This window comes from Elaeis guineensis, chromosome 11, assembly GCF_000442705.2.
Source record: "Elaeis guineensis isolate ETL-2024a chromosome 11, EG11, whole genome shotgun sequence".
In the NCBI taxonomy this organism is placed as follows: Eukaryota; Viridiplantae; Streptophyta; class Magnoliopsida; order Arecales; family Arecaceae; genus Elaeis; species Elaeis guineensis.
In genome coordinates, this window is record NC_026003.2 from 95,177,199 (window position 1) to 95,249,287 (window position 72,089).

Consider the following 72,089-nt stretch of genomic DNA (forward strand, 5'->3'; position numbering starts at 1 on the left):
ATTACAATATTCTAACAATTCAATGATCTGATTACATCAAACTGAAATTTAGGATAAAAATACAAATCTCAAAAAAAATTAATATTTTTAAAATAATTAAGCCTAAAATATACCACACCTATATCACATTAAACAATTCGAAGATGGCTATAGCCGGTAGTGGTGCATATGCACCATATGTTGCAGGCTGCTTCAAAAAAGCTAGTTTAAAACCACGAATTCATAATTGGAAGACCGTCACAATTTAACCTAAATAATGGGAGTCATCATTGTTCATACTGAGACCTGTATAATAATTGGCAAATGCAAATGAAGAATTAAAATAAAATGCAATTTTACTTATTTTAAGTACGCTAACTGCAAAAAGAGGTTGAGAACCTAAATAGATGCAAGGGGCCGTCTTTTTCTCATACTTGCCCCCTAATAAACTAGAAAGCCAGGTTTCATTTTGCTCTTTAAAAGAGGTAGTACTAACCCTTTGCCATTACATATTACATTTTGGGGAAAACATGAAACGCTTGGCAATAGAGACACCAATATTACTTAGGAAAAAAAAATAAAGAAAAACGAGCACTAGATTCGAAGTTATACTACATCAGGCTATCAAGTAACCTCAATTCCCCATACACAAACACAAATTGGTAGCATGCTGCAAAGATTTTCATTTGTTAATTCTGATGAGTATTTTAATGATATTGATGTCAAGTTTAATTAGCACATCAGCATTCAGTTTAATAAAAAACGTACATAAAGCGGATAAAATATAATTAAAGTACAAGATAATGTCAGGTATCATTCACAATGGCCATAAAAAGTGTTTCATAATAGCCTGTGCACAAACTTGGCTTATAATTACATTGTTTTGTAGCTTTCAGTTGCCCACCTTTACATATATGAGAAATTTTAGCCTTTACAAAAACCAATTCATGAACTACCAATCAGGGGATGTCTAACATTCAGGAACTTACAGAATAGAAGCAGAAAAAGGAGCAGTTCCAGCTCCAAAGAACAAAAAATACACTCATCGATAAAATTATTCTTCAGCATTACAACAATGCCTGGCACAGGTAGCCAAAGAAATCAACTTTAAAAATCCGAGGAACTATGGCTTGACTGTACCAAAGGGATTCAATTAAGCATAAAAGTTTGACTGATAAAATGTAAGAACAAAACAGTGAATTTTGCCATAAGCAACCTTTTCTCAAGGTAACCTGACATCTTAGTGATTTCACATCAAATGGATCAGGCATCCATAGACAAAGGAAAGAACAACACCTGTAAATAAGTTTGAAACAAGTTACCTCTTTGTATTAATTTTTAACAAAATAAATATCATCACATACACTCCCGGTCAAAGAAACAAGCAAATCAATCATTTATCACCACTTTTGTTCATGAACATATCAAAATCATTAGAAAAAAGAACCAAGTATGCAAAACCTGGATGCTGTTCTCTACATTCAACATGTAGCAACTAGATATATCATGACATTAATCATTCATGTTAGACAAAAAGATGCAACCTCATCCTTGGTGTTCCACCATCCTAACTGCATAACTATCTTAAGAAATTCAAAAACACACATTTGTGCTCGATATGCAATAGAGATTACCTCTAGCACCATGTTTGCAACTATTGCAACTTTCAAATGAAAAAAGCAAATGCAAGTCTAACATGTTAGTTCAGTTTCCAGTCATGACAAACTAACAGAAGGCTGAACTTCATCCTCTTCCTATAAATCATCAGTGCTGAAGTAGCAGTCCACAAACCATTATTCCATACAACACATTCTGCACTACTGTGTTATTGACTCAACACAAATGAGGAATTTTGTATTACCATCCAACATAGAATGTAGCAGTGTACTGGCCCGTATCATTTACTGCACAACATTCTAAAGTACGGGCTAAAAATCATTGACACCAGGATGAGATTATATACAGGTACCCAGCCTACGCGGACTCTAGTTTTTGGTCGATAAGCTTAAACAGCTGTCTCTCTTGTACCCAGATTTCTGTTGTTTATGTTTTTGTTATCCTTGTTCGCTGCCTAAGCTCTAGACGGACTTTTCTTTCTGTGTATCTCCCAGCTCTTTTTCAATAAAAGCTGGTGGTCTACATGTCTCTTTCAATCAGAAAAATATACAGGTGCCCAGAACCATCATCCCTCATGTATTTGGACAGGAAGATTGATGTCCCATTCTCTCTTCCTGTATTCTGCACGCACCTTTACATACTCAGAATTTAAATTTATCAATGGGCATAAAAGTTAACTTGATAAGGAATTGCCCCATAATTCATACAGAAGATTGGGTTCTTTAGTTTCATCAACTTGAATATCTCAAGGTATATCCCATTTTACATGAAATTGCTGAGTTATCTCAAACAAATATAAATGCATGAACGCATGACCCTATGATCAAACAATGCAAGATACTCTTGGGAAAGATTGACAATCTCTAATACCCTCCCATCAAAGTTCTACAAATTTGATAGCAAGGAAGACTCCATCCATTTAAATTAATTTTTTTGATACTTCATCATTCTGGGATGATTTGCATTCACTTTAAGTGGATGGTTTTGAATTTATAATAATAACTACATGAAACTTTAATAGGAGGTTAGCATCAAGCATCAACACTATTTATGATAATTTATCTCAATCTATTACACATTAATTTCATAGTCCTTGCCTTCCCTTGAACTAACCCACTTAGTGACTGCTCTTACACATGCAGATAGCTTTCTTTCATTTTTTTAAAATTAACACTTTTGGACTTTGTTCGTGCTGGTGAACTTGTTGAATGGGCACCAAACTCCACTTAATATTGATTGCTCCTCATTGGTAGTTGAATCCTCATCTGTAGTAGTATGGGCAAGAACAGAACTATGCTTGCTAGATGAATGACTATAAAGAGCATTTGACAAATCATAATAAGCATATTGAATCACGGGATCTTTTTTCTATGCAAGTACAACAGCATTCTGGTAAAATACTGAAACAAAAGCCTTTTTTTTTTTGGTTGAGAAAGGTTACTTAACAAAAGCTTTCACATCATAAGCAAAACAATTTATGGAAACAAGATTGCCTAGTTCTAACTTCAATGGAGGAGAAAACGGATAGTAATTGGGACAGAAGTGTCACTAGATTTGAAGATAAAATCAGCCAGATCAAGCACAAATATAGGAACATTAAGAACGTTTGGCCTGATATACCTTTTCAACAACTTCAATATCTAGCGACCTTGTCTCAACTTTTAAAGACTCCTACTTTCGAAGGAAAGAAATTCAATTTAAATGAGAAGATGCTATACGTAATAAGAACAAAAATTTCTCCTTTTAAAAGGAAAGCATGATCCAATTTCACAATTTTCTGTCCCTTCTGTGCAAAATTGCTAGTAGTCCAGCGAAGGGAGATGGCCCCAGGTGACCCACATATCTAAAATATTGAATTCGTCTTGCAAGAAAGGACCACAGATTAACTCAGTAGTGAAATACAAATTTCATTATTATTTCTATCAACTGGGTGTCTTTTTGGAAGAATGCGATAGGAGTGATCTAGTATAAAAAGAAACGACACATGGAAATCAAAATTGCAAACCAATAGCAAGATCCTCATCACTTTAAACAGGTGTACAAGGGGCCATCTCTTCCTTTATGAAAGCAAGGGGCCAGCCGCAATCCACTGGAAACCAATATTATCTCCTAAAGGAAGAGAGGGAGAAGATGGATGGATGGATAAATGGAGAAACAGTCTCAGAAAAAAAATGGGGGACATGGTTGGGAACTTCATTCAAGGCCAAAAATGGTTATTTGTACTTTATCAACAATCATACAGGAAGATTGCTGAACCTTATGAATCATGATATTAAATGGTCAGAATACTTTATTGTTAGATCTATTCTGATATACTTCCTTATGACAAGGAACACGAACTTAGTCCCCAGGCAAAGTGTTGAATGCCTGTTTACATCTGTGGATATGTAAATTGTACCTGTTTTGTGCATAGAATATTCACATTCTCGGAGCATACATCCACATCCAATAGATCAGTGTCAGAAGAAAATTTTTATCTGGGACAATATTTATCGCTCTCATGTAACAAATTACAGGGCCTGCTTGGATATGCCTATAAGATTGGCCTGAAGATCCTGCACGAATCAAGCTTGTTGGCCCATCTAGCTCATACTTTATAAGGGCCTTCCCAAATCCCAGCCTTAGGGCTGCAGGAAGGCCAGAAAAAAAAAAAAAAAAAAAAGTAGAGGTGGGGGGGGTGGGGGAAGAGCCATGGAGATCATTTTTGCTTCCCACAGGACGGGCTGGGAGGTTTTTGGTTGATAGAGACATTCTTAAATGGGTGGCCCAATCCACTAACTTCCAGGATTTGCAACCCAATGTTGTAGCAATATCCAAAAAGACCTGTAAAGGGATCTATTTTTACCTTCAGTGTGTGCATTTATCATTGCACAAATGCACAAATATGCCAATCATAAATCACAATACTTTTAAGTTCCATACAATGCCAAGATTGTCACATTTAAGAGAAAGCAAACATATACAAGAACCATTCAGTGAAAATTCAATGGACTTTATGTAGTAACTACTTTCTCAAGAAGTCTGTATATTGTACCACGAGCAAGTTCATTAGTAAGGCAATTTCAAAAAAATAAAAAAGAAAAAAAGAAAATAAAAATGTTACCTGAATGCAATTGTACGATGTCGCTGCACATGTCTAAGAATCATTTCCTTGTCCATAATGAAGTTCTCATGTCACAATCTTCTGGCTGATAAAAGTTAGATTCTACTTTCATGGTCATTCATTGACCTACTTTTGTTTCAAACTTCTCTGCCAAGAATTCATCAAGAAGACCAAAATTCGGCACACCATTTTTACTTGAGTTATCAGAAGGCAACTTGCGAATACATCCAAGAATATGCTGAACATCTCGGCATAGTCTGGTTTTTCAAACAGCAAGCATTAAGAGAATCAGATTAAGATATGATATAGAACATTTTGGTGGAAGCAAAATGGCAATATATGAAGTAGCATACCTGTTCTTGGCTTGTGGAGTGCTGACATCCAACTTTGAAAATGCTTCAGAAATATGTGAATGGAAGATCTCGACCACTTGCCTGTGTTAATATATAAAAAAAATGTAACTATCATTGGCATTTACAAGCTCAATCATTTCTATTTTTACAAGATATAGGTTGTGTTGGTAGAAATGCTTTGGCATTTCATATTTTCTATAAAAGAATAAGGGGTGCTTGTGAATTCATAATGCTTGCCACCTCAGGCTTTTTTTTTTCCAGTGCCCATTCTTATCAAATGCTGTTCACCTTCATTCTTCTGCAACTTTTATGAAGCTTACCTGAGTTTGATACCACAGTTTACTCAGCTGTAAGACAAAATCACCTATATATTATTATAGTATAGGTTGTATTGGAAGAAATGCTTTGGTGTTTCATATTTTCTACAAGAATAAGGGATGATCATGAATTCAAGATGCTTGTCACCTCAGGCCTTTTTCTTTTCAGTGCCCATTCTTATCCAACGTTGTTCATGTTCATTATTTTGCAGCTTTTATGAAGCTTACCTGAGTTTGATACCACAATTTACTCAGCTGCAAGACAAAATAACCGATATATTGTTATAGTACAGAGTGCTGATAACATTCTAGTTGCCAGATCGTTGCAAACAATATACTATACTCAAAATTATGCCTACTTTATCTATCTAATCCTGTATAGGAAAAAAAATACAGGTTGTCAATTGATACTTGACACCTTGTTTTGATGTCATTCTTAAATATTTTTTTTTGCTTTTAGCCATTTGCTTAGTACTTCTACATACCCACTAGATTAAAGGTATTACAAACATGGCATAACTATTACATGTTTAATATATTTCTTCAAGGTTGTATCATTCTATTAGATTCTATTTTCTATTTTTTGAAATATTTCATAGTCTTCAAATAATTAGACAATATCAACAAAACCTATCCCCCAAAGCACATCTTTTCAAGTATTAATGCCAAAGATAAAGTGGCATCTGCACAACTATCTCACTCCAAATTTCATTAGCTCCAGTCCACCATTTTGAGCTTATTCTAATAAGTGCACTACTTTTGAATGCACTTTCTCCATTTTTCTCTTCAAAAATGCTAGCAGAAAGATCTTATAAAGGGTGCTCTAGCTGAAAAGTGAATAAACAAGCAAACATTTCAAGCGCGAAAAGTCCATCTTGGTTGTCCATGTTAAATCAAGCATCACATGCTTTTACACATGATACATTATAGGCTACCTTATTCTAAAATAGAATAATATTGTGACTTCCTATGTTTCCTTTTATGTTAGTTCATATCCAAAATGTTAACATACAAGCTAACCAAATAGTTAAACCTGCCTAGTGCACCATGAGTCCCTTTAGGACCTGTTTGGATGGTTGGGCCCAAAATCCAATAGGAATCGTGGGTTTGGGCCAATATAACTATCCAAATTAGGCTTGGCTGGGCTATATTTACAGAAACACAAAATACTTCTGGAGTAGGCTGATCCAAATCTCATAGGAGTGGCAACAAGTCAGGTATTGGTCAGGTCGACCGATACCTATACTCGCTCCGCTAGAAAAAAACCATATCCATACCCACCCCATACCCATCTCGGGTCGGGTCGGGTCGGGTCGAGTATACCCGAAGCAGTCTCCTCCGTTCCCGATCTCCGCTGCTGCCCCACCACCGCCCGCCGCCCTATTCCCAAACCCTACAAAATATCATGCTTCCACCAAGGTTAAGCTCTCAAAACCTCAAGGGACCAACTCACACAGCCACAACTTGCACGAAATCCCATATGCTAGAGAAAAAACCCCAATCGAAACCTAAAAACCCCTCCAACCTCCCTCAAGTGTTCTCCTTCCCCACAAATCTCCAAAAAAGAGCATGAAATGAAAAGAAAAAGAAGCAAAAAGGAAAAAAAAAGATCAATCTATGTGGGAAAAGGTCTTATCTTTTAATTTTTTCCATCCTTCCTTTGTTTTGGTTGATTTTTCCTATGCTTTTCCCTAGTGTTTCCTCTGTATTTTCGGTCCTCAGGAGTCTCAGTCGGGTGGAAGGCTTGGAGCAGCTGAATAGGGAAGCTTAAATGATGGGTAGGGTTTTGTCGAAACCCTAGTTGTCGGGCCGCCGCAACTAGGGGTGGGGTGGGGGGGCTCACCGGACCGCCGCTTGGGTGTCAGGATGGCCGGGTCATTGGATGTGGGGGAGGGGGGTTTGATGTAAACGAGAGAGAGAGAGAGAGAGAGAGAGAGAGAGATTTAAATTTATTTAGACGAGATATTATTGGGGCAGGGCATACAATTATCTATATCCGACCTGAACCCGGTTCGGGTATTTTTTTTCTAAAACCCATAGCTGCCCCGCCTCTTAATCGGGTCAAGTCAAGTCGGGTTGGGTACCCATCAGGTTGGAAAAAATTGCCACCCCTAGAATCCAATAGGGAGGAAAAAAAGACCTAGCTGCCCAACCATCCAAACAGGCCCTAAAATAAAAAATTTTCCCATAGGATTATAAATTGCAAATAAGCCATATCTTCTGGCAACTTAAGGCTCATAAAGAAAATAGTAAGTGTAACATGACTAACAAGGATGTTCCCTTTGATGTTGTAGAAATTCTGAAGCCTATATTTACTTTGAAAATAATCACTTCGTTAACTGGCAATTTGGCACTACAATTTGAATCCCACATGGACTACCCACTTTGCTATCAGGTAAATTCATAGCTTGCTTTAATATTTTGAAATATCAATACTGCATAATAATTTTTTTTCAACAAGATAACCAGTCAGATACACAGTTATAGTAGTACTAGTTGATATGAATATGTTTCATGTCATATTTGTCTTGGTATCATTTTGAAATCTATGGTAGCAGCCGCATACTACTCTTGAAAGCAAACAATATAGTGTAACTAACCACATATTTAATAATACAGATCGCTACCAGCTTGATGTCAGACAGGTAAGGTATAAGTTACCTTTATGGACAAGCTGCATCAGAAATCCAGTTTTCTTTTACACATATAGACACATGCAAAAGAAACAAGCAATCCATGGGACCAAAATGGTGATGAAAATAAGAACTTGCATACTTTGATGATATATATCGTATAGGGTAAGACAAATTTAAATTCATAACGTGTATTAATTCGAAGTACAAGACAAGCCAAAGTCAGCAACATGCAGAACTCAAGGAATGGCATTAATGCTAAAAGGTCATAATGTATAGTTCTCTCTACCCTAGCATAATTCTATTTCAAGTCATGTTCCTAGCAACGAAAAGACGGGTGTGCATTCAAACTAACATAGCATTCATCTGACACTGAACATGGACTTCAAAATTATTGAATTAATCCTCTTATTATATCATGGTTTTCACCTGAAAATTGCTTGAACATCAGCCTCCAGCAGAGTCTGAGACAGAATACGATGGAGATACATAACTTCCTGGGGATAAAGTAAATAGAGAGAAATCAGACTGAGTCACCACAAAATGTGGGATATTAAAATGCACAGAATGCAAGCTAAAATAATATCATCTTTCAATACTAAATAATCCAAATTGTGTGAAACAATTTCTTTTCCAAGATGACATGGATAGAGGGAATGAGGTGGCTACTGCAATGAGCAGCCAGCTGACCATCCAGCTGGTGATGTGACATGTGTGCATGACCAAGTCTCGCCTTCAATCAGGCATGAAGATGCTCACAGTTGCAAAGGGGTCAACACCAAGGACATCGAGTGGCATACTTTTTGAACCCTGCCACTCACATCATACAACTGCACTTGACCAATAAGACTAGCAGCCATAGAGCAATATCAGCTTGAGCCACTGGCTGGTGGCAGCTAGACAAAGCCATAAGCATTGCTTGTTGGTAAAACTCCCGTAAAATGAAAGAAATATACAAAAGAAATGGGGCATACATGGCCTCCTAGCCATCATATGGAATTAAAGTAGAAGCGCCAACCCACTTCTTGCCCCAAGCATGAAGGCACATGCACCACCAAATGCCACTGAACAACTATCAAAAACTAAGATGTATTAATAGCCAGTCCCACCATTGACCACACTAACTTTTGGTCCCCATTGACTAGGACTTTAACACCCACCCCAAGTTTAAAAGTTTCTTTAATTCCCAGTCCCTGGCAGCTGTACAACTTATATCCCAATATGTACACAATTACAAATAACTGTGTGCACACGTGTGTGTAGGGATAGTATAACTGTGGGAAAAATAATAATAATAGTATAAGTTTGTGTGTGTGTGTGTGTGTGTGTGTGTGTGCAGATCTCATAAAAGTGTGTGCAAGACTAAAAATTAAATGCTAGCGGTCAAAGGACCACATGTTAAAGTCTGGCCAAAGAAAGGACTGGGTGTTAAGTTCCTCTATTTCTTTTTCCTTTAGGTCCTCAGCCAAAACACACAAATGAACACATAATTGAGTCATTAAGTGTGATTTGCCCATTCCAAACCCAATCATTAAGTTTAAGTAGTCCTATTTTGATATTTTAGGTATCACTAGCGAAAATAGCTCAATAAATTATTTAACAATAATGGGACCATTTTTTTGGTTTGAGCTCGTATGAAGAGTCAATAGTGATACCTAACTACCAAACAAGACGAAGTGGCCTCACCTACCGAGAGTAACAAGTTATTTCCAGAAAAAGTTTTAGAACACTAAAATTCTATTTGCTGCTAAATAAACAAACCATCATCCAAGATATGCTGAACCGTTACCGCCGGCCGTATCGGCCGGCCGGCGGTACGATTCGGTACAGTTTCGCACCGTACCGAACCGACGAAGGCAAGCGGACCCGAATTGGAAGAAAAAAGAAAGAGAGAGAAATAGAGAGAGAGAGGAAGAAAGAAAAAGAGAGGGGAAGGAGCCGGACGGCCTCCAGCTGGCCGCCGTGGTCGTCGGAGGGCGCAGTCCACGCGCGCGGCGCCATGGGCGTGAAACAGAGGCGTCGCCCCTATTTCGCAATTTTTTTAAAAAAACCTAATTTTAAGTGAAGTCGGCAAATAGTTTGCCGGCTTCAGAATTTTTGAGTTTTTTTTTTAAAATCCCTTAAGTCGGCAACTGGGTTGCCGACTTCATAAGTTTAAAACCAAAAATAAAAAATAAAAAATCGAAACAGACGGTCGTCTGTTTCGAAAAAGAAGGGGGCGGAGCCCCTCTGCGGCGGACGCCCCTCTGCGGCTCCGCCCGCTCGACCGCCCTCAGGCCGTCAGCATCGGCTCGCTGGCCACCGGAGGCCTTGCGACGGAGGTGCCGTCCGTCCAGTAGGTCCTTCGCCCCCCCTCCGAGCGCTCTCTCTCTTTCTCGCTCTCTTGAAAGCCCTATCGGATGATACGAGGGTCGGAAGCCCTCCAACAGCCGCAGCCGGCCACCGACGGTCGCCGGCGGCTCCCACCTCCCTTCCTCTCCTCTTCTCTCTCTCTCTTTCTCATTTTCTCTCTTTGTTCTTCCGTACCGCCGGTGTACCGAATTTACCGACCGAATCGTGTAGGTTCCCCGTCGGTCCGGTACGATACGGGATGTACCGACCAGTTCGGCACAGTATGAGAAATCTTGCCATCATCAATGCACATGTATACAGAATAATGGAATTTTCTGAAAGAATAAGTCAGACATGAGTGACAAGTTGGAAAACAAGAGGCAGTTAACATTAACAGACCTTGGTGACTGATCGAGCAAACTGACTTGGCTGTAAATCATTATCCTCTGGTGCATTCCAACTCTCAACAATTTGAGGCAGCTTGCGGAGATTTGCCAGCAATCTTTCCCTCATTATCTGAACCAGCTTTGTGTGAATCTCATCTCGATGAATCTTGTAATCCTGTAAATACAGAGAAGTTCAGAAAGAACATTCATGTAAAAAAATGAAATATAAAATCATGAGAAACAACTGAAAACATATATATGCATAATGAATCCAAAAATGAGTCAACAGGTGCTACCGAACAAGATATTAACAATCACAGTATGACCTTGTAAAGCTCGTGGACAATACGACACATGCCATAGAACACAAGGTATTGGATGTGTACCCAAAGAAAAAGGAAGATGAAGAAAAAGAAAAACCATCACAAGGGGGTGTCATGAACTAGTCCACAGCCAGTCAGGCCAATATAGGCAAGAGTTTACTAAACTTAAATCCTACTGTATATATTAAGAACTTCCATTGAACACAACCATGTTCTTGTAATAAATATTGCTTGATAACCCACTAGTATCATAGAAATTTGCAGTAGCAGATGCTTTGACATATGGAAGACAAACACAGAGCATGGCTTCACAAAATGGATGCAGATTCGACACTTCAGTAAAAATTCCAATGACTCACACCATCATGGAGGGCCCCATATGAGAAAGGTAAAGGATTGATGTTAGGCAGACAGAAAATCACTGAAATACATCCAACTATAAAAACTTGATCTTGGTGAATAAGGATCCATAATGCCAACCCCAAATAGCAGGGCTAAGGCTGAATACCATAGTTAATGTAAGTAAAAGTTCCAATGGCTTGGCACCAGATACTAATAAACATTATATAACACATCAAATCAAATCAACAAGACAAAACAAAAACAACACACCATATCCCTGGTTTATTTAATCCTTCCTTCCGTATAGCATTCTGTCCATGGCATAGTTCATTGTTCATCTTATAGCAAGTAGCCTTTATCAATTCATACTAGCTTTGACACTGGGATAAGAAAAATGAAGATGAATGATTCTGACCATATACCCACAAATGACTGTGCAAGAAATCTTATGTTTACTAGCGTCGACACAACTTTTTATTCATCCAAAAATATGGAAGTATTGGGTCAATTTGGTACGAAACCACAATCAGCTTTAATGAAATGCGACAATATGTAGCCTACAATCATATGGAAAGGGAAACAAATACACCGTACCGAGTATCCGCATGGTGCATACCTCAATAGTCAATACCATCACTCAATACAAAAGGCATACCAAGTCTCAATACCCTACTAGTACCATGATGAGCACGATTGTTAGATGTATGCCCTAGAAGCCAATTAGGCTAATACATATGAACTTTCTAAAAGCATAATTTTATAATTGAATTATTGAAATTAATAAAATTAGGTTATTTCTTTCATTCATGTTGTGTAATGTATCTATAAATCATCCAAGGAGTTAATAAGATGGTGACACATATTCTCAAGTGTTGAAAATTTGATGCATGTATCATTAATAATTAATTCCTGAATGCTCCCAATCAATGAATAACACAGGGACGGTGATTGATCCAATCGATGCACAAGTCGCCTCCGTTTTGAATAGACGAGTCTCGAGTCTACAGTGTGAGGAACTGAAGCGAGTACAAGTGTTCGTTAGAAAATAAAGCTATCAAGCATGACCATTAATGAGAAGTTACTTGGATGGCTATCCACTCGTCAGTGACTTGCTCAATACTGCAGTAGTGTGACTAGCCCTTAGATCTGAAGTGCCTCAACTGTTCACAGTGAGGCTGCTATAGTTTGACTGTACATACACTTAGTTCCTAACCATATGGATCCTTACGGTATATATTAACTGTAGTAGATTCATTGTAAGAATAGGATGCGCACCTAGATGGAATCTATCATCTTTGGTAGATAAAGAAGATGGTCCTATGTAATTTATGAGACTGAGTTCAAAGGACCTTGACCAAGAAGGTGTGAGTAATGAAAAAGAGTTTCCACATATTTCACATCAGAAACTCAAGTCGAATAAATCTTACATATGACAGATGTTATGGTTTGATAAGTAATCTATGACCTCCATCTTGTCGGGATTCAAGATAGAAGGACTATATCACACGGTAACTGTATCTAGAAGTTCATCCCATTCCATTCTGCTGACCTACCACCATATGCTGCTCGGTGTCACTCACTGGTGGATTATGAGGTCCACAGAGAATCAGATATATGATCAAATGACTCTTATTGGAAAAAGTTGGAAATGTTCCAACCTATTGAAAGAAGTTTCAATGATGTTGTGATGGAGATCACAACAAAATCCACCACTAGACAGAATAGAATCTATGGGGTCACACACATAAGGAGTTTGAGACTGATCAGATGATTAGAATCAAATTATCAATATGATTGATAATTAGATTAACTTGTAATTGTTACAAGAAGCAAGGACTTAATTGCTAAAGGTTAGCAATTTCAAGGAGGACTAATGTGCAAATGTTACATATCTTAATTTGATTGAATCAAATTAATTATGGCTGAATTCAAGTTGAATCAAATAGGAATTTGGATTCAATTGAATTTGGGTCCAGATTTGGGCTTAGATCACATGCACCCAAATGAGTTTGGATGCATCAGATGTATAACACCTGAGTCTAGCCTAAATAACCTGTTTTGACTTGATCTTTGACCAATCAACTAGGTTCACACCCTAAGGTTTCTTGAATGAAACCCTAGGCGCCATATGAGGGACCAAATGGGGAAAATTTGACCCCATTTATAAAGGGTGGCAGCCCTAAGGTTTCATGAAACCCTATGCCAAGATTTTCCGCATCGTATCGAACCGGCCGGTACACCCCGTATCGTACCAGACCGGCAAGAAACCAACACAGTTCGGTCGGTAAATTCGGTACACCGATGGTACGGAGGAAAAGTGAGAAAGAGAGAGGAGGGAGGTGGGAGCCACCGGAGGCCGACGGTGGCAGGCTGCAACCGCCGAAGGGCTTTGGAGCCCCGTATTGCTCGATAGGACTTTCAAAAGAGTGAGAAAGAGAGAGAGAGCGCTCAGAGGGGGCGACCTACCAAACAGACGGTGCCTCCGTCGTGAGACCCTCGAAGGCCGACGAGCCGACGCCAACGGCCTAAGGGCGATCGAGCAGGCGGAGCTACAGAGCGAGCTGAGCCCCGGGGCTCCGTCCGCTCCACACCCTTCTTTTTCGAAACAGACGATGGGCTCCGCCCCCTTCTTTTTCAAAACAAGTCATCGCCTGTTTCCATTTTTTTTTTGGTTTTAAACTGATGAAGTTGGCAACCCAGTTGCCAACTTCAGGGATTTTTTAAAAAAAAAAAGTCAAAAACCGTGAAGCCGGCAAACTATTTGTCAGCTTTACTTAAAACTAAATTTTTTTAAAAACTCACGAAACAGGGGCGTCGCCCCTATTTCATGCCCGCGGCACCGCACCCATGGGCTACGCCCTCCGACGGCCATGGCGGCCAGTCGAAAGCCGTCCGACGGCCTCGCCGGCTCCTCCACCTCCCTCTTTTTCTTTCTTCCTCCTCTCTCTCTATCTCTCTTTTTCTTCTTCCGATCCGAGTCTGCTTGCCTTCGTCAGTTCATCTCGATTTCGTATGGTATGAAACCATACCAAATCATACCATCAACCAGTCGATACGGCCGACGGTACTGGCTCAGGAAACCTTGCCCTATGCACCCCATTTAAGCCATAAAAGGAAATATTAAAGAGAGGGGTCGGCAACCATAGGGAATCCTAGCCGCCAGAGATTCTTTCAAAGAGATTTCTTTCTATAAAATGTGGGGCGCCATCCAAGGGTTTTGAATCTATAAAAGGATGGCTAAGCCCCAAGGGTTCTAAGCTTCCCACACCCCAAAGTTTTTCTCCCTAGCCCCAAGGCTGACGCCACCCCTCTTCCCTTTCCTCCACATCCAGAGCTTCTCTTCTCTCCCTTGTCTTGCTGAAATTCAGATTTTAGCAAGAAGGATCTTGAAAAAGCTATCGTCCTATTGCTATTCTCAAGACGTTGAGAACATCCTTCATCAAGCAAAGATTCCGTAAGAGAACTAGCACCCCAGAGAACCAGTTGATTGCAGATCAGCCCTCCAACTCTGTGTGGATACTTGTGAAGGCCAAGCACTTGCATGGCTACAAGGAGAGGAACCATTCCACGTTATTCAGTTGCGGAGTTGATCTACCCACACAAAGGTATAAAAGAAAAAGTTATTTTTCTTATTCTTCAATTCCTTTTCTCCTCTGTACATTGGATCTTGATGATAGGTTCTTTTTCACATGAAGGGTTGGATAGTTATTTTTATTTTCGCTGTGCCTTTTGCTGATGAATAGATTAGATCTTTTCTTCTCTTCCAACTCTATTTAATTAATATGATTAATTACAATCATGTGAAGTCTTTTTAATTAATGTGATTAATTAAAATACGTGCGAAAAACCTAAAAGATCCTTCAACGATAACTATGATACATAGATGAGGCACAAGAGGATAACAAAACATCCCTTGTGCAATCCATGGCCAGTAGAAACAGAACTTATGATCAAAGTTTCCCAATGAGCAGAGCATAGCATGCTCCAAATCTCTAAGAAAATGCTAAACCATCACTGGACCCTTTTGAACTACAAAGGACCAGGAAGGACCCAAGGATAAATAAATGAGTCAAAAGGACTTCATTCCATTATGGTCACAAAATTTTTATTGACCGGATGAGCTCAGATGGCCAAGTTTTACTAAGAGAACAATCTAAGCTGACCATGTTTGGGTTGCTGAATTATGGAAATTTATCAACTAGGCCAAAGAATGCTTTGTGTCACCATGGTTCAATTAATTGTAGAAGCTCTCCTATATAATAGCAGAGTATCCCATGGTAGCTATTTAAGAAGCCCAAACCGACAATCCAATCCTATCAACATGAAATTTCAGGAGCAAGTGTCAGAATGAATATAAAATTTTCCAAACAAAGCGTCCTTATATAGAATATTAAAATTTAAATGACTTCATCGAAATGAGCATGACAGTACATTATGGGGATATCCAAACAGCCTCAATATACAGCATCAGTTTGCATATTTATATAATAAAAGAATATATGAAGTGATGACATACTAAACTGGATATGTACACATTAATCTGTGACCAAATTAACAAGGTCAAACAAAACTGACATCGAAATCAAAAGACAATGACCTATTGCCACTCCTTAGGTTAGAATTTTTTTGAAGCAAACAAGTGGCAGTTTATAAGAGTGATTGGCAGAAATTAGACATGAAGAATCTAACTTGCTTTATTCTGGTGGTCAAGTAAATAGCTCGGAGACCACACTGCATATGTCAGGGAGCATGTCCAGAATATATGGCCAATAAAATAGATGTGATAAGCTTTGCAACAATTCATTTGGTAGCCAAAAAAAAAAAAAAAAGGAAAGGCAGCTTATTAATTTAAAGAGAAAAAGAAATATAAAAACTGCAGCACCAAAAACCTAAAGAAATTTAAAGGAACCATACCTGAGCTACTCTGTCAATTTCGGACATCAGTAATGCCTTACGAGCCTCGGGTATTTTAGAAAAAAGAACTCGTCGAATATCTTGAATTTCATGCACCGAATAAACCATGTTAGAATCAGTATGATCTATTGGATGCAATATGTTTACTAGGTGATCAATAGAAAACCAATGATTTGATTTTTTTTTTTTTTAATAAATCACTTGTAAGAAGCTGATGGAGAGAACTACAATTTTATGGTGAAGTGAAAGAACTACCATTGTATGAACTGTACACTGAAACTAAAGTGAAGCATAATCTTGCAAAGCAAGCAATGGCATGTGTATATATCGCGGACAAATCAAACAAATGAGAAAAATGCATGACATAATCCCAGATAACTAAAAGAATTCTCAAAGAAGCACTGCAATTTTAAACAAGTCAGCAAAAGTAATGATCATAAGTTACATAAACAAGAGAAAAGAACTGGGCAAAAAGTTGACATATCCACAGGAGAATGACATCATTTAAATGAATTTCATCATGATCAGATATGCCATTAGGATGACTAGTTGTCCTATCCTACAGGTCTTAGATTTCCAACTTCCGCATGGAGGGAAGGCTGAAGTGAAAAATTCATAAAATTCTCTTAGAAGTAAAAATCAGAAGCGGTAGTTACCTAAGAAATGATGTGGAGCCTATAATTATGAAATGGAATGCCAGAAGAAAAGTTCTCATGAATCTCTATAGACAGACTCTCACCACAACCCCATGACATCAATCAAAAACCTGTGTGGAACATACTGCTAAAAGTTTGTAGTTCAAATCGTGTCAACCGTCAACCAATCCAAAATCTGAAAATTAGGCACATAACATGATTGTATGCCTGTCAACTTAATCATATAGCCATATTGGATGCCATTGGATGAACACAAGAATTATTGCACTGGTACATGGAGGGTACATCCCCTGTAGAAAGGTTAAGAGCATGTCTGGCCACTTCCTGAGTGTATCATCTTCCAATACTATGAACTATTGTTCAAGAGAAGCAACATTCTAACAGCATCTATCAGAAATTCAGAATACTTCAAGGCAGATGTTTTTTTCTTTTTACCCTATTTTGGAGAAGTCAAACAGAATCTTGCAGAACAACTGTAAGAAAATGCATAACAAAGCTGACTCTTACATTTAGTAGAAAGTTTTATCAAAGGCAAACATGACCATCAGAAGAGAGAGACGAAGGCAGCCTAAGCCTCAACAAATGTGTTTAAAATAGCCAATCCTGTCAGGCAACAAGGGGAAAAGAGAACAACAACTCCCTAATAAACACCTCAATATGAATGAAAATCCATAAAAACTAAACATTTCTAAATTATACCACACAGAAATGGAAAGACAATCCAAAAGAGAAATGGGGCAACAAAATACACATAACATGACCAGCAGGTTAACCAACAACAATGACAAGGAAATTTAAATTACAGAAGTAAAGCAATTAAATAACTAATAAAAAATGATGTTCAGTTGGCTGCTTCTAGAAAACAATGGTTGGATAGTAAATGTTTACCCGGTGTGATAGCATAAATAAAACTGATGATCTGACTTGCCAGGGCTAAATGTTTAGAGGTTATGGACTTCAAACCTGACACCTGAAATTCCATATAAGAATAATCATGATGTAGAAAAGCATAGCCACAGCATTCAAGCCTCATGAACAAAATCCAATTCAATCAAGGGAAAAATTGCATTGACAAGCATATAAAACATAGACCACCAGAACAACTTTTCATAATACCAAGCAAATATGTCATGCAAATAGTAGATTTTAAGGAAAAAGAAAAGATTACACAAGGACTTTTACGTAGAAAGCCAAGACATGTTCCACTAGAATGAGAATAAGACTGGATAAGTGAGTTCTAGATGCCAACAAAGTGCAACTGGAATATATGGTGATGTAACATGTCTTTAATAATTTATATCACCCTAGTCCTGCCTATTGTATTAATTAATAAATACACCACCAGGGAAGGATGCTAAGAAGGTAGGCTAGCTGCTGGCATGAGTTGTAAAAGGTGTCCAAGGTGCAGATGCCAACACATGAGCTAAGAAGGCACTTGGAGATGCATAAACACCAAAATGAAACCAGGAGCACAAGGCACTGCTGCAAGTTACAATAGCACCATCCAGAAGCAAGATGACAACAGAATCACCACGTGACAAGGTCCAGCTAAAGCATGAAATCTCAAATTACAGTGTTTGTTGGCAAAAAAACCACTAAAATGGTGAATCCAGCAATAAAGGCCGCAAGGTGAAAAGACAGAAGGTACAGGCTGGAAATGATAGAACAGTATCAATAACAAATAGAAGCACAACGAGCTGGTGAAATTAATAATCATCAAGTAGCATCAAGTAATAATGCAAAATTTGAGTGTAGAAAACAAAAGAAATCAACAAAGGGAAGCAATTGTAATTGGCCATGTGCTATCACAAATCAAAACAGTGGATAGGAAACGACACAAGCAACTGACAAAAATCAAAGCACTGGCAAAGGAAAAAGGATTCACTTAATTAGTAGGAGATTGAAGCACAAGTAGCTAAAGCAGTCTTAAGGTGATGATCTGGCAGGACATCAGAGATGAGGCTACAGGACACCCAGATGGGGCTACAGGACACTCAGTGCAGTCATCAATGAGAACTTGGCCCCACGAAGTGGTCGTACATCAAATGATATTGAACTCAACTGATGACATATTTAAAAGCTTTTTGGGTCCTCAAGTTCTGACGACCACTATAGTAGCCACAGGCAACTGGCCCACCAGATTCTGGAGCATCAAAAGCTCTTTGGATTAGTCAACTTTCCAGTATTCATTTTTGCAGCCACCAGCAATTAGATCACCAGATACCAAAAATAGTTCAGCCAAGTTAAGTCATTTTGAAATAGGGTGGTGGGGTTCAATCCTTAGGAACTTAGCAGTACCTACTAAGGACATTTTGAAACTTTGGCTGCTTGTTTGTAAAATATACTTCTTTATATTCAAAAACATGTCTTTCTTCACTCCAACTGTACAGTTACTATATAGTAACTACATACAAAAAACACTCACTTTCTATGAGGAAATTTTAAATTTAAAGCAGTCATGACTAGAGAAGTAGCATAATCAAGCCAGACTAATGCTCACATATTTGTCTTGATCCTGATCTAAGAATCAGAAAGATGTCAATTAAATCCAATAATCATGCAAGTACATAACAAAAATCTACTTCAGGACATCTCATCGTATGCCCTTACACCAATAGTGTGAATAAAGCATTTTCATCAGATGCATGTATCCCATAAACACTGTGTAAAGCATGGTTATCAAAAAGGGGAAAACAATGTCCAACAGAATGTGTACGTCATCCCTGAATAGACAAATAATTAATAGGTAAAACCCTCATACAAGTCCATGAAATTCTAGATACTGCACAATGTCATGACATAAAATTCAGAACATGATCATATACTCGATTTTTTCTTGAGACATAAAGAAGCCAACTAGCATGATTGTTAATTATACATCAGTTAGTATAGTCATTAAAGCAGAACCTTCTTAACTTAACTTTAATTTACTCATGAAAAAAGAAAAGGTTAAACTTACCTGCATGGCACCAGCACCGAGAACAAGCTGACAAGTCCTGGTGTTAAACAGCTTCAATATTTCCACAACACGATGGACCACTTCAGATGACAAAGCGGGCAAACATTTGCTTATGTCAACATACTCCGATAACATTTTCAACAATATTAAACCACTGCATGTGAACAATTTCAAGTGGAAATTAGTTCAAAGACTAAAGGGAACCTAACATGGATATTGACAAAAAATAACAACAATATCTCTGGGCAAAATGGAATAAAACAAACAATAACTAATAACTAAAGTCAAATGTAACATTTTAACAGCCAAAAGTATAAAAGACAGAAATGAATTTAAAAAAATAAACAGGGGCATCCCTCAATTGTAGATGTATCAAAAATAATAACTCTATTAAATATTTCACTTAAATTAAACAATGACAACCTTTTATAAATTATGATGGATGCTTGATCGCAGAGAAAAGCAAAAAAGCAAAAAAAAAGGGGGAAAAGATTTTCTGATTATAAAGATAACTAACCAGTTTACCATGTGATAACCAATGCCTCCATATATAAGTGTTTGAGAAGTAGATCTTCCATGTTCTTTCACAGTACTATCATCATTCCGGACAGAAGGTGTTGGTTCAGCTCTGATTTCTTGATTTGATGATAGTGGCAAGGTTCGATTGCTAGGATTTGCACCATGCTCGCCTGATTCATTCATCCTAAAATATTGTTCACCAGAAGAAACCCCAGATTCAACCATCTCTGAGGAAAGAATATCCGGGCCTAGCTCACCATTACCCATAGAAGAAAGTGAAACAACAATGGCCTGAAATTCATCAGGAACATCCACTGTAACCCAAGTCTCTTGATCAAGAACAGCCTTAATTTTTGCCATCTACACAAGATAATTATAAAGTTAGAATGATGATGACTTTAAGGTCACTGCATAAAAATGTAAATAAACCAGCATTTGCAGAAAGCACATTCAGAATCATGTCAAAACATGATAGAGTCAAAAATTAAATGGTGAATCATCACAAGCATGCAACTTACTCGAGATTCATGTTGGAAGTCAACGAATGCCTTTGACTGTGACTGTAGAGTTCCACGAATGCTATAACCTAACCTGCCACCAATCTACAAAAGAGGACCTTGTCCAGCATAAGAGCTAAAAATTTGGCAAAGAAAATAAAATTAATCTCATCCATGATGGGCAAGCAAAAAAATTTACCTTCTCAGTAGCTGCTATAAAATCCTGAGTTATGTTATAAATGCTAAGAAATTCTTGAAGTCTCAACCTAGGATGAAGAAGAGCACGGACACCAAGGAGCTTAGCCCATCTTCCATGAGCAGCATCGCAAGCAGCAAACACAGCTTCTGTGTTTTCCCGCAATACATCAGCACTGAAATTAATTGCTATTATCAGAATGTTTAAACAAAGTCAACCAAATTCACAAGCAACTAGAATGCCAATTATACATTACAAAGTTGATAATACAATGCAAGTTTCTTTTGAAAAAGGTTACATGTAAAAGGTTAAGAAAATCAGCAAACAAAAGTAGCATGATGAAAGAAGTCAACAATCAATACCATGATGACAAAAAAGGAAATGTTTAAAATGCAAGACCTCACTCTTTTCTTTATTTTTTGCTAAGCTAAGATCAGACAGAAAGCTGATCTGCAACAGCTATAAACTTCATAGCTTGACATTCGTCCTTAAAATGTTAATGATTTTATCAAAATAGTTTAAGTAGTCACATCAAGCTTTTAATATTTGGTGCCCTTGTTTATTACTTATCAGCAGGTTGTTACTGAGAGTTTAGTGACACAACAAACACACAAAATAAATAACTCAAAAGCAGATGAAGAAATCCAAAAATTTGATGACCAAAATTTAGCAAATAGGATCATAAACAAATCAGCATTACAAATAGTTAACAATAATGTTACTACAAACAAGAGCATGCATACTTGTACGCTCCGCCCTTCCACTTCTACACCATAAATTGCTGCGACTTACTCATGTATGTCAGCCCGCAGAAATGAGAGAAGGGAAAACCACACAAGGGAATCATGCTTGCCACCTTGCACCACATTAATAAAGTAGAAATTTCTACCAGACAATAACAAGTGTATAAAGAAGCCAATTTTCTCTGCTTTATTAGATTTTTAAGAGAAATGCACTTCTTACAGGACCAAAAATAAAACAACATAAGATTGATTCTACTTGCAATAACTTCATCCCTATAGCACCTAACATACTGAACTTCCACATGGTCTGTTGCCGAAAATAACTTAAGCTGCTACATTTGAAGAGCATAATACCAACAAAGATCACTCCAAATTGCCCAAGATTCAAACATTTAGACTTCAAATTTGGAAGAACCTGTAAAAGAGTGATAAACTATAACTCCATATACCACATAACATATGCAGTCTTGTGTTGCTAAAATTTATAAAGGACCCACAACGTCCAATTCTAGCAACAAAGAGAGGCAACTTACTTTTGTACTACTATAGCAATAAACCCAGAATCTTTGTTGCCCTAAGCCTTCAAATAGCCTAACCCCACTGAAGACTTAGAAACGGGCATTGGTATATACTCCAACATGGGTCTCTACGAAGAAATTCTTAGACATTGAAACAACCCAACTCTTTGACATACAACCACACCCCATGCACCCAACTCCACATAACGTTGCCCAACATAAGCAGACTTTCTGCAATTTCATTTCATTAGTTGATACAAATAAATTCATTTTCTTCCACAATTTCCGGACATCCTCAACTCCTATACCTTTTCATATCCTTTTCAAAGAAATATCTGCTTCATTCTTGTAATTATTGTAATTTCTCATTCAACCATAAATTCAATTGTTTGTTGATCTAATTATTGGATGTTTGATATAAACCACCAAGTTGTTGGACAAGAACTGGGTGCTGATATGAAACAAAGCCATCAGATATAAATGGATAAAAGATTATAGTCCTCACTGATTAGGTAATGGTTCCTAAAAAATTCATAGGAGCAAGGTTTGCCGTCTTGGTACCGGACCCCATACCAGTACCATCCTATTACAGTATTCATACATGGTTCAGCACGGTAGCCAATGCCGGTACAATATGGTACGCCCCATACTAGGCAACGTGGCAAACACTGCATTGGAGGAAGTCACAGAAAGAGAATGTCGAGAAGGTAAGATTTGGCAGGCACAAAAACACTCAATAGATGTTGAATAACTTAGGAAATCTGTATACATTTTATATGACTTCATTAGTAAACAATATTTGTTAACAGGCAGTAGGCAAAAGAAGAGATATTTGATAAGGCAATGACCCTAGGGGAAGTTGTTATTAGAAATTTAGAACCCTTCTCTAAGTCACAAAAGAAGTGTTAATTTCATGCACTCACCAAAGATACATAACTGATGGATATCCCTTAAGAAAATTCAAATGCTGACTACTTTAAAGAACATGTCATAAAATCTGAAGGAAATTATTTTCAAGAAATATTACAATGTAATACACGACCAGAAGTACAAGATCTCACCGGAAATTTTTGGGCGTATTTGGACTGGAACCATCATTTGTCTTTCCTTGGAATAATGGAATTTTGGGAGCATTCCTGGGAAGCGAATGTGAGATATGAGGAACAACAGTAGTATCAGTCTCCTGGGCAGCTTCTGCAGCTGCAGCAGCTGCCGCACCATGTGCAACTGCCACAGCAACAGAATCAGTGGCATAACAACCATCAAGGTTTCCCATAATCCATTCGATGACCTTCTTAACTTCCGCAGCTTGCATTAAATGTGCCTGTATTCACTAAAAGATCAAAGATCATATTACAGCAAACATAGACACAAACCCATCACTGAAGACATTTATATGAATTACAGAGATAAAAAACTTCCTGTATCATAATATTCTATACTCAACAATTTCAACCACTTCATGATACTTTAACACATATCAGGTACTGTCTGTGCCATGGCATCCCCTTAATGGAACACCATAATAGGAAAAAAGTGTATTGTTAAGATAAAAAAGCTACCTATTAAGACCAAAGGAAAAAGATTTAGATAAAGATTAAAGGATTAGTCTTTTGTGTTACCTTGTTATAACCTAATTACAATATATATGTGGATGCCCACAAAATGATCAATACATTGTGGGACTTTCTATATCAACTGAGTTTAGCTGATTCCATATACAAACCAACAAATCATGTACTCTAATGAGCAACAGAAACCTATATGCCGAGGACTGACAAGATCTTATCATCCATTAAGGAGATCAATCAATCTACTTGCTCAGGGTTGGGAAAAGGAATGCCTTCAATCTTATGCATCCTAGGCTTGTAAATCTGTCAGTTCAAGGAGCTAAACCCAAGCTTATAAATACAGCATCTAGCAGAAAATAGATAGATCTCAATCTCTGAAAAGCTTTAGGAGCTAATATGCTTGATTTACACAATAAGAAAATCAAAAAAAATACTGCAAGCTAACTTACCTCAATAACCTTGAATATAGCAGCCAGAAGTTGGACAAAGCTTTCAGATGACAGGTTCCTCAATTTGCTTGCCAATGACAAGCCCCCACCTGAATCATGATGCAATATGTAAGATGAGTGATAAGGAGGTCAAGGACTGAGAAAAGAGACAATTAAGAAAGAGTGCAGGTAAAAGACACAACAACTATATCATCAGACCATCTGAATCCACAGCTCGTTCCCCAGCCACTAAATCAGAGTCTAGTGGCTGAGCTACCAAAACTGGCAGCAACTCTGCAACTGTAGTTTTGATTGCAGCTTTCATATCAGTAATAAGTGCATCTCGGTAAATCCTCAATACAGCTGGGAGTTTTCCCTGAAAGAGAATATGATAAGACAAGTGCCATCTAACTAACCACTTTATAACTAGAATGTATCCATCAAAGCATGACTTATAAACTTCCTTTCTGACATCAGAAATGAGATTACAGCGTAATGTTCAAATTGCAAGAATAGAAAATTATTATAGGGATCACTACAATACAAAAATTATTATAGGGACCCTTTTCATTTAATCTTTAAAGCAAGTAGAACCACTACATGCTTATCTATCACAATCCACAGCTTTAAAAAGCTGAGAGCCCAGGTAATTTAACTGAAAACTACTTGGAAAAACCTAGTTGAATAAGTTCAGATTATTCGTATTTTCTCAGGTTAGGATTAACTAATGTCAAAAACCAATCAAAATCCTACATCAACAAGCTTCTATACTCATCTATAATACGTCACAAAATAAGGAATGTTAAAAATTTGGATTGGCTCCAATTAATTTAATGCTATTTTATTTTATTTTTTTGGTTCTTTTGCTAGATCATTTGATCATGTTCGTGATTATTTCAAGCTTCATATTTTTAAAACAACTTTAAAAGGAAGAAGCCATTTCATTGATGGTGGATTCAATATTACTTTGTTCATAGAGGTGTTGAAATTTTATTATCAGCAATTCTTTGGGCATTATGACTTCAAAGGATGATGCCCAAGTAGGGATGCATTTTGGAGCACACAAAGTACCACAGTGGACCAATCATGCAAAGCCTTATCAGTCTTATACACGATTCCTATTTGCAAGAGGATGCAGAAGTTGCACACTCCGGAACCATCAAGATAGACCCTTGTCAACTGCTCTCAAGACAGTTATGCATTCAACGATTAAGTGGCTTGAGACTATAAGCTTTGCATCATTTATAATGAAGGTAATGGTCACCATCTAATAAATTGTATGACATGGAGAACATTTGATCATTATTGCAATGGGATCATCATACAGTAAGAATGATTTTTTAATTTTTGTCCCACATTTTATTTGGATTTCACCTTTTAGTCTTTCCCCTTCTGGTGCTACCTACAAATTCATCATAACGTAAGGAAAATCAGTTTAGAAGTATACTTTGCCTTCCCATGTTCAATCTACTTTTCCGTGGTTCACATTACCCCTTCTGCATGCCATATGTTTTGTGCATTGGGGTTCTTATAAGTGCATGAAATGTATTACATTAGGTTTGTAAACACCAACATCCACAATGAAGCAACGTTTCAAGCCTTAATATCAAGAGTTTCATACCAGCACCTAGGGTACAAGCAAGCTAACTGAGCTGAGCCTAGTAAGCTGCTCAAGCTTCACACAGTCAGGCTAGTTACTATTGTAACTATTCAAACTTCGCTAGGGATCAAGCGGAGCTCAAGAATGCATGCTCAAGCTCCACTAGGGATCAATGAAAGAGGCTTATGATCAGCTCATGGTCAACCATGTTTAACCAATCAAGCCAAGTTTAAGCTCAAAACTGAGCTCAAATCAAGCATGACTAATGACTATAATGACCCTCCAACAAGCTTGAAGAAAAAATGGATCTCTTCCTGCCACCCTGGTTCCCACACACACACACACACAAAAAAAAAAAAAGATTGCAAAGGAATAGATGAAAATGGGATTGGTAAGCAAGCCGAAATACAATCGCGGCATGCACCAGGAAAAGAAAGGTGTACTAGAGTGGAGAGCTCTCATGTTGTCACATGAAGGGAAGGGACCATGAACCAAGGTTTCAGGTCTCGACAAGACGTCCCATCGGACATCGGGACGGGTATCATCCCATGTGTCGGGGCAGGGCCGTCCCACCAGCATCCTAGCATCCCAATCGGGACATCTTGGGACATCTCCTATCCCAAGTATCAAGATGGGGTGGGAAGGCGGTGCATCCCGTTCTATGAAAACATCGAGATAACCCATCCCACGGGATTTAAAACCTTGCCATGAACTATCTTGGAATGCTGAACTTGAGGCTCTCATAGGGATGCAAAGGTAGAGGATCTCCATCAATAAGACGAGCACAATCGATGATGGTAAGATGAACATGATCAATGATGATGTGGCGAGATAAACCTAACAGATGAGAAGAAAGAAGAAAGGCTAGGATAGAAGGCATAGGAACATTATTCCATGATGGGGCGAGGGCTAGGTGAGAATACGACATGGAGAGGAGGCAACAGGCCAAGAGGGAGGAAAGGGATTTCGATATTTAGGTTTAGAATCGGGTAAGAGGTTGACTTGTATGTTAATACTTATATATACAAGAGTGTGCTCATGAGCCCAACCAAGCTGAGCACCTACTTGCTTGTGCTTGGCTTGTTAAACAAGCGAGCCTAATATCATGTTTGGGCTCAGCCCATTTAGCTTTTGAATGAGCCCTTAATGAGCCAAGCCTGAGCTGGTTAAGGACAACTCAGTTCAATTGTAGGCCTACAAGAGCCTTACCAACATGATAGCCCCGATACCAATGCATGCTATAATTTTGAAGTCGGCATAGCATCCACACCATGTGTCCATACGGAGAGATACCAAGCATTCATATAATACCAAGTCAGTAAGGTACAGCTCATACCACGCAGCATGAGTTGCTACTTAAAACCTTGCAAAAAGGTATGATGTCAAATATATGATATATCTATATCTAAATTATTTGAAGATGTATAAACTTTCATAACCTCTATCCATCAGAAAAAAGGTGTCATAAAGAGATTAGAGGGAAAATTCAAAAGCAATTGGACATATTTATGTCTAGAAAAATAATATTGCATCTCCTTGTTCCAGTATTCCATTTGAACTATAATCCTCTATTTTGTACAAAGGATGGATCGGGAAGAAAAGATGGATGAACGATCGTAAACATGGAAGGATAGATAGGAACGATTCCTTCCTCTATTTGGTATATAAGGAATCAAAGGAAGGATGAATGATATTTGCATGACTTTTTTACCAAACTAACCTTTGACAAAAAAGTATTATTATTATCAATTTATAGCACTTATTTATATTAAAGAAGTAGGGCAATATATAAACTTATAATCATTATAACTTACAATTATATTAAAAAAATTATATACATATTTAATTTTAATTAAATTTAATTAAGTAAATGATTTTATAAATTAATTACATATGAATTAAATTATTTTTGTATTAATTATACCAACAACTAATACAAGTCTACACCAGTACTTGCCATGTAACACATTTAGTGTCAATGTTGCACCAACCACATTGCACAACTGCATGCCCAAACCCAGGCAAGCTAAGGAGGACTATTTGCCACTAATACCAAGAAAAAAGGAATCACACATAGCATGCCCATACCAAGCTGGCACAACACATGCTTGTAGCACCTAGAACCTTGATTGCATTTTACAATCGCTGCACAAGATACTAAATGGCTGACATCCTAGCATCTTTTTAAACTTCAAAATTTCTCACATGATACAAGGTCATTTAGTAAAGACTTAATAATTAATTCCACTTTATGTGCTAATTGCTAAATGAAATTGGAAACTAATCATTGATCATTAACATATACTAGGGTTTCATTACTTTAATGTTTTAGAATAATAAACATTAAGGATGCAAAACAAGTTGGTCCAAATTAAGAAGTGTTGTGCAGTGCAGCTTAGTCTTCAAACTTATTACGTTGTTAAAGTTTCAGCATTTAGATTTGTGTTAGATTAGACGAGTATGAATCAACTAGGATCTCATTTAATCTGTTTTCTTTTGATCTCTTACATATCACACAACATCATAGGATGGTCCACAGAACACTAATGGCAAGTCTACTTATCTACAGTTACCCATCCTGATGTTTCACTTTGTGTCAGCATGTTCAATTAGTTCGTATCAGGCCCCAAAAAAGCACATTTTGAAATTCTAGATGTGCTGTTTTATAATTTGAATGCTGATCCATGTTATGATATTTAAAGATGCAAAATGGTGGCATATAGGAAATAATTCCTTGCAATTGTTATGCAGGGTTGAATACTGACAGGACATCAATCACATATTACTAGACACTTCTAATCTGAACTCAGAAACACTTGAAGGTGAAACAATGAAGTTACAAGGTCCAAAGCTTATGTGGCAAACTTGTTTCATGCTAGGAAACAAAGGTTTGACGAATCTATGTTGTCACACTGCCATGAAGCTCCACATACAATCAAATCCTGTCCACAATGAAAGGACACACTAATGGTAAAGATAAAAGTAAAGGAGTGCACTCATCAAACTGGAGTTGAACTTAATGAGATATATTATAAAATAAAACATTCTCTCTTTTCTTCCTCTCTCTTCCCACCCTCTCTCACTCTTCCCACTTCTCTCTCTCTCTCTCTCTGGATGCAGAAACTATACAGCATAGGAAAATCATCAATTTAATAAATTTCAGGCAAAAAAAGATAGGTAGAGACTAACTGTTCTGAGCAGACAAATGATGAGAGGGAGAAGACGATCTCGGAGAATGGACCTTTCATCATCATCTAACCTAACCTGTTGACCAATGAAGAACAGTCACTTGTTTGATAAGCAAAAAAGGTACTGCATTGTTGCAAAATCACTTCTAACGTATGTTGCTATGATGTTCTTGACATAAATAAAATTCAAATGGCACAACATCAGAATTCAGAGTTACAAAGTTAACTTTAAACAATATATGAACAAAAAATTGGAAAAGAAAAAGAAAAAAACTGAGAATTTAGTTACCACAAAGTTAGTAAAGAATAGTGGAAAAGGAAAACAAGCAGGAAAATAAAACAAAGCATGCATTGATAGATTGATGCCACTTCTCGAATAAGAAACTTGTGACAAAGTACATGTACAACTTGTAACAGAAATTTCAGAAGAGTAGTGCCATAAACTCAGCAAGTTTAAGAGATAATTAAAATGAGATAATAGGTATTCTTGATTTCTAAAGCAACATATTCTTGCAGTTCCATGACTAGAAAATTCTGATATCTAAAAATTGAGGCTTTGATGATGGAAGTTTGGACGCAGAAAAATACAAAGAAGTGAGAAAGAAAAGAAAAAAACCCAAAATTTGAGAGTTCAACTCAAAGTAGAAATTTTCAGCCCATGATCTGCAAATACATGACCTCTCAAATCAATCAGTGACTATATATAATGACATGTTTTAGTACTAAAAACCAGGCAAAAAATAGATTACAGATAATTCGCTGCACACTCAAGTCCTGGCAAGCAAGTCCTGGCTCAAATTTTTGAGGAAAAACAATGGCAGACCAACTCTCCATTGACCCTTGAAATGAAAATGAAAGAACAAAATGCAAAATTAGTAGCTCATACAAAGTATAGCACAAGATCCCATAAAAATTAAATAACTTCAATGTTACAATGGAGTATTATAGTCATGGCATTATATTGTACCTCACTTTGTTATGTATTAAATTATCATTGATTATGCTTATATGATTAAACAGAGGATGCTAGATATGAGAATAAGATGCTAAACAAGTCTTAAAAAATTAAACTATGTCACCAAGTGTACTAGGGTCGGTTGAACCAATTCAAAGACAGATTAAAATATTGAAAAGCAAAATTATTCAAAGGTTTCAGGAAGAAGGGTATGACCAAGTTATTGATATCTCAGACATATAGTTCAGTTGCCTTTCACATACATTTTATTCCTGTGGTTATAACCATTATAAGCAAAAGAATAGCCAGCATGCACACCACATCAAGGAAAAACCAGATACATGCTTTTGTTTTAAGCCGTCAGAAGAGAAACTATTACAAGTATACCAAAAACAAATCATTGTTCCGTATCATACAGCTATGTTCCACTATAAGTAAAAGTAAAACTAATCACTGTTTTGTATCATACATTTCTGTTCCATTATAAGTAACACCAGTTTCCAAATTAGGCAATTATTCAGTGCTAGGTTTCTGTTACAACAGATAGAAAAATTAAAAATCATCTTAGTCAATAAGGATTAATTCATGTCCTATATTCTTTTCAGTTTCGAACAAACTACAAAGTATGTAAATTTCGATACACAAATGTCGTGGCCTCCATGATGACAACATATATTGAGAGAAGTATAAGAACTCCTGTAGTTTAGCGAAAGAAAACTACTATAACTGGATAACTACGAGTTCAAATAACCAAACAAATGTTCAAGACACAAGAATGAACATACTTCATCCTCCATCCCATTGATGAGACTACCAGCCTTTGTCTTCAACTTTGACAAAATCACCTTATCATTAGTTTTGGCATCATTTATGGCTGCACGCAGGAATTCTGCTGAAAGAATGCTACAAGAATGAATATTATCAAGTTAAACAAGTCTGACATCATGTAATTGATAAATTTTAAACAACAACAACAGACAGAGATGACATGTTTAAGCGCACAACAGAACCCATCCACTGCTAAACTATGAAAACTAAACATGATGAATATAAGACATAAATTTGTAAAATTGTAGACCACTGACATAGCTCAACTAGTTAATTATAGAAGTATTTCAAATTTTATACTCCCATTAGTGTTTTCATGCAGGTTCCAACCCTGTACAGGTCAATAAGCCCTAAAGCAGGCAACTCGGCCAGTACGGCAAACATTGTTCCTGACTATCATCAATAATTTCAAAAATGTTCTTGATAAATCTAGAATCTAGAAAAATTTAAGCGCACCTTAACAGCTCCTCTGTACAGATACATCTTAACTTTCTTATTCTTCAGTTTTTGTGTAAATCAAAATCCCAAACATGTTCAAGATGTTAAATGAGAGTAATTAACCATTCACCAACCCTATATGGATTTAGGTAACCAAGAATGAACAACTAATGTAAGAGAGAATCCCATTAAAATAATATGAACTATCGTAGACATTGACCCAAGATACTTTAGCATTAGATACAATCCACAGTCTCCCACAATATGTACAGTAAACACTTAGAACTCATTTGGTCCATGGGAAAAAAGGGGGGAAAGTGTGGTCAACAGTAAAATGACAAAGTGGCTTATGTTTGGTTGGAGGCTTCAAAAGAGAGAGATGGGAAAGTTGCCTTCCAATGGGAATAAGTTTCCCACCTCCTATGAGAAATAGGAACCCATGTGGGACATGAGAAACCCACTTTCTCATGGGCTGGGAATCAAGGTAAAATTCTTTTTCCCAAAAATGTCCTAAATTTAGTCAAGTTATTAAGGGTGTAAAAGATATTTTACATAACTATCTCAGGAAAGTAAATACTCAACCAAACATAAGTCGCTCCGGAAAGTGTGCTTCCTATGCCATTTTCCCATGGTCAACCAAACATACCAAAACCACTTTCCCAAGTATAATATATGCAGGAACCAGCTTCCCAGTAAACACATTCCAATGAGGGAGAATTCTTCCCACGAACCAAATAAATCTTTAGTGAGACAAGTCGGTTCCAATAGGTTCTTCGAAGCCAGATATTGAAGGCAAAGATGAATTGTGAAGGCTATAAGCAACACCTTGACTCCTAGAATTTTTTTCATTGTTGTTGATTGATGGATCTTGCAGATAACAGATTTTCTTTTTTCACTTATTATTTTGTTAGCAGATAAAGGAGAAATTTAGATTACTCAAAAGAGTAACAAAGACAATATTGGATGCTAATAATACATCAAGAGTTCAAAAGTATCAGTAACTTTTAGCACTAGGTGATGCAAACAGTTATTGGGATTTACCTAAGACTTAACAGGTCACATGCTCACACATGATGCTGAATTTAAATCAGCGTACTGCATCATCATACACCAGCCAGTTCTATGGAACATAACCGTAATGTTTAGCAAAACCACTACTTTGCAAGTACCAACTGGTTTTTGAATTTTTTATGCTTCAACTTATAAAATTATAAGTCAAAATATGTGACCCTGGTAACTTGCAAATACACATCCACTTCAATGAATAAATGACTTAATGATGGAATCATCGGGAAAAAGAAAGATCAGTAACTGTAGATGAAAACTATATTATTCAAACTCAATAAAAGACAAAATGCATAAAATGTCCTTCAACTCATTCCAACTATTAGAAAGTGCTATAAAACCACCATAAATAGTGTTAGATGTATGTCCTAAAAGCCAATATGGCTGACACATTGTAATAATTCTAGAACACAATTTTGTACTTAATATATTGATATGATCAATAAAAGGACAATTTTTTTTTATTCAAGTGTGATAAGTCCTTCAATCATCCATGAAATTAGTTTCGATACATATTCTCAAGATGTTGAGAATTAGAGATATGTATTTAATTCCTAAATGCTTTCGGTCATAGGATCATCATGAGGATGGTGATTGATCCGGATAGACTAGCGCACAAATCGCTTCCTTCGGGATAGATGAGTCTTTGATCTACTGTGTAGAGACACAGGACGACGAGTGTGGGTAGTTGTTACTGAACGTGACCATACGAGAGATCACTTAGATTTCTATTCGATCGTCAGTGATTATCTCGATGCTGTAGTTGTATGACTGATCGTTCGACTTGAGATGGTACTGCTACTCGCAGTGAGGCTGCTGGAGTTTGATTGACACATAAACATGGATCTCAATGAGTCCTTGTAGTGGATGTTGGCGATAGTTGGTCCACTGTAGGAGTGGGGTGCGCATCAAGATAGAATCTATCGATCTTGATAGAGAGTAGTCCTATGAGATTTGAGAGGCTAAGTCCATGAGTCTGTGGCCACAGCAGTGCGATTGATGGAAAAGAGTTTCCATAGAAGTCACAACTGAATTTGAGCTAATCAAATATCATATGACTGATGTTAAAGTTTGACGATTTATCCATGACCTGCCATCTAGTCGGGACTCACGATAGAGGGACTGAATCACACGTTAACTACACCTAGAGGTTCATTTCAATTCTACTGGGTTGCCACTATATACTGCTAGGTGTCACTGGTAGATTGTGAGAGCTCACTAGGATTGTTCTGGATCGACAATCCTTATTTAGTTAGAGTGAAATTGTTCCGACACATTGAAAAAAATTTCAATGATACAATGATAGAGATCATTGTATATATCACTACCAGATAGAATGGAACCTATGGGGTCACACAATAAAGAGATTAGATCTGGAATTAGTAATTGAGCTTATAAAGTGTTAATTGAGTTTAGAGAAACCCATTGGGTTCATGGTAACCTTGCTAGCACATGGTTGGACCCAATTCCTCTTTCTGTTGGGATTACTTATTTGATAAGATAATTCTAACTTAATTATCTGCTAATAATCTTAATGAATAAGATTCATTGGACTCCAATTGTTAGGTGTCTAAGGTTATGGATCATATAAATTAAGGGTGCAAGTCCCTAATTAATTTTCTTAATAGTTATTTTTGGACGCCACCTTGATTTGATCAAATTGGATGTGTCCATTGATTAGAGGGCTTTTAGTTCTCTTATGGGACGTCTCTTGGGTGTGTTTTGGGGTGTCTAATTTTGGGTGCAAGGGCTCCAATTGTTGGCGCCTAATAGGCTTCCTAATGTAAGTTAGATAACTTAAGTTAATAGAAATCCTAATGCAAGTAAGACTTGTATTATGAGATTGAATAGGATTCAATCCTTGTGCCTATTTAAAGGGACCTCCTCTAAAGTTCCTAGAGCATCCAAACCAGCAGCCCCTCACACCCAAAGGCTTTCCCCATGCCCTCTCTTCCTCTCCCTTTCTCTTCTCTTGGGCATTCTACACACCCTTCCATTGGGACGCGCGTCCCAAGGTGTTCCATGCCCAAACGCTGTTGGGTGCCTTTTCCTTGCTGGTTTCTAGCATCTAGTAGCAGCACATAGCAAAGGGAGAAACTCTAAAGAAGAAGAGAAGAAGATCAAAGAAAGAAATCAAGTATTGATCGCAATTCAAGCTTCATTCAGATTCAGTAGGCTGAATTTTGGAGAACAAAAATTCAGATTAAAGAGGGCTGTTCCAGACTGATCCCGAGTGGATACTCGTAGAGGCCGGACACTTGTGCGGCTAAGAAAAAATCTCTTCTCTTTCAGATCCAGATTTGAAGAAAAAGATTACAAAACAGATATGTGATTTGATCACAATCTGAATTTCAGAATATATCAATTTAACATATGAGATAGATCCATGTGGTTTTATATTTTATGCATGCATAATTCAGATTAAAAGTGTTTTAATCTTATTCTCTACTGCAGTGTTTAGAAAATAAAATTTTTGAAACACATATGCATGCACCAAACTCCAAATTCCAACAAATAGTTTCAAACCTAGATGAGAAAGATGGATGGTTGATGTCAGGTAACAATGTCTCATAAAAATATGTGTACAACTACATCTAAACATGGTTTCAAAAACCACTAGAATGATCAAGAAACGAGAAAATACCATCGGGACCATGCTATTTCAAAGCACAATCGGCACCGGTACAAGTGTCAAGACACCAAAACAATCTGTACTGGTGCATATCAGGGCATACTAATGCGTACCGAAGATGTACCAACCATACCTATTGGTACCAATGGTTTTTCAATTTTTTTTTATGTTTTCAGATAAAATTTTGGCACGTTCAATCGGTACCATACCATTTGGATGAAAAAAAGTATAGGATTTTGTATCAGTATATAAACCTTGGATCCAAATTTGATGCAAAAGAGGATAAATTAGACCAACACCAAAAGTTGGGAAAAGACGGAATGTATGTTGTTATGGCTATGGAAAATGCCATGTTTAAGGATGATATCCATGCCCATAAACTAATAGTAGATTACATAGATAATTTGTTAAACCTATCCTTCTTATAAAAAATTATTATATTAAATGTTATAAAAAAAAAAAAGGCTTTTATCTGTGTGCATGCACAAGCCCTAGATATATGTCATTTTCCAAAAAAAAAAATCAAATTAGTTGAATTTTACTAATTTAAATACATAAAAATCCTAACTAGAGTAACATTGAACAATAAACATCAAGCATCATTATTTTCATTTATTTGGAAAAAAACCATTATTTTCTAATTAAGTTAAAACATTTTGATCCATGCCCATCAAATACAATGTGATGGCCAGCATGATTCAACCTCATTGGAATTTTGTTGGTTGAAATGTTATCTTCTGCAGTTAGAACCTTGAATATGTAAAAGTTCATCATGTTAATTCAATATGGTGATGTTCAAGGATTTAAATACCACCAGTTCAGTGTGGTACCATCAATACCACACTGTTCTGATAGAAAAAGGGTACCAATGGGGGTATGGGACAAAGGTTCTGATAGAAAATCATTGTGTACGCATCTGTACCAATTACATACTGTCAACCTGCACTAACCATGCAATTCTGTTCTGCTTGTTTTTTATTCTTGTTGATATTGACTATCTCGGTTCATCCGGACCATAATGACACCATCCCATTCTGAGACAAAACTGATATAGAGCTTAATATTGCTATTTAAACCCTTGGAGTTGTTGGATTTAGTTTAAGTTAGATCATAACATACTTTGTTAAGCAAGTAACCTTATCTTCACCAACATACGCATTTATTTCAAGACAAGAGGAGTGCATTATTTGTTAATTATCGAGATGCTTCACTTATGAAGTTGCCATTGTAAACATACATCCACCTTGATGTCCATTTATTATGAGCGCGTATTGGGTTATTGTATTGCATCCATTGACTCCATATCATAGACCATTTCAAGCATGCTACTGCTGGATTCTTGCATTGACTTTTTCAATTCCAACACTTGCTCCTCAAGTTCCAATATTCCGTAGTTTTAGACCATAGTCCTGCCATCTCAAAACTCCCGTGAAAATAGTAGCAGCCATCCTCACTTATGGAGGATTTTTTCTGTTCAAAGTTAAATAGTAATGTTAAATATGCCTCAAAAGATGATTGCTAATTTTCATAATTGTTTGCCTTACAGTCACCTAAAAGATTGCCAGAAGACATCAAAATCTTTCTGGTTTGATGCACAATAGTTCACAAAGATCTAACATCTAGTTTGTAATTGATATTAGCAACAGGAATGTATTATACCCAGACCACCACCTCGATATAGATAACCAGCTATCAAGGTGATGATTCTGTGATCCAAAATCTGTCAGACAACCATTTGATAAGGGATTTGAGGCTTTTATGTGGTTTAGGCCCTTTATCATCTCCAACAGTTCAGACTTCAAACACCACTTATTTCTATTATGAATGTTACTGCATCATTGCCGATTGAATCTACGCATAATTCTCTAATCAGTTCAGGTCTAACTAGAGTTTCTCCTCTTTGCCCCCTACAAATGGCACATTGCATCTCATAATTTTTCAACCACGTTGAGGACTTTTTCAACTTCAATCATTTGGCCAAGAATCTGAGGGGCCTATATAGTATGCACTATGACAATTTAAGAGGGTTGTTAAGCCTTTCATTTTGCAGTTGATCAGGAGTAAGGGGTTGAGGGCTTGCTTTGGTGTCACATAAAGTGTCAGATCCTCAGTAGCCTAGGGTCACCAGAAAGTGTAGGAGCAGATTTGCATGTGTAAATGGGAGATACAAAAAAGAGTACCCATATGCCATATGCATTTAGGGATTGTTTGGTTGGGGGAGAGTTGGGTTCTAGAATGGCAATGGGAATGAGTGACTCCTATTGCAGCCGTTTGATTGGGGGGAGTCCCATTTCAATTCTAGAAGGAAATGCAAATACCCCAATCACCCAAAACTCAATCCCAATTCTTTTCCGGTATTCAAATCCCATTCCAATTCTGATTCCGATTCCAATCACAAACCAAATAATGGGGAATATGGCCATTCCGATTACGGTCACAAACCAAATGCATCCTTAAAGTATTACAAGGATCCCTAGTCGACACGATCATTACTACACTATCTATCAACTAGTAAATTCTATGTCAATCACTAACTACATAGATGAGAAACCTCTTAGATAGTATAACAATTATTTTTAGACATTTCAAATATTGCTAGTCATTATTCATGATAAGCACAATCAAAACTTTAGCACACAAATTATACCAGTAAGATCATAACTGCTTTCTGTTTCTGTCTTTTCATGTTTTTACATAAGCACATATATATATCATGCATGGTTTTCAAAACCATCCCGAACCGGATGGTTCGGGACGTCCCGAATCAGGCGGTTCGAAACGTGCCGAACCGGACCAATGAAGAACCGGGATGGTCCGACGGGGGAAACGGCACACGCCGGTGCCAGGAAAAAAAGAGAGGGAAACAGAGGAAGAGAGAAGAGAGGGAGAGGCCATCGAAGGCTGACGGTGGCCCTCTATGACCGCCAGACGGCCACGGAAGCCTCTGTGGCTTGGTTCGCCCGATAAGGCTGCCATGACGAGCGAGAAAGAGAGAGAGAGGGAGGAAGGCCGTCGGAGATAGGAGGATGAGACGGCGGAGGGGCTGTCAAAGGTCTCTAGATGGCCATCGTGGCCACCGAACAGCAGAAGCAGCGCAAGTAGAGTCGTAGCCGCGGAACAGGAGCGACTGCCCCTGTTCACACATCGACCGTTTTTTAAAAAAGAAGATGAATAGTGAAGTCAACACTTGATTTGCCGGCTTTATTTTTTAAGATTTTTTTTTAATAATTAAAAACAGTGAAGTCGGCAATCGGTTTGCCGGCTTCACTATTTCAGTACTTTTTAAAAAAAATCCAGAAATAGTGAAGTCGGCAAACATATTGCCGGCTTCACTGTTGTCAGACTTTTTTAAAAAAATCTCTAAAATATGAGGCTTTTTTAAGCCCTTATTTCACGGCTACGAAGCCGAAGGTGGCATTTATGCCACCCAGCAGCCAATCGGAGGCCCTCCGACAGCGTCTCTACCAAACCCCCCCTAGGTCCAATTCTCCCCCCTTTCTCTTCTCTCTTTTCTCCCGCCAACAATGCGGAGCCGCGGTGGCCATCGTGGCCCTCCGAGGGCCCGTGCAGCCCTCAGGTGGCAACCGACAGTGTCTCCGCCGTCTCAACCTCCTTCCCTCCCCTTCTCTCCCTTTCTCTTCCTCTCTTTTTCTCTCTCTCTCTCTTTTTCTCCTCCCGGTTCGTCCCTTCCTCCCTTCGTTGGTTCGCGCCCGTCCAATCCGGTATGGAGCCGTGCCGGAACGTGCTACCGGCCGGAACAACCACCGGTACCGATATTCAAAATCTTGATATCATATCATGTTAATTAATGTGAAGCTAATCTTGACAATATCAAATTAACAATTTCCTATACACACCAAGAAAAGAACCAGAATAACAACACAAAATGAGTCCGACAACCACAATTCTAGATAAGACGGCAATGAACGTGAATTTGACCTTCAAGAAAAACACACAAGACTACCCACTAGCATTGAGTGCTAGTTCACATCAAGAGATATGAGCAATCATGAAAACAAACATTGACCTCAAGGACAAAAGCATATAACTAACAAGCCACTGAAAAAATTGTACCTGTTTACTGAATCTAAGGATGTTGCCAATTGGTCACGGAGATGACGAAAACAATGAAGACCAGCCAGCTCATCAGTTTCCTATTCATATAAAAGGGAAAGCATGAGCAGTACAGCATCAAATTTCACAAAATTCAAGACAATATTTATTCTGCAAAAGGAAAAATGTAATTATACAACCAAAAACTTATGTTGATCAGAAAATTTAAAGAAAAAACTTAAAGAATACCTGAAGCCAAAAGTTCAATATAAAAATCATTACTCAAAAATTAAAAACTATGTTCCATTGAATGAACTGGCCCCGACCATTGGCATTTTATTTGGCTATAGATTTTCATCAAGTTGATATCAAACTCAAACATGCATATCGTCAGTTAACTGCTATGAATGAAAGTGCAGATTGGATAATGAACACTCTGATTTACCATCTTTCTACATTATAATTCATTTATTTTATTTATCTATATTAATTAGTTAAGAGATCATAGATATAATCACATCATATGAGAGTAGGAATGACCATTTGGCATAACCTAAGCAACACAAGACAAGGATACTCCTGACCAATAAATAACATATACCTAATCAGGTAGAAAATTACCAGCAAATGCTGCAAGTCATCTGTGACATCTAGAGCACCAGCACAATCTGCTGCTGCAACAAGCTGCATGAGGTCAACTGCATTAACTCATACTGTCAAAGTTACAAAGAATTACGATTCAGGTAGTAAGTATAATAAACCAAAACAAACAGAGTTCAAATTGCCAAGCAATAACTAAACTTGCAAGATTAGTCATTAGAATACGAAAAGATTACAATGAATATTAAAAGTTAAGAAGCACCCGATTTTAACCAACATGAAGAGCAAAAGATATGATCCCGATAGGTTTACCCAAGCTTGATGTGCATGATCATTGAAACAGCTTGTTTACCCCTTTCATAAAAATAATAAAATATCATGGTTCAAATCAAGCAGCATACAAACCATCACAAGATGAAGTATGTTGAAAACAGTACCAAATTATTTAGCATATCTCTGGTAATAAACAAGTGATATGTCCAATATAACCTCTGATTCAAATTAACAACTATTAATCTCTTATATCAGCCCCCTTCTTTTAGTGCTGTTAAAACTTTGTGATGCTTTATACTTTACAGTAGCTCTACGCTTGCTCGCTCAATGTAATCAAATAGCAACCTTTTAAACTTCTACCTACAGAAATGTTCTCATATGTGCAATAGTTGGAACTCCCTTGACATTCCTGTTTTTTACTGTAACACCCTTACCATTCCTTCATTGTCCCAAGATTTATCCCCTATCATCAAAGAGTGCACAAAGCCACATTTTTTCCTAAAATAATTACAGTTATAATATGCATCTAAATGTAGAAACCACATTTTCCACCATAGACAAGGGGAAACATGTCTCTTACTTGACGAGGGGTTTCCTAGTAAACCAAACTAAGAAATGAATGGGAAGCACATTTTGAGAAACATGGAATTCACATACTCAAAGTAACCAATATGGTATCCCACTCAGATAAGAAAGAAAAAAAAACAAGCTCTCATGGAATTCACATGCTCAAAATAACCAATATGGTATCCCACTCAGATGAGAAAGAAAAAATAACAAGCTCTCTTTTTCTCTCTTCCCAGTGTACCTTAAGCCCACCACCTCCAGGAAATTTTTAAAAAAAAAATCAGTTTACATATTCTCTTCATATGAGTTATCTTTCCGTATTCCTTCTTTAATTAGAGGTCTTATAAATCTAAAATTGTTTTTAATTAAAAATAATCTACTATTATATGAAGCCATAAGATGGACCCTCTCCTTAAAAAATGTTATGTTCTAGGCCAATGAAAAAGGGAAAAAAATTCACCCCATCGATCTAGTTATTACAAAAAGAATACTAAGACAATGAACAGGGATTTTTTAATGTTTTCTTATACTTCGTTTATATTTTTTATTCTATTTTCTCAAAAACATTTTTTTTGTTTTATATATGATAATTGTAATAATTTTATATAAACATTTCTCGTTTCCAAATTGTACAAATTGTTGTCAATCATTTCTTGCTCTCGTTTCTCCTACCATTTCTCATACTTATTTCACTATTTGGCGATTATGTTTTCCACCTCTTCCATCTTTCCTAATAATATCAAAAAATTATTTCAATCAATCCTTGCAACACCAGGACCTTCATCCCATCTTCCAAATCTGATTATTTGATGACAGCAACTTATACAAGTGATAGAAATAAACTCCCTAAGAAATTTCATCCTAGCCACCTCATCACACATTCACATCCTCTCATTGCATGAGATCTCTACTCTCTCTCAACACCTCTTCCTCGAAGCCTTCACATATAAGCCCATCAAACTCCAGTATCGGTGTATTTTTACTCTCACCATTCCCGCCGCTCTCTTTGACCCTAAATAAATTTCAAGTGACATTATAGTGGGATAAAGGATTTACTGCTATCCCAGCAGGTAAAAGTATTGTACTTGTAACTAAGATTCCTCATGGAAGCCATATGAATTGCAAGCAACTTATCCCCTCCCAATATAAGAGTATAAACTGGTAACAAAAATAGTTACAAAAAAGAATCAATGTTTAAAAGAAGAATGTTAGGTTGTTGGATTACAATATGGTTGTCATGGTTTTACCTTATTGTATCAAGTTCATTAGAGGCTTTAAATATCGATTTCATTACTTCTTAACAAGGATTTAAGTGCCCTTCCTTATCCAACCAAACCTACAATACATATTGTATTAATAGGTTATTGAAATGGTACAATGACGCACACCTCTATTTCATGTGTCAGCCCAAATAAATGCTAATCAATTCATGTCAATGTGCACCATTCCAATACATATGAAGATGGATCAAACATGATGTACAAGCTTGTACCCTACTTCTCCCATGAAATTAATAGACAAATATCCTAAACAATCTACCTATAAGTGGTCACTCTTAAACATCCGTTTCTCTTTCTCACTCTTTGATTTTTAAGAATATAAAGAGCCAATCTACAGATTGATAATCATAACGATAAAACATCATCACTTTACATCAAAATAGAGTTTGTAAATCACGGTAATCAGCCGTGTATAAGCTTTAGATTGATCATGATCATAATAAAACATCATCACCTTGCATCAAAACAAAAGTAAAAAGTCTTAGTATTCCATGGCATATAAGTTCGCATATTACAACCATTGTACAAATTTCCCATCTAAATGATAATAATTGATGTGTTAAAATAAGCAAGCATCCTCTTTTACATTTTTATTAATAATAGTCCAACATCTATATATGTGACAAAATACCACACTTCCAGCAATCAACACCAATATCCATGACCCAAGACTTCTATAAAATAGTTATGGACCATAGTTTTTCATTTATCTGTCAACACCCATGCAAACACCCTAAAAATTGGTCCACGTAAAATATATTCAGTGCATCTCTGCGTATCATTTGAAATGTTCCTGTGTTGTCATGCTTCACTTCCAATACAGGACAAGTATCAGCTGCATGATATGCCAGCCCTTAAGAAGCCTCAGGCAGGATACTTGATGCTTCACTCCTTGCTTTTGAAACTAGCATTGGATCCTCTAAACATGCAAATGATTATTTTGAAAAATTATGAAGGTTAATGCATATTAAACAAAGCCAAGCAACCAATATAGACGACTCCTATAATTAGATTAGGTTTAGATTTTCTTAATTTATATTTTAATGGATTTCAATTTTAGTTAGATTGATCCTAGGGGCTATGGTTTTTTCTTTTACCATTACTATACATACTAATTGAACGAGAACTAATCATTAGAATTGATTTTGTAAAGGAATATTGATAGTCTTCTACTTGTGCCTCCAAAGTACCCTAATTATTTTCTATAGGAAGTCTTGGACTAAGTTTAATTAGGAAAGGATTGAAATTGGCTCACATGTGTAAATAAATCCCCAATGATGATTGCACTACCTTTTTCTCCCTTCTTGTATTTCCTTTTAGGGCCTGAAACTTATCCTGTATTTTCTATACAGTCATCTCTCAAGGTTGCAGATCCCTTAGATAAATTTATTACCACCACATGGAAGGCACAACTATTAGATACATAAACTCGAAGACACGCCACCTATAAACTTTATAAGGAATTTTTTTTCATCATGTTTGGCTGTACTTACACATTGATGTTACAAATGCTCTAAAATATACTTTAATAATTTTGGTTTAATATCCAACAATTTGATCACCTCAACTCATATCATTGCCACCTACACCTTCTAAATTTCTTGAAAGACTTAGAAGTCAATTTAACATTATTTTCCAAGATCCTTCAGCAAAGAGAACTAAAGTTGGATATTTTACTGAGATGATGTCTAAGACACACTACCTATAACCTTTATAGGGCATTTTTAATGAACATGCTAATCATTTTTGGCTCTACTTACACATGGACGTTATAAATGCTCTAAGATATACTTTAATAATTTTGGTTTAATATCCAACATTGATCCCCTCCACTCATATCTAATGCCAACTATACCTTCTGAATCTCTTGAAAGACCTAGAAGTCTATTTAACATTATTTTCAATGACCCTTCAGAAAAAAGAACTAAAGATGGGTATTTTACTGGTATTATGTGGCCAAAAACTTCCCAGATGGAGCTGCCTTTTGGCGCTATTTCAGACAATTAGACAAAAAAATTCCTAAAGTAGCGTCAATTCATTGTCCCCATTCAGTTTTAAGATCTGCAACTGTCGAGTACTACAGATGCTTTAGTGCTTGCACTTCTAGGGCTTAAGCTACCCAAATATTATGTCCCCCCCACACACACCCCCCCCCCCCGGGCAGGAAAAAAGGCCAAAAGAAGGAACAAAAAGGAAAACCTTTTTTCCAACCACGCTAATCTAAGTCATGAGAGCAATGGTTAAATACCATTTATCTTAAGAACAACATACACTAAAAAGCCAATACCCTAACTATATTAAAGCAACAGCGGAAAGGATCAATTAAACTTGGTTTTTGAAGCATATAAAAGATGCCCATGTTGTCTCTAAGTTCCTCGACTGCACATCTTCGGTGTATATTGATGTCATAGCCATCGAGCCTTGTCCCAACTATTTATAGTAGGCTTTATGAATAACCAATACCCAATTATTCTTATTAAGGCTAGCTTTGATATAATTGCAAGCTTATCAATCTCCCTCTTACAACTTCCATCAATGTTAGCTGAGGCCTTGCCCTCCTCTTTTAAAATCTTTCAATAATAATAGTATCTTTACAGGAGCCTCCTTATGTTTTTCATAGACATGCTTATGCCATCTAAAAATTGATTATCCATCACTTTGCCTTTAACTAGAGGAACTCATACAAAGTGCCTAATATTCTTCATCTTATTTCTTCCTACTAACATCATGCACCTATCTCAACATTTCCATTTATATTACATTTAGTATATTTTGTAGATGCTCTTTACTACCTAACATTTGCATCCATAACATGCCTGCTGTTGTTTTATCATTTTTTCCTCACATAACCAATGAATGTGTCAATCAAGCACCTCACCCCTTCATTCAATCAAGCACCTCACCCCTTCATATTTCTACCCCTTATTACCTTATATGTCTTCGATAATCTCTCAGTTCTAATTTAATCATAAATCCTAATTATTGAAACAAATCACCTTGTCATTTCTCTCATCCATCAATCTTGACTGAGGCCTCCTCTTCATTTTCATCACATGAAGGCAGCATTGTCATTTTAAATATGATAATCCAAACATGTTTCGAAATCACTAATTTTGATGTGTATGCAGCCCCTTGACCACCCAACGTATGGGTCCAAGCGGCCTGCATATACAGTTGGGGTAGGATATGATATTCCACTAGGAAACAACAGTTAGGGATTATGTCATCACACCTACTGTAATCTGTGGAGATATTTTCTTCAGTTATATAAAATTTGAAAAGCTCATGAGGGTATCACAAAGAACCCACATATTTTGCGTTTTGAACATCTCCATTTCTTCAATTCAGTCTGCCACAGAGAACATGCACTCTCCAAGCAGAATAGGTGGCGGAAGGGATAAAAGCAGCAGCAGCAGAACTCGTTTCTCTTACTTGTTTCTCTATATCTTGTGAATTTTATGGAAACGGTTTAAGCAGTTTGTAATGATAAATCTCTAGCTCGTTAAAAACATGCTGAAATCAGATCCAAAAATAAAATATATACATATATATAAAGAAAAAAAGCGCACCAGTTTCAATGCTGAGAGCGCCTGGCTGACATACAATATAACGCTGAGCTTCTGCTGCAAAGCAACGAGGTTCCCCCGCGTAGCATTAAGCTCCTGAACCTCCCTCGCGGTTCCCACAACATCACCAGTCAAGATCCTGATCGTCTCCCGCAGCTCCCGAATTCTCGCACAGGCCTCCACAATCTCGCCGTTCAGGCCCTGCAGCTGCCCCTGAGCCTCAAAGAACGAGTCCGACCGCAGCGAAATCTCCCTCACCAGGTGCATCTCTACCACATCCAGGTACTGTGTCAGCCTCTCCTGGAGCGCAGTATTCTCCTGGGCCGACGGCGAGAAGGGGCACGCGGCCTGGAATGTCGTCCCCTCCTCCAAAGCAAAATCTACCTTGAAGAACAGGGACGGCACCTCCCGGAGGCACGCCACCAGTGCCTCCCCCTGGCCCCGGACTTCTCCATCCCCGGCGGCTGCGGCGGTCTCCTTGGAGCTGTGATTTCGGACATCCTCGAAGCGGGAGTAGGACTCGAAGATCGCGGAGAGGTAGGGCTGGAAGTCGGCGCGGCTGACCTCGGGTAGGGGAATCGAGGGGACGAGCGGCGGAGGAGAATCGAGGGCAACGGCGGAGGTGGAGGGCCACCAGAGGGACCAGGTGGCGTCGGAGCGGCCGGCGTGGGGATTGTTGAGGATGGAGGAAAGGCTCTGGCTGACGGCGGCGGTGGAGGCGGAGGGGGAGTCGAAGTCGGATCGGCTGGAGGCGGAGCTGGAGCGGCCGAGGTTGATCGGCTCGCGGGAGCGGGGTAGGCCGTCGGGGGCGGTGCGGAGGGGGGGCCTTCCCGGCTGGAAAGGCGGCGCTTCCATGGCGGCGGAGTCTCGGAGCAGAAGAAGCTTCGGATGAACCCTAATTCGGGGGCCAGAGAGGCAAGATTTAGAGATTTGGGGAGGAAGGGGTCGCAGATCCGATGCTGATCTAATAATATATATACAGCAATGCGATGGAGGGAGGAGTTGCGGATCGAGAAAGAAGAGAGGGAGGTAGGAGAACTGATTGTTTCTCTGGGCACGTGGAGGGGTGGAGAGGGGGTGTAGGGATCCACGGGGTTGTTTTTAATAACCTGCAAAACCCTGCTGGTTTTAGGATTGGCTGCACTTAAACTTGACTCAACCTCTGCGGATTTAATGGGTAATTATGATAATATTTTATATTAAAAATTATTTTTATTTATTAATTTTATAATAAGATAAAAAAAAATTTTGAGAATTTTTTTTTTCAAAAGATAATCTCTCAAAACAGTAAAGATTGCTGCATTTGATAAACGTTCGACATTCGATATTTTTCTACAGTACTCAATATGTAAATTATTTTTTATATTTTTATTTTTTATTTAAAAAATATAAAAAAAATTGATACGTGTATAGATAGTTTGAAAAATCTGTCTTTATTAAAAATATGAATAATTAGGACCGAATTGATTTTGAGATATTCATAAAATCAAATTAATTTAAATTGATTTTTTAAAATTGCAATCGAAATCAAACCGACCATATGCTAAAATCTATTTATTTGGTTGGTCATTGAGTCGACGATGAAAGGGAAAAGACCTGCAACCTTTGCAAAAAATCGATTGGTGGACAGACTATAGACCCACAATCTTTGCAAGAAGAGAAGCTGCTGTGACAACGGTAAGAATCAAAATCTTTATCTCTTCTGCCATTACCACAAGCAGGTACTTCCTCTCATTCGCACCATATGCTTTTTGATCAGTTGCAGCATAAGTTAGAACAAGTTGCAAGTTCACATTCTTTTATCTCTAACTTAGCGGAATCCTCTTCCAGTGTTGTCACTCATGGGGCTGGTGTTATTTTGTTAGAGGATAATGTCAAGACTAACCCATATAAGAGGGTCTCGAAAATCATAGATCAATGAAAATTTTTGCATGGAACCGTAGGAGGGCAGCTAAACCCTCCTTTGTTAACTATAATAAAATTATAATTCAATAATATAGGCCGGAGTTTTGCTGTTTCTTTGAGACTCGTCTCTCTGAGCATTCTATCCCTCGTGTCTCAGGGTCATGGGTCTACAATGGGATATTTATATGATTTTGGCAAGGAGATTATCAAGGGGTATTTTTGTCACATGAAAGAAGGAGGTTGGAAATGTTCAGTTCACCCGTGTAGGGACACAGAGAGTATTTGGTCTTATATCCACACAAAATGGGCCCTCATGGGTGTTGGGGGCAATTTATGCTAGTATGGATTGAACGTCGAACACTTTGAAAAGAAATAAAGATTGTGTTGACCTCAAACTTGTCACTTCTTCTGGTGAGAGACTTCAATTATGTCTCACAAATGGAGGATAAAATAGAGGCAAACCTTTTTGGGTAAACAAGGATATCAAAGAATTCAGGGCCTTCCTAAGACAAAGAAGCCTTATTGATTTGGGCCAAAGTATATATGGTGCAATAAATTGATTAGGGCTGGTTGGGATCTAGGAGAGAATTGATCATGTTTTTGTTTCTGATCAGTTGTTGGATTTACTTTTAGAATCTACTGTTATACATCTTACTAGATTTGCCTCTGATTATGGCCTCTATTATTAGATATCTTGGCTAAAAGGATGCATGGTGGGGCACCTTTTCTCTTTGAAAAAATATGGTTGATGTATGATGGGATTAAGCAGGTCGTTCAACCAGCGTGGAGGTGTGAGAGGAATTTCTCGCCGACCATCAAGCTATGAAAACTTCTTAGCGATACAAAGAGGGTGATTAGCAAGTGGAAAAGAAGTGTTGGACACTTGTTTAGAAAATGAAAGCATATTATGTTAGATGTGTATCTTAGAAGTCAATTATTGGCTGACATATATTGTAAATTTTAGAGCACAAAATTTATACTTAAAAATTTTATTTATCAATAAAAAGATAATTTTTATTTCAATCATATTTTATGTGTCCATGATTCGTCCAAGGGATTAACAAATAATAATATATATTCTCAAAGTCTTGAGAATTTAGGATATATATTATTGATGGTTAATTCTTAAAAACTCCCAATCGATGGATCATCACGGAAGATAGTGATCAATCTAATTAAATCGATGTATGGATCGCTTTTCTTTCAAACAGATGAGTCTCAGTCTGCAGTGTGGAGACACTGGGATGAGAATGCGGATGATTGTTAAAAACAACTTATACTGAGTATAATCAATATGAAAAATCATTTGGATGTTTACTCACTCGTCAGTAATTATCTCAATGCTGCAGTGGTATGAGTGATCCTTTGACCTACGGTGCCTCGGTTATTCACAGTGAGATTACTATAGTTTGACTACACATATACTTGGTCTCCTAGCCATTTGGTTTCTCACGATGTATGTTGGCTATAGTATGTTCAGGTTTACTATTGGGAGTGGGATACACCTAGATAGAATATATCGATCTTAGTAGAAAAGGAGTAATCTTATGTGATTCATGAGACTGAGTTCAGAAAGCCTTTAGCCAAAGCAAGTATGAATGCTGGAAAAAAGTTTCTATAGAATTCACAAATAGACTCGAGTCGAGCCAATCATGCATATGACTGATGTTGAGGTTTGACGAATTTTTCATGACCTCCGTCTAGTCAAGACTCGTGATAAAATGATTGAATCATACGATAACTGCACCTAGAGGTTCAATACTTCATTTTGCTGAGTTGTCACTATATATTGCTAGGTGTCACTGGTAGATTATGAGACTCATTAAGCATCATCTTGATGATCAATGATCCTTAATGAGCAGAGTTGGAATTATTTCAATCTATTGAAAGGAGTTTTAATAATATCATGATAAAGATCATGGTATATCTCACTATCAGATAGAATAGAACCTATGAGATCATACACAATAGAGATTCTTGATTGATAAGATGGTTGATTTATGATTATAAATCAAAGTTGGATCTAATCATCAATATGATTGATGATTGATCCAATGTAAAAGTTATAAATAAAGTAATTCACTAAGAGTTAGTGAGTTGTAGGAGGATTAATTAGTAATTGGATTACTATTTGGCTCAATCTTAACCTCTTTACTCAATCAGATTAGATCAAATGAATTATCAGACAAAGAGACTAATTTGATTAGATCAAGCCTAATTGAATTTGATTAGGCTTGAATTAGATCTAATTCATTTGATTAGATCAAGTCTAATTTGATCAGCTCTCACTTAGTTTGAATTTGATTAAATCAAGCCTAATTGAATTATAAGTTAACCCAAGTGCAAGAGAGACTAATTTCTATTTGATTAGAAATTGGGTTTAACTAATTTTTCAATTAGATTAGGATCTTATTGGAGAGATTAGATTCCTAATTAGATTAGGATTTTTCTTTTTTTGGATACAACCAAATTCTTAATTAGTTAGGAATTAATTAACTACCTAAAATGAGAGTCCCAATGGATTAGGACTCTCTCTCTTATGCCACACCCCATGACCACACAAAAGTCTCTCATGCAAACTTTATTTTTGCATGAGAAAATTTGCACCCAACCCTCTCCATGCGCTGCTTTCTCCATGCCCACATTGGATAAGGATAGGGTTTCATTTGAACTTCAAAGTTTTATTTGGAATTTGAAAACCTTATCAAGATATGTTTTGATCCTATCTATCCATTTATGGATGCCAATTATAAGGAGAGAAATAAATGGGTGCGGCAGAAAAGAAAATTAGATTTTCTATCATGAAAAATAAGAGAGAAAGGGGTTGGGGCATGAGGTTTTGGTGTGATGCCTCTCCTCTCTTAGCGTTGGGTTTTAGGGAGAGTGAAAAGAAAAGGATTTTCTTCCTTTTTATTTTTCTTCTATTCTTCATCTTGAGAGGATCTGAGAGAAAGGGAGAAGACCTACATCAACCATCAGGAAGTAGTCTCCGCAAAGGAGCTAGCATCCCGGGGAGATCAAGGAATCTCTGATCAGATCAAGATCTCGTATGGATACCTGTAGAGATCGAACATGTATGCGGCTCGAGGAACCTAAACATCCATGATCATCGACTGTGCGAGCCAGGGAAGATGCAACCAAAGTTGCCCAGAGAGCTATAAGTGAAGCGCTGGGAATGGAAATGATTATAGAAGTAGTAGCAAGAGAGGCCAGGACGGGAGGCGTGAGTCAGAAGCTTCGGTAAGACGATCGAATGCCCCAAAGAGAAGACATCACACGAATAGAGCGAGGGCTCCAGTAGTGGGAGCAGCCCTTATGTGGTGCAAGCAGTAGGAGAAGCACAAATACTTAGGGAAGTGGAGTCATTGTGAAGACTAGCGTAGAGGTCCCTAACTTTTATGGAAGCTGAGATTCCTCCGTGGTCTTAGACAGGTTAGTCACGATGGACCAGTATTTCGAACTAGAAGAGATTATGGACTTGGAGTGGGTACGTTTCACTACCTGCACAATAAGCGTGTGCTGTTCTTTGAGCAGTACCCTCTTCCTCTCTTTGAGAAAACTTATTTGTCTCTGGAGAAGGCTTATACGCTCTTCTATAAGAATTGGATCGATGGGAGGCATATGCTCTAAAAAGGCATGTAGGATTTGCTCTCGTTGGAGCTTCTCATTTTCTACCTCTCCTATTTCTTACTCAACTCTCTTAAGTCTTCCAGCGATATTGATGCGTAGTTGTTGATAGCACCAAAAGTAACTCTACTCACTACGTAGGTAGAATGAGTCGAGATCGTATCCTCAGGGACCTTGAACTAAGTTGAGATTGCAAAATAAAAGAAAGAAGCGTTGTTTTGATTTAGAAAATAAATTATCTTAAAATTAATATAATTAGAAAATAAAGAGCTCGGGAGTTTTGAATTAATTTTGCACTAGTAGAGTTGTATCTCTTTTTTTAATTAAATAGATACGATTAATATTAGAAAAAATATCTATCTTTCCTCGGCACGCTCCGTACCCATAGATCACGGTGCGTCTCCAGAAAGTACTAGGTAAACAACTCTTCTTTTCTCGACACGCTCCGTACCCGTAGATCACGGTGCATCTCCAGAAAGTAAAAGTTATTCCTAATATTAATCTCACAGAAAAATATAAATAAAAGTATATGAAAAAGAGCAGATAAAGAACTCATGACAATTTAAATAAAAAGCATAATCTTTATTGCATATAAAGAAATACAAGAACGTTTAGAACAATAAACCCGCTCTGCATTGTTACAAAATTTCTTCTCCACTCCCGAGACTGCTAGCCTAGCTGCTCATGGAATAGTCCCTTTCTTTTTCTCTATGCAAGGCTCTAGAAGAATTTCTGGGATGATCTTCAAATAGGAGTACAAGAGCCTTTTTATAGGTGTTAGGAGGAAGGAGTTTTACATGATTTTTCGATGTGGGACTAAAGAAAATACTAAAGACTAAAAAATAGATGGTTGAGATGAACAGATCACAAGCAGATAAAGAAAATACAACTTCTTCCTCTTAAAGTATTTCCAAATATTATAATTTTTTCCTTAAAATTTTCTTCACGCCATGCGCCCGAATGCCGTGCGCCTGTGATCCCGTGCTCGCCCGTGCGTCCGCCCGCACTGCCGCAATCCCGCGCGCCCGCCCGTGCTGCCGCACGTCCACCCGCCGCGTGATGCCTTCTTTCTTTCACGGACTATGAAACCCAATTACAAAAAGAAACTTTTGTTTCTTTTAAATGATGCCTATATCCTTTTGGATTTCTTGCATAGTATCTTCATTTTCTATAATACCGTATGCATTCTTCTTTTATTTTAATTTTATTCTAAGTCCAATTTTCTTCAAACTTGAGTCTTTTTTATCTGTGAATCAGACTCTTTGTATCGACGATCACCTTTTCTGTAAAATACAAAAAGAAGTATTAAATTTTTAATAAATAAAATAAATTAAATATAATTTTTTGCTTTAAATAACTTAAATTAAGTGTTTATCAGATATCCATCTTTCTTGAGAAAAAAAGTATCTTTTAACAAGACAAGACCAGTACTAGTGATGAAAGCAGTCTATTCTTGTAGCATATCTAGTAGAGAGAGCAAAGGCTCTGAAATTGATAACTACAAAAGTAGACTCTTCCCTTTCATGAAAGAAACTTTTAGTAGAATTGAGTACTTTGATTGGTTGGTTCCCTTGCATTTTTTTTTGCTTTGCTCGATCTTGGCCTCTTAGTCCTTGCCAATCAATCATACCTTGATCATTGAGGTCATAGACCATGTTACAAAGGTTTGGAGATTGGATCTCTTCTTAGTAGATTAAATATTAGATCAGATTTTAGATGCATGGTTGTGTTCATATCATAGATCCATTATTAGATGGTTTGTAGATCAGATTTAATGCATATTTAGATTAAAATATTTAATCTAGATTTACTTCCACTATTTAATTCAAAAATATTTTAAAATTACATGCATGAAACCACCTAAGACAACATATTAATGATCAAATCCATCAATTACAAATGTGGGAAGCCCAATGTAGAGGCCTGATTGATGAGCAATATATGAATCTTCTTATTTTGATGTGGGCATATAAGAGTAATCTGATCATGCAAGAGATTTTTTGACGGCAAAAGTTGAAAGTCATATGATTAAAAAAAGAAGATGCAAATACTGCATACTTCCATAGAGCCATCATACTCTAATGAAGAAGAAACAAGATAAATTTTCTTAAGAATGATGAGAGAGATAGAATTGATGGTGGTGATAAAATTAAGATCATGCTGTTGTAGCATTTTCAACTAAGATGACAAGCAGATCAGCATTTACAAGATATTGAACTACATATTACTTTGTCTGTGGTGACAGCAGAGTAGAATGATTCTTTAATTATAACTATTATAGAAGACAAGATTCTTGATGCTTTGCGAAGTATGCATCCTGATAAAGCATTCGGTCCCAATGGTTTTTCAAATTTTATTTTTCAATTATTTTGTTACACTATCAAAATTGAAGTCATTACTATCAAGAAAAAATGAAAGTCATTGTTGTTGTTAAATTTTTCTTTCATCAAAATTTTCTCCCAGAAGTTTGGAAAAGAACTCATATTATTCTCATTTCAAAGAAGCCTAACCCTAAGGTAGTACATGACTATAGACCTCTATTAACCTATGCAAGATGATCTATAAAATTATAGCAAAGATTTTGATTAATATGTTGAAATCTATTTTGCCAACTATTATTTCAAAAGAAAAAGAGGCCTTTGTGCAAAGAAGAAGTATTCAAGAGAATATTTTGTGGTTCAAAAGATCTTGCACTCATTGAGTAGAACTCTTCCTTTAAGAAGTTTGATAATGCTGAAACTTGATATAGAAAAGGCTTATGATCGTATTCATTGGCCTTTCTTCCTCCATATTCTTCATCACTATGGATTTCGTGATAATTTTATTAAATGGGTTAAAGCATGTGTTTTTGATACTAGTTTTGCTATCCTTATCAATGGTGAGGTCACTAATTGGTTCTCTCTAATGAGAGACCTTTGGCAAGGGTGTCCGCTATCTCCTTATCTATTTATCTTTTCTTCTGATATCTTATCCAAATTTTTAAACTATGCTATCTAACAAAATCTATTGAGAGCTTACCATTCTAGAGAAGGATTGATTGTTTCACATATCCTTTTTGTTGATGACTGTGTCTTAATGGCTAGAGCTACTGTGAGAGATGCAATAATATTTATTTTGATTTTATAAATCTTTTGCTCTTTATCTGGATAGGTAGTTAATTATCATAAATCATATGTAGTCTTCCCACTCATCTATATATGTTAAAAATAAGATATTATACCTTCTTAATATCTCTCATTAGTAAGGAACTGGGCAATACTTAGGTTTGCCTATAAGGGATACAAACTATAAAGCTAAGGACTTCAACTTTCTGATGGATAAATTAATGGCTAAGATTACTACTGGAAAGTGAAAAATACTTTTAATGGCTGGTAGAGCAATCTTACTCTATTCAGTGCTATCAGCTATTCCATTATATTCAATATCATACACCCCCATTCTAGTAGCTGTGTTGTCCAGGCTTGAAAGAAAGTTTAGAGCATTTCGATGGAGACACTCCTTTGATTGTAGAGGCCTTCATTTAATAGCCTGGGATAATATTTATATGTCAAAAAATGAAGGGGGTCTTGGTCTCTCTTCTCTCATGTGCCATTGAAAGGCTTGCTTAACCAAGTTGACAGCACAGCTGATCTTATATCCTGATATATTATGGGCACAAGTGATGATGGTGAAATATTTATTTTTAGAATCCTGGGAGGACTACATCAAGCCTTGATGCTATTCTCTTATATGGAGAAAAATATGTGCTCAAGAATCTATTGTGCAAAACTAATTTATTTAGTTGGTAGGCACTGGATAGGAGATTCCTATGTTGTCTGATCTTTCGATCTCTAACCTATCAATCTCTAAGTGGCCAACCATTTTGAATATGGATGTCCAATTATTATGATAAATTGAAAGTCCTTGATCTTATTTCTCCTTCTTTAACTTAGGATGTTGATATCCTGAACTTTTTATTTGGAGCTGAAATGATGAAGAAGATCTATAATATATCTCTTGCTTACAGATCTTCGCTTGATTAGCTAGTTTGGAATAATAGCAGAATGCTAAATACTCTCCTATTTGATATGTATCCTCTTTGTGAAAATTTATAGTATTTGAATACCGACATAATTTTAGATAGATGTGAAAACTTAAAGTTTCACCCAGGATAAAAATTTTTAATGGAGACTAATGTGGGATAAACTGCCATGTAAATCTATCTTAGTTAGGAATAATATTATTCTAAATGATGCTATCTATTGTAATCAATATCGTTTGGAAAAGGATTGTAGTCATGTTATCATTCATTGTCCTTATGCTATCGAGTGCTGGCAATTTCTGTATGACCATTGCAGAGTAAGGTTTTATCCTGACTCTGTGCAAATATTGATGAACTTTTTTTTTCAAATAAAGATATGTGAGAGACATAAATCTATGCATACTTATATTGCCTTAATTATTTGGAATGGTCACAATGAGCAACTGTTTCAGCAAAATACCCGGTCACCATAATAAATTATCATTAAAGCCTTGACTTTATCAGAGAAATACACAAGTATCTTTGTCCATACCTCCGTTGGTATCTATTTATTATACTGAGGTAATTTTATGCAATAGTAGCTATCACTTCATAACCTTAACACAGTGTCATGGTTGCCTCCTCCCTTTAGGGTATTGAAGATAAATTTTGATGCCTCCTTCGGTAATCAAGTTGCAGCGAGTTTTGTAATTTGAAATGAATCCAAAAAATTGATATGAGCTCGTGGCAAATCCTTGCTACCCTTAGTAGTGCCCATTGCTGAGCTTACTGCAGCTTGGTTAGGTGTTAGGACTACAATCAATGAATTGGGTGCTTGATCTATTTGGCTAGAGAGGGATTCTTCTACTATCATATCTTGACTCCAACACTCTTCAGGATGTAAGATTAAATATAACTCACTTATGTGCGATCTTTTATTTTGAAAGCTTCTTGTAGTTGCTGTTATATTTCTCATATTTATTATGAAGTCAATCAAGCAACGGACTATTTGGCAAGATAAGCAATTACTAAAGAGATTCTATGGGGCCATGAGGATCTGATTGATCTTATTTTTGCTGCAATTCAACAAACAAATGGATCTAATGTTGCTTATATTAGAAGAGGTTGAAATGGGGCGGGATAAGCTAGAAACTGGGTGGATGGGGTCATGTTGTCTTTCCTTTATATTGTTTCAGCTTCATTTTCTCTTCCTCTATGAGTTTCAAAGTTTGACATTTCATGCAGACACTCTCTTACAAGGAGAACTTTGGTTTTTTTTTTTTTTTTTTTTCAAATCTTTGGTTTATGCTCTCATGGTTATTGGTACAAAAAGATGGTGGTCTTTCTATATATACTTGTTTTAATATTGCTGTTTCAAGCTGGCTGATTCTATCAATAAACCTTGGCAAGCTATCTTGTTTTTCTGTGTATAGGAGGACCAGAATCTGAAGGAAGATGATGAAACAGTTGTAGGTTGGGAATGCTATGAATGAGTTTGTTATCCATCTTTAATAATTTTAATATTTGTGAGTCCTAATGTTACTCTTAACTGTTGTAATGGAAGGCTATCAAGGAAGCAAGGACAACAAGTTTGGGAGGAGCCTGTCCCGAGTAAGAATCATGTATCATAAATCTATTACTATTGGGTGCTACATATCCAACTCTAATCCATTACTACGGGGTGCTATATATCCAACTCTGTTATCAATTACAAAAATGTATGGGCTATCTTTGGTTACTTGTATTAGTTGTAAGCTCTGTTATCACTTATATCATAGATCTGCATCTGAGCTAAGTTCATCTATCTCTCCAAGAGCTAAAGATCATTGCCAATACTATAGATAGTGTTGATATAATGTAAGTGTCTCAGGGTCTAGTCAATCCTTGCAAAACTACAATACTGGCTTGTATCTCTTCAGATCCTTGTCAACACCTACATAATTTAAATAATAGAGATTTCAGCTATAAATTGGCTATCTATATTGTAACAAGATGCTATTTAGTTTCCATGCTTTTGGCTTTTATTTTGTGTTTTGAAAATATTGAGGAATGTTGGGGGTTTTTTTGTCCCCTCACGATGGACTTAATATATTGTATAATGTCTTACTTTTTCTTTAAGCAATGCTTCCTTCTCTTATCCAAAAAAAAGAGAAGGAGAGAGTTATCGAGAGCCTAGCAATCAAATAATTATCAGATAGAGTGAGAACTGAGACACCTTGTCGATGGTCGTTAGAGGTAAACATTGGTAAAGATCTATAAAGATAGAGAGATTTGTGAAGAATCTTGTTGAATACTGTCTAAGATAACTGTCAGCATCTGGACAACTTTTGCATCTATATCCCAGCCATCTTCTCAGCCTACAACTATCTTGATCCAATCGAGGTTGCTGTCACTACCACTGTTGGCCTCGTCGTCATCTTTAGTACGAAGGCTGCCTCTTGCTTTAATGAATTGCCTATATCATCCATCTCACCATAATCATCTTCATCATCATCACCAACCAAAGAACCTCTTCAACTTCACCCCTTTCAGCACTTGTAGCCTTTTCTCCGCCTCTACCATCCTTTTCTTTACGTTAGTCAAGTTCAACACAATGCCCACTATGATCGAGGAGACCAAAAATCTCGCTTGTGCTCGATCTTATCAGTGTCATGATCATCACCACCATTTGCTACTACCTCCTTATCTCACTTTCTGCCTCATGCAGCATTAGTTCCACATCAATTAGTAGTGCAACTACCAAATCTGATGAGGACAAGATGACAAGGAGAGAGAAGAGGAATTGGAACTTAATTGCTCTCATATAGGATTTTCTCTTCTCTCTTAGAAGGAATAGAGAGAGAATGTGGGTGACACTCATGAGAGAGAGGATGCATGAGAGAGATCATGAGAGAGAGAAGAGGTGCAGGTGACAATCATGAGAGAGAGAGGGAGGACATGTGAGTGAGAATCATATGAGAGAGAAGATGCATGGATGAGAGAGAATGCATTAGCGATGGACTGATTTTTATTAAGTAAAGTCTGGGCTAGTTTGAAGAAAGCTAATAGTTGGAGATCGGTTCAGTTTAAATTGATTTTCTAAGAATTTAAACTGAAACCAAACTAATTTTTTTTGATTCAAAATTTTTTCAAACCTACACCAAATCAGATTTAGAAAAATTGATTTAAATCAAATCGAAAAGACAAGTTTGGATCGAATTTAAGGTTCAACCTATTTTTTTGCACATGCCTCTTTGGATTTCTTGCCAGGTGATAGATTTTATTTCAATTCTATCCATCTTTTGATTGTTTGTAGGGCTAGAGGGAAACCTCTTGATTCTAATTTGTTTTCCATGATTTAAATTACTATACCATTTTTGAGAGGATTGGATAGTTTTTCATTTCATGCTAAAATAGACTGAGTGGTTTAGAAGGTTGGACGCTGAAGCATGCTTTCTTTATATATATTCTCTTTTTCTTATTGTAACTTAGGATCTCATCTGCTTTTCTAAATATTACTAATATATAATGAGCCAAAGCTAGCAATCATTCTTTCTATATCTATAGTATCCAAGAATAAAGGTGAATCTTTATTTTGTATGATTGTAACTTATCATCTTTTATGTAATTATAATTTTTATAATCTATGCTTCTAAGATGAAATTATACGTCTATGTAATAATTTTTTGACAATATACTGCCAACCATGATAATGAAATAAATCATACCGTACTTGAGTTAGAGGATGGGAGCGTAGTCTAAGAATAGTGCACTCAAAAGTAATAAAACTGTTCACGGGATAATAAAGTCAAAGGCAACAATATTGAAAATAATAACAATAACAATAATAATTATTATTATAATTATTACCTCAAATATTTTTTATCCATGGATGACTAGAATAATATAATAGCACCCTAGAAAAACTCTTAACTATAAAAAATCATATAATAATATTCTTGCAAAACCCTAATAATAGTAATAATATAATAACAAAACAACAATAATAATAATGATATTTAATAATAACCATCTATCCATAATTATATATATCCATAAATTAATCTATCTATTTATGCACCATATATGCTAGAAAACTAAATTAGAGTAAGAGAATATCAGTAGGAAGAATTTTAATGAAGAGACAAACAATCCAAAATCATTGGTTTCTTGTGCAAAAGTAGCAATACATCGAGGGCTTCCTTTTCATCTGATAATAACATTTATATTTTCTTGATAAATTTTTTCATCAAAATCATCCTTGTAATTTACTATCAGCAATAGAAGCTCCCCATCCGTAATCCCTTGAGCACCCTTTCTCTCCGATTGGGCCACCTCTTCATCTCTAGGATCTCACTATACTTTAAGTTATTATCCACAATGAACTAATGGTAACTAAGATTTTTCAGAAAAAATACTTGATGTTGCATATTATTTTAAAGTTCATACAATATACTTGTACCTACTAATCAAGAATCGTCACCCTTAATCCATCTCCTGTGCCTTCCTCCATCATGAGTTGCTTCTCCTCCTCCATCATTATATTAAGGAGCACATTTCTTACCTCCTTCTCTAGACGATTCTTCTCATGATTGATGTAGGTCTCGCAAAGCATCTTTCTTAATACAAACCTAGGTGATGGTGCTAGTCAATGTCCAATTCCAACAATGTTTGTATAAGCTTTCTGTATCATTGCACTTTAGTATACAATTTTTTGTATAGACAACTATAATGTGGACTTATCATTTTTCATCATTTTTGTTGTCGTTTTAGACTCTTCTTCCATCTAGTTGAGTTTTCTTTCAGTTTTTGAAATATTTTTCTCTTCTTTAGGGGTAGGTCGGGATCTTGAGGACGATTCTTTGCTCAAGATCTTCCATCAAGCAGTTGTGATGGCCATAATAGTTGCTGTTCATTACTGTAATTACTTTCTCATCTCCTCTTCATCACCATTACCTATTGATGCCAACGTCTTTCTCATCTCATCCTCCATATGGTTGAGTTTACTTTTCAGTTCTTCAATTGATATCTTCCTCTTATTCAAAGATAGGTCGAGATCTCGAGGGTGCTTCTTTGCTTCAAAATCTTTTTTATTTGATGAAACTTCAAGGTCTTCTTTTGAACTCATACTGCCACAAAAATAGAGATTAGAAAAAAAAGTTGATGCTACTTCTTCATATAGTCAAATCAAGGAGAGTTGTACTTAGAGGCATGAAGTAATTCTTTAGAAAGCAAGTAAGAGAGATTGGAGAGAGAATTTCTTACTTTATTTTGATGACAAGGAGGAGGGCTCCTAGTATGCTTTCCTTCTTGTAAAAATCTCTATGAGTTTAGATGAACATGTTTAAAGAGTAATATATTCATAGCAGATTCTAATTTTTTATTTTGACAAATATTATGAGTGCCAATGGATCTTCCAATTAAATTGAAGTTATCTAGAGTATAACTTGGGTGAAAGCACTTATAAAAAATTGGTATAGTCCTCTTTACATATGGACTTCGATTATATATATTTAAGAAACAAATAATTCTAATTATAATAGAATTTTGAGGGAAGACTTCAATTATAATTGTAATTCTTATAATAATTAATTTTTAAATAAACTTTTAATCATAACTTTTTTAATAATAATCTAAACATGCAATACATTATGTATACAGTTGTATTGTGAAGATGTATGTATCATTCCAAAGAAGACTGTTGATCAAAGGAAGGACTGCTACTTTTATAGAATGATTGTTCTTACTCTTTCAAAATATTATTAGCAATCTCTATTTTATCTATTTGAGGCAAATATTATTGATATTATCTCGCCACTAACACTTATCCAAAATAAAAAGTATCTTCATTTTTTTACTTAGTGGTTCCATCTAAGTTTGTTATAGTGTCTTGTGATTTCAAGCTTATGTCTTTGATTCAACGACCTATCCTTATTCATTCTAGAAAGCTGTACTATATTCTTCTGAAGTCATTATTAAAATTTTGATAATCCTAAAGATCTTTGGATCTAAAGAAAACTACTAAAATAATAGTTTAAAATTTAATGCTAAAGATGCTGGTGCATATATACCTCCAAAATGATTAGTTTTATCTAATATTAAATTAGCTAATAACTAGGTGCTTAAGGAAATGATTTTTTTTTTTTAAGAAAATAAAGCATGCTTGTTGAATGAGTTGAGACTATTTTTTTTATACTAGTGGATTTAGTGGATCGATAGATAATAGTACATAATATCGATCAAGGTATATATTGCTACTTACATGATTTGCTACATATTGGCTAAGGGTTAAAATTTTATATTTTTTTTGACCTATCAACGAGTTATTTGAGCTACTTGCTTCATATAGAATATTATTCACTACTAGAAAATTGAGTTTTAATGAGGATCGTTGGCCCTCACTAAAAGAAAGAAAAACCATCACTAAAGCTTTTTGTGAGAAAAAAATCGACCATCACTTATCGTCACTATAAGTCACCTCATAAAAGATTTTAGTGATGGCTTTTATGTGTTTCATCATTGTTTATGTCCATTAGTAACCAGATTCATGATGTCTATTTTGCAATTATTAATGATAGTCAAATATGACCCTCATTATTATTATTTGGTTATTATGAGGGTCGATCATTATTTTAGTGAGAAGAAATTAAGTTCTCTCTTAAGTTTTTGTGACAACCGCATTAGTCATTAAAAACATGCTTTTGTGAGGGTGTATATTTATTTTGGTCATGGTAGATATAATAGTGTGACCACTCAATTTATCAATTGTGACCTCTTTATAACCTCTGAAGGTCGTCACTAATGAATTATCCTTTTGTGATGGCTTTTCATTTATCAATTATGACCTTTTTATAACCTCTGAATATCGTCACTAATGAGTTATCTTTTTATGATGGCCTTTCATTCTTCAATTATGACAGAAATAGTAGATGTTTGGGGCTGTCACTGTTGCCTTTTAAACACATAATTTAAACGAAGCAATAAGATTTTTATTAACACTAAAAAACTAGGATTCAAAATCATCTGATAACATAATGTACGGATAAACATCTAGAATGCTATATATGCAGTAATGTAACCTAAAATCATATACATAAAACCAAATTCATAGCTTGTGTATCCAACATTTTTGTAGAGTCATGAATTTCTTTATGCTACTATGGATCTTGTTCAAGCTCAACCTAATCACTTGGCGCTCTTTCATTACTTGTAGATCTTTTTGTTGCACTTTCGCCACTCTACAATCACATTTAATAAGGAGAAGATCCATCGATATTTTTTTTATCAGCAAGATAGAATATAATTTTATTAATAAAATAGAAGCAAACATAAACAATCAACTAGGAGTTGATTCAAGAGCCTAACTTTCCTGTCTACTCTAAAACAAAAGAACACACAGTACATAAACACATTACACCAGCTAAAAATATGACAAGAGGCAAACAAGGATCAGAAACACAACTTAAAATTTTAAGCACATTGCTTCACTAGAAAAACAATAAATAAAAGAACCACCATCAACAAAAAAAATAAAAAACATAGCAGCAGCAGTAGACTACTTTCCAATTGCTACTGAAATCAATTGAAGAGCAGCTCCATCTTGAACTTCAAACATGACAGCAGTAGCAAAGTAGCAGAGACAGTAGTAAGGACGAAGAACTAATCCATATTCAAAAAAGACAGAAAATTTAGAAGTCAAGAGTGAGATAACAGATAAAAAAGCATAGTCAAAAGGAAGCTCGACAAAAGAAAAATTTTGAAGTGAGATTTATCAAAGATGGGTGCTAATATGTAAGCTAACATAAATAAAAAAATTATCAAGTTGGTTAAAGTAAAGTGACCATTTAATTTGAATGCCTACTACAAGATTTATCAAAGAAAAAAAAAACTGTAGTACTATGAAGAAATAGAAGACTGATTGCAGTTTAGTAACTAAACTAACATAAACCAAAAAAAAAATCTACTTGATTAATTGGTATGGCATAACAACTTCTTAAATGAAACAGAAGTTACCATGTTGGGACTAAAATTTCTTCTAAATCCTTCCATAAATTGCATCTATATTTGCCTATCTTATTCTAACGGTCTCCTGTCATCGTCAAGCTGCTGTTTCAAATGTTTAATTACTTCTTGCATTTCAATATTTTACTTGCTTGCTTGATCTAATTGAGAGATCATTTATGATTTAGTTGGAGATTTTGTAAAAATAGTAGTTGGTGTAGGATCAAGAACATACAATCATACACATCCATGTCTCTCGTTGCCTACAACTTGAGTGAAAATTATGCTTCATCCACAAGCATGTCAGAGTTTTTCTCAGAAGTTTGATTTGATAAATTTTAAACTTGTTCCTATGTCAAACATAATTGAATCATCAATTTAATTTGAACAGAGGCAAAAACAAATAAAGGATGCAATAATATAAACACATGCAAGGGCAGAATCAACAAAATCGACTAAAATAGCATAAAAATATGAGATGTTGCATGAGAAATAATAAACAAATAGTATGAAATTGACATAAGAATGACAAACAAATACCAAAATCAACAAATTAAAAGACATCAATAGCTGGAGTGAACTGCATACAATTGTATAGCCTCATAAAACTTGAAATTAACCATATTTTATCAAAAAAGAAAAACAACGTAGGAAGATTGATCAATTCTTAGAAAAAAAATAACTATATTCATTGATCTTAAAATAAAATAAAACTTGTATACATAACGAATCACAGATCAAGATCACTAAAGGAAGAAATATACTATAGCATATATAAAGTAATTACTCAAATCATGATTATTTTTAAAAAGTTATGATTAGTACTAAATATTCCAAAGAAGAAGTTATGCTCAATTTTCTATTAAATATATTTATATCAACAGTTTTTAGTCGCAATAACTCAATGCTGAATTTATGCAGTATTTAGACTATGCAGCAATATCTCAAAAGCATGATGTCATCTATCTAAGCCAACTCCAATTATTTTATTTAATTATAAAATCATATTATAAACAATCAACATAAAATAACAAATACATATAGTATTAGAACATTGACATGATAACTATGTTAAAGGAAAAGAAATAAAGCTTTACCATCATATTTTTTATAGTTTCATCTGACACACTTCCATCTTTCTATTTATGTATGGCAAGAAATATTTCAAATTTGGTAAGTTCACGCTTCAATTTTTCTTTCTATATAAATATCAAGAAATAGTTAGTTAACATCATGCATGGTAGAAAGTGATTGAAAATTTAAAATTATGAAGGGATAAAGATACTTTACCTCTTCAGCTCGGACTAAGACACAACTCCTTGCATATGTTGTCTTGGTCATTATTTACTTGAAATGATTATCTTTATTCCTCCTACAAACTTTCTACATGACAGAGTTAACAAGTTTTATAAATGATACAAACACAGGAGGTTGTAGGATCTAGAGCTAGTAGGATGTTTATGATATGATAATCAAGAACTAGTGAATTGAGATTATGAAGTCAGCTTATCATCTGAAATTGAGTGGATCCAATTTGTCGGAGATACAAAGTCCAATCCTCAGAGGTAATGTTTGAAGGGCTATTTGCAATATGCTCCTTATCATTATCGTACTTGTCGTAATATTTAGCTTTCAAGTTGCTCTTCTTGTTTGAGTATTTAGTTCTTAGTTTTTGAAGAATCCATTTCTTTCTATTTTCAGTTTCTACAAAATCAATTTTTTCCTAACAAAAAGAGATGTGGGGAGTAAGAGATTAGAGAGTGGTTGCAAATAAAGCCATATGTTAGACATGATATACTACATGCCAAGAATTAATCAAATTGAATATATAGAGAAAAAAGAAACTACAGCAAGAAAATTTGATGTTGTACCTGTGCTTTGAGGTACAACCTATCTTTCTTTTCTTGAGGGACATGGCTCCATTTTTCATATATAATTGGAGCATCCTCATTGATTCTCATTAAAACACCAAGGTAGGTGTTAAAAAGGTTGGAGTTTGGACCTACAGTCTGGTTCTCATTATTAAAATCCAATGGTAACTTCTGTCCCGATAATAAAGTACTAAGTTTTAAAGCTTTTGATTGTCTATGAGTCCTTTTTCTTTTATTAGATAAGTTTAATTAGTTAATGCAAAGCCTTTGTATTATTGTTGAATATACTTTTTACAAATACTAAAATCAGATAAAAAAAAAGTAATGCTGGAACTTTATGAAGAAATAAGGTTCAGATTTTACTAGCATTATTTTCTTTGAAGGCTGAATTATTGTGATGTCTGAACTTATTGAGATATTATTCATCTGAAATATTTATTGATATGCTAAAACTGACCATAATAAATAAACAATATAAAAAAAATAGAATTGAGAGTAGTAAACATGAAACCAGAATAATGCTCTCAATCTCAAACAGTATAATTTGGAAGAATTAAAGATTGTCATGAAGCAAAAATATATTCTCAATTTGAGGCAATAAAATCATCAAGAGGATCATTTCTCTTTTTCTTTTGCCTCATAGAATTACTGTCTTAAGTCTTCTTGCCCCTTTTTCTTTTTTGGTTTATTGGAGGGGATATTGTTAATTCGATTTTTATACTTAGAATGTCATTTCTCACGATATCTATCACCATATCTTCAATCGAGATTAAATTTTGATCAACATATATCTCATTCTGTTGGTAAACCTCAACCTCTATTACTTCATCTATCTCAGAAGGCACATCATAAAAGTCACGGGGTTGGGATTTGAAAATAATAAGCCAATTAGGTTCTTTCATGTCTTTGACATAAAATATTTGTTCAGTCTGGGAGGCTAGCATAAAAAGATCATTAGTACGTAAAGACCGAGTAAAGTTTACAGATATGATTTCATATTCATCAACTTTCATTCTCCCACCGGTATGCATATCTCTCCGATCATGTTTGAACAAGACATATACTTTCCTTCATAATACTTCAATTCTAGAACTTTAGTTAGCACCCCAAAATAGTCCATATTATCAATTGTAGGATTACTATCTCGTGCACTAGCATATCTACTTGCTTCACCCTTTATGACCACTCCACTATTTTGAAACTTGTTATCTTTCTCTCTATCACGTGTCTGGAACTTATATCTATTAATAATATATCCCGTGTATGAGTTCACCTCAGTTTCAGATCCCATAGGTAGAGACATCAACTCTGAACTAAATTCAACGCTAGCTGAATGCTCAATCTATAGTAAAAATTATGTAAAAAAAATAAAAGAAAATAAAATTTAATTTACTAGAAATGAAATATATTTAAATCTAAGTGGTGACAAAAAGATAGGTTGCAAGCTTATCTTACTAGCTCACTGAACCATTTAGAAAACTGATTAATATGCAAACTCTCTCTCTCTTTGGCAGTCATATTCAGATATGTAGCATCAACAATCTTTTTATGCTCTCTACATTTTCATATGGCCATGTATATATGTAGGGTCAGAACCAAATTTATAAATAGCATTAAATTTATGAAATTAAAAGTTGTAGTAACAGGGTGGAAACTTGAAAAGATAAGTGAGATCATCTTACTCAATATAAGGCAGAACTTCTTCACAATTTATCAAACATAAAGGTGAGCAAGTTGTTATTCCTCCATGGATAATTGGAGATAAGTAACTCCATGTAGGAAACATCCAATATTCTTGAAAATAGAAAGAGAACCTTCTGTTGTAGCATCACCACCTTTATAATTCCTTTCCACCCTATTGAATCTAGTCTCTATTCTCTTTAAATAACATAAGCAAGAAATTAAACACTCTTAGATAGGTAACCTTCTACTATTGACCCCTCCGGCCTACTCTTATTACGCATGTAAGATTTAAACCTATGTAAGTACCTAGAATACACATATTCAAACACACCAGAATTAGTGAAATCAAACCAATTAAAGAGATAGGATTCGGATATTAGTGATAGTAAGATTAAGTACCTTTCAATAGGATACATTCAATGATAGTAGACCGGTCCAGCTAGAAGTTTCTTCCTTGCCAAGTAGACTAGCAGATACACCATCACATCCAAAAATACTGATGGGAATATCATTTCAAGTTTGCAAAGTATTACTGCAATACTTGAATCCAATCATTCTAGATTCTCATGTCTCAATGTCTTTGAGCATAACTCTCTAAAGAAGTTGCTCAATTCCATTAAGACATCACACACATTATTAGCTAGCAAACTTTTAATTGCAAGAGGGATGAAATGCTGTATTAAGATGTGACAGTCATGTGATTTCAGTGATTGCAGTTTTTTCCTTTCAAGTTGACACACTTTGAAATATTTGAATTAAATCCATTTAGAACCTTCATATCTTTTAAGAATTCATATAATTTTCTTTTCTCATCAGATGATAAATTGTAACATGCAGCAAGCTTCACTTCCTTTCCATTAACTACTTTAATGTGAAGGTTTTCTCTAATGTTCATCTCTTTCAAGTCCCTATGTGCACTATTAGCATCTTTTGATTTGCCTTTAATATCTAACAACATTCCAATTACACTGTCACACACATTCTTTTCAATGTGCAAAAATTCAAGTTATGTCTAATTAACAAATCCTTCCCATACGACAGTTCAAAGAAAATACTCTTCTTTTTTCAATTTGTAACCTAATCATCAATGTTCCTTTTCTTCCTTTGTTTCTTACCACTTTTCTTTTTAGTAACTCTAACTGTTGCAAGATGTCATCCCCTGAAAGTTGTTGAGGCTTTTCACCCTCAACTGGCCTACCATCAAAGTATGCATTCATTCTTTTATCTCGCTAAAATGTCCATCCAGGAGAAACCGACGATGACCCTAACAACAAAGTTTATGACCATTAGGCAAGTAAAGGGAACGAGTTTTCTTATTACATGAAGGGCAAGCCCATTGCCCTTTTGTTGACCATCCAGATAGATTTTCTAAAGTAGAAAAATTATTTATGGTTCATAAATGACTGTCTGCATGTTAAAATTCTCCTTCCTATTAGCATCATAGGTTAGAACCCTTAATTTCTATAACTCCTTCAACTCATTAATCAAAGGTTGCAAAAAAACATCAATTGAATTTTCAGGTGCCTTCAGCCCAGGAATAATAAGAGTTAATAGGAAATTAGGCTCCTTCATGCGTAGCCAAGGTGGCAAATTATAAGGAATTAAAATAACAGGCTAAGTACTGTAAGAAATGTTCATGGTCCCAAATGGATTGAAACCATCACTGGCTAATGCTAGCCTTATATTTTGAGACTTAGAGGCAAATGTTGGATGAAGTTCATCAAACTTTTTCAAGCAGAGGAGTCAACTGGGTATCTCATTATATCATCCTTATACTGCTTCTCATGATGCCATCTCATATTTTCAACAGTTCAGGATGCATAAACATTCTTTGAAGTTGAAGCTTCGGTGGAAAGTATTTAAGAGTCTTAACATAATTTTTGACTTATTTTTTTACTTCTTTTACTACTCCTGAAGTCCATCTCGATGCACCATATTTATGACAAACTTCAGCCTTCTCATATTTCTTTCAAAATAGAATGCAATTGCTAGGGCATGCATCGATCTTAACATAGTTGAGACCAAAGTCATCAATAAATTTTCTAGCTTCATAATACTTATTAAAAAATTTTAATCCTTGAAAATGCTTTTCTAAAAATTTAAAGCAACATATCAAAGGATTTATCGGTCCACCCATTAAGAGTTTTCACATGCAAGAGATCAGTCAAAAACTCTAACCTTGAGAAATCCAAAACTTCTGCATGCAGTGGAGTCTCGACCTCTTCTATTATTTTATAAACTTTCTTGCACCCTCATTAGGTTCAATTTCTATGCGAAAACTAGATTCAATATTTGGTAATCCACATGCAGCTCTTAACATGTCCATAATGTCCTCATTCTCATCATAAATAGAATCATTAGACGATGCATCATCTCTGACCATATCCAAAATATCCTCTCCATGATGGTACTAATTTGTATAATTAGGCACCATACCGCTCATTATAATATCCTCACGCACCTTTGCTTGCTCTTTATACAAACCGTTATTGCAGTTGATAGAAGGGCATAAAATTTTGTTGTTCCCTACTACTTTCTTATTAGAGTATGCAAACACCAAGAAATTATCAATACCCTTCTCATATTCTCTATTAAGTCTATCCTTTATACTCATCCAAGTCTTATCCATTATGCTATTAGTATAAAAATAAAAAAATTATATGAATAAACACTTGATAATAAATTCTTTAAGAAAAAAGCCTAATGCTAGCAAGTAAAATTAATACTATAGAAAATAAACATTTGACAAAAAGAAGCATTCAAGATATCATGTCATTACGTAAATCGTGAAAAGCATGTTAAGTGAAAGAGAGAAGTTAACTCCATAAACAAAAATTACACGAGATCAGATAAAAATCAAACACATTGAATAATAGGAAATTACTTTTTAAAAAAGAAGCATACTAGAACTAATTAATATCTACCATGTTCTACATGCAGATGCTTAGTAATATGAAAATAATATCAGTCAACTGAATAATGTTATATGGTTCTTGAACTATTACATTTATTCTATTAAATAGTGAAAAACTAAATTCCAAATATTTCAATTTGAAGAATCCATACATACTTTAAGAATGTTGGAAAATTAGTTCAAAAAATTTTACCAATAAGCTGATTACGAATAAGGTATCATGGTTAAATTATCTAAGAAGTAGGATAAGCAATCGTACGAGTATACCAATAAAGATAACATACTATTTGCAGACTAATATCAAACACTATGATGTGAAAATCAACAAATGGATATTTTCTTCCAATTCAGCCTACAATTGCAACAAAAGGAGCTGATTCTAGAATCTTTCACATGCGTTTTGGCATATTAGAATAAAATAAATATCTCCAACTATAAGTTATCCAAATTACAATGTCATATGGCTTGGATTATTAAAAAATAGTATAGAGCATATGGATACTCAATCTTAGAACAAGTGGCATAATATTTAGAATTATTTGAAAAGGACATCTCATAGAAAAGTCAATCAACAAGAGAATCAAATATAAAAAGAATACCATACAAAGATGACAAATAAAGATAGTAGAAATGTAACTTTCACAATGAACCTACACTTCCACAATATACGAACTAAAAATTGAAGTGCAGATAATCAAAAAAATCTCCAATCGAACACCAAAACACACGAACACTCCTAAAAAGAAAAAAAAATCAAATCAGACAAAGCTAGAATTAAAAAAAAAAGAAAAAAATTAAATTTTATCAAACCAGCACCTTAATTTTCTCAAACTAGTGCCAAAATTTTTTTGATATCTTCAATAACCCATACTTCCACTATGTACTCTGTATCTAACTTTCTCTCACTCATTCTTTTTCTCTCTTTTTTCCTTCAATTTTTTTCTTTCTATCAAGATATAAAATATTGCCCTAATTTTTTCAAACCAATATCAAAATTTTTTCAAACCAGCACCCAAAATTTTTCAAACTAGCACTAAAAATTTTCCAAACCCTTCCTTAGCTCACTCGTTTACCGTGTTGAGAGTTTAAGAGGTTGATTTTTTTTCTTTTGGCTATTACTTAAGTTAATCAATTAGCTTTGGCGTGCCCTTTTTTTGGAGATTGATTTTTTTTTGTGTGCTTTTTTTTGACTATTACTCAAGTTAATCTTTTTGAAGAAATTACTTAAGTTAACTTAATCAATTAGTTTTGGCATGCTTTTTTTTGGCTATTACTTAAGTTAACTTAATCAATTAGTTTTGGCATGCTTTTTTTTTTGGCTAGTCAATTAGTTTTTTTTTTTTATCATGGTTAGTCGATGACTTAAGTTAATCTTTTCTTTTGTACTAGTCTATGACTTAAGTTAACTTAATCGTTTAATATGTGTCCTAGTAGGTGTCAATATAACTTAATATTGTATGTCTGAATTAAGCATAAATTAACTATATACAATTCTAATTGATTTTACAAATATTAGAACTCATACTATTTAATTAATCTTGATTAAAATCTATGAATTATACCTTCAAATCAATTAATCATGTGTAACTGTTACATGAATTAATTATTGATTCGATCATAAAATATATTATTATATGATAATTATCACTTCTAATTAATTACATAAAAGGAGGTGCCTTATTTTGTGATGTATTTTTGTATGCATGACTCAACTCTATACTGCACTTACATATATGTATCAATATTCTTCTTGTTACTTTATCTTTATCACGTCTCATCACCAATATAATATAATATACTTTTTTATTTAACGAACAATCAATTATTCTACTTATTTACTTTATGTTAAAAAAAATGACCATCTAATCGAGTGGTATATAGTTTTGATTAAAAAAATTATGCACTTTATATCATTACAATCTTGCAAGGGTGAAAATATTATATTTACTAACTATACATTGCTAGGCTAATTATCAAATCTTACACATATATGTCACTATTTTTAAACATATATTGTATGGCCACGTAATATTATTAATATTCATCACGTATAACCCATTTTGACTTAATATATAGAATAGAAAATAAAAACTCTTACTTAATATAAAAATATATACTATTAAACAATAAAACTCTATCATGAGGGTTGCATTGTGCCAATATTATTAATAACCTTATAATGACTACTACTCAATATAGATATGGGGTCCTCATTTTCTATCCTTGTATTTATGATGACTTTTACTTTCTCTCACTAAGAAATAGTATTCAATAAAGGTTACCCAATATGATCACTAAAAATTAAATAAATTTTGATCGCTATGCCAACTAAATAGTGATGGTTGTATATAAGGGTCATTATTAACAACTTTCTTATGAAAAATAAAATACATACATTATTAAAAATTTGTAATGGTTAGAATTGATTCACGCATTTGTGATGGCCACAAAAAATGATCATAAAAATAACATGTTTAATGAGGATCGACATCTTTGGTCACTAAATCAGTCATCAACAATGATCAATCTATGTTGGCCATCACAAATACAGTTTATTCAAATCACCACATATATGTGGCCATCAAAATATATATTTATAAATGTCGATCACTATCAAAATATCCTCACTAAAGTGTGTTAAGTGTGACGCACCATACAAATGGTCACAAATGCACGATC

General features: G+C 35.7%; 1 protein-coding gene across 2 annotated transcripts; it reads right to left on the reverse strand.

The window, feature by feature from the left end:
- Positions 1-802: 802 nt before the first annotated feature.
- On the reverse strand, positions 803-46,527 carry LOC105053564 (vacuolar protein sorting-associated protein 54, chloroplastic). 2 transcript variants are annotated; one of them, XM_010934776.4, is made up of 19 exons: positions 45,434-46,524; positions 39,766-39,828; positions 39,166-39,245; positions 30,914-31,031; positions 29,175-29,249; positions 24,605-24,761; positions 24,407-24,495; positions 23,448-23,710; positions 21,129-21,300; positions 20,951-21,034; positions 20,431-20,792; positions 19,914-20,067; positions 17,843-17,924; positions 16,299-16,378; positions 10,733-10,894; positions 8,432-8,499; positions 5,053-5,133; positions 4,700-4,956; positions 803-1,275 (listed from the first exon to the last, which is right to left on the reverse strand). In XM_010934776.4, exons 1-18 carry the CDS (start codon positions 46,283-46,285, stop codon positions 4,818-4,820), a joined length of 3,081 nt encoding a protein of 1,026 aa, XP_010933078.1. In that variant the 5' UTR covers positions 46,286-46,524; the 3' UTR covers positions 803-1,275; positions 4,700-4,817. The 2 variants fall into 2 exon arrangements, with proteins under 2 accessions (XP_010933078.1, XP_073101522.1); XM_073245421.1 differs by lacking the exons at positions 803-1,275; positions 4,700-4,956; positions 5,053-5,133; positions 8,432-8,499; positions 10,733-10,894 and adding an exon at positions 17,462-17,557 and having other exon boundaries at positions 16,307-16,378; positions 45,434-46,527.
- Between the last annotated feature and the right edge of the window lie 25,562 nt (positions 46,528-72,089).

Coding starts and splice junctions, on each gene's coding strand:
- LOC105053564 (XM_010934776.4), bottom strand. CDS start 46,285: ATGGAAGCGCCGCCTTTCCAGCCGGGAAGGCCCCCCCTCCGCACCGCC. Junction 20,068..20,430: donor GGTTATCACATGGTAAACTG/GTTAGTTATCTT, acceptor GTTCACATGCAG/TGGTTTAATATTGTTGAAAA. Junction 4,957..5,052: donor ACTCCACAAGCCAAGAACAG/GTATGCTACTTC, acceptor TTGAAAAACCAG/ACTATGCCGAGATGTTCAGC.